Genomic DNA, 69,275 nt, shown 5'->3' on the forward strand with positions numbered 1-69,275 from the left:
AGGAACAGGAGCCTTTCTGCCTGCTGGATCGGGGACATAAGCCTCTCCCTCTGCTGGGACAGGGACAAGAGCCTCAGCCTCTGCTGGGACAGCGACAGGAACCTCTTTCCCCTGCTGGGACAGGGACTGGAGCCTCTCCCACTGCTGGAACAGCATGCTCTCCCTCTGCTGGGATAGAAGCCTCATCCCCTGCTGGGATAGGGACATGAGCCTCTCCCCCTGCTGGGACAGTGACAAGAGCCTCAGCCCCTGCTGGGACAGGAGCCTCTCCCTGTGCTGGGACAGGGACAGGAGCCTCTACCCCTGCTGGGACAAAGATAGGAGCCTCACCCCCTGCTGGGACAGGTGCCTCTCCCCTGCTAGGACAGGGACAGGAGCCTCTCCCCCTGCTCTGACAGTAACAGGAGCCTCTCCTCCTGCTGGGTCGGAGGCATAAGCCTCTCCCTCTGCTGGGACAGGGACAGGAGCCTGTCCCCCTGCTGTGACAGGGACAGTGGCCTCGCCCTCTGCTGGAACAGGAACAGGAGCCTTTCCCCCTGCTGGGTCGGGGACAGGAGCCTCTCCCTCTGCTGGGACAGGGACAGGAGCCTCTCCCCCTGCTGGGACAGGGACAGGAGCCTCTTCCCCTGCTGGGACAGGGACAGGAGCCTCTTCGCCTGCTGCGACAGGGACTGGAACCTACACCCCTGCTGGGACAGGGACAGGAGCCTCTCCCCCAGCTGGGACAGGGACAGGAGCCTCTCCTGCTGCTCGGACAGGAGCCTCACCCTTTGCTGGGATAGGGACTGGAGCCTCTCCCCCTGCTGGGACAGGGACAGGAGACTCTCCCCCTGCTGCGACAGGGACAGGAGACTCTCCCCCTGCTGGGACAGGGACAGGAGCCTCTCCCCCTGCTGGGACATGGACAGATGCCTCTCCCACTGCTGGGACAGTGAACAGGACCTCTCCTCCTGCTGGAACAGTAATAGGGAGCTTCTCCCCGTGCTGGGACAGAAGCCACTCCCCCTGCTGGGACAGGGACAGGAGCCTCTCCCCCTGCTGGGACAGGAGCCTCTCCCCCTGCTGGGACAGGGACAGGAACCCCCCTGCTGGGACAGGTGTCTCTCCCCCTGCTGGGTCAGGGACAAGAGCCTCTCCCCCTGCTGGGACAGGAACAGGAGCCGCTTCCCCTGCTGGGACAGGGACAGGAGCCACTCCCCCTGCTGGGTCATGAGCCCCTCCCTCTGCTGGGACAGGGACAGGAGCCTATACCCCCTGCTGGGACAGGGACAGGAGCCGCTTCCCCTGCTGGGACAGGAACAGGAGCCACTCCCCCTGCTGGGTCATGAGCCCCTCCCCCTGCTGGGACAGGGACAAGAGCCTCTCCCCCTGCTGGGACAGGGACAGGAGCCTCTCCCCATGCTGGGACAGGAGCATCACCCCCTGCTGGGACATGGACAGGAGCCTCACCTCGTGCTGGGACAGGAGCCTCTCCCTGTGCTGGGACAGGGATAGGAGCCTCTCCCCCTGCTGGGACAGGAGCCTCACTCCCTGCTTGGACAGGCGCCTCTCCCCCTGCTGTGACAGTAACAGGAACCTCTCCTCCTGCTGGGTCAGAGACATGAGCCTCTCCCTCTGCTGGGACAGGGACAGGAGCCTGTCCCCCTGCTGTGACAGGGACAGTGGCCTCTCCCTCTGCTGGAACAGGAACAGGAGCCTTTCCCCCTGCTGGATCGGGGACATAAGCCTCTCCCTCTGCTGGGACAGGAGCCTCTCACCCTGTTGGGACAGGGACAGGAGCATCTCCCCCTGCTGGGGCAGAGCCAGGAGCCTCTCCTTGTGTTGGGACAGGGACAGGAGCCTCTCCTTCTGCTGGAACAGGGACATGAGCCTCTCCCCCTGCTGGGATAGGGACAAGAGCCTCACCCCCTGCTGGGACAGGGACAGGAACCTCTTCCCCCTGCTGGGACAGGTGTCTCTCCCCCTGCTGGGACAGGGACAAGAGCCTCTCCTTCTGTTGGGACAGGGACAGGAGCCACTCCCTCTGCTGGGACATGGACAGGAGCCTCTCCCCCTGCTGGGTCAGGAGCCTCTCCCCCTGCTGGGACAGGAGCATCACCCCCTGCTGGGACAGGGACAGGAGCCTCTCCCTGTGCTGGGACAGGGACAGGAGCCCTTCCCTGTGCTGGGACAGGGGCAGGAGCCTCTACCCCTGCTGGGACAGGGATAGGAGCCTCTCCCCCTTCTGTGACAGGAGCCTCACTCCCTGCTTGGACAGGCGCCTCTCCCCTGCTAGGACAGGGACAGGAGCCTCTCCCCCTGCTGGAACAGGAACAGGAGCCTTTCCCCCTGCTGGGACAGTGATATGTGCGTCTCCCCGTGCTGAATATTGAGCCTCTCTCCCTGCTGGGAGAGTGACAGGAGCCGCTCCCCCTGGTGGGTCAGGGACAGGAGCCTCTCCCCCTGCTGCGACAGGGACAGGAGCCTCTCCCCCTGCTGGGACAGGGGCAGGAGGCTCTCCCCCTGCTGGGACATGGACAGGAGGCTCTCCCCCTGCTGGGACAGTGACAGGAACCTCTCCCCCTGCTGGGACAGGGACAGGAGCCTCTCCCCCTGCTGGGACAGGGACAGGAGCCTGTCCCCCTGCTGTGACAGGGACAGTGGCCTCTCCCTCTGCTGGAACAGGAACAGGAGCCTTTCCCCCTGCTGGGACAGTGATATGTGCGTCTCCCCGTGCTGAATATTGAGCCTCTCTCCCTGCTGGGAGAGTGACAGGAGCCGCTCCCCCTGGTGGGTCAGGGACAGGAGCCTCTCCCCCTGCTGCGACAGGGACAGGAGCCTCTCCCCCTGCTGGAACAGGGGCAGGAGGCTCTCCCCCTGCTGGGACATGGACAGGAGGCTCTCCCCCTGCTGGGACAGTGACAGGAACCTCTCCCCCTGCTGGGACAGGGACAGGAGCCTCTCCCCCTGCTGGGACAGGGACAGGAGCCTCTCCCCCTGCTGGGACAGGGACAGGAGCCTCTCCCCCTGCTGGGTCATGAGCCCCTCCCCCTGCTGGGACAGTGACAGGAGCCTCCACCCCCTGCTGGGACAGGGACAGGAGCCGCTTCCCCTGCTGGGACAGGGACAGGAGCCACTCCCCCTGCTGGGTCATGAGCCCTTCCCCCTGCTGGGACAGTGACAGGAGCCTCTCCCCCTGCTGGGACAGGGACAGGAGCCTCTCCCCCTGCTGGGACAGGGACAGGAGCCTCTCCTGTTGGGACAGGGACAGGAGCCTCTCCCCCTGCTGGGACAGGGACAGGAGCCTCTCCCCCTGCTGGGACAGGGACAGGAGCATCTCCCCCTGCTGGGACAGGGACAGGAGCATCTCCTCCTGCTGGGACAGGGACAGGAGCCTCTCCCCCTGCTGGGACAGGGACTGCATCCTCTCCCCCTGCTGGGACAGGGACAGGAGCCTCTACCCCTGCTGGGACAGGGATAGGAGCCTCTCCCCCTGCTGGGACAGGAGCCTCACTCATTGCTTGGACAGGCGCCTCTCCCCCTGCTGTGACAGTAACAGGAACCTCTCCTCCTGCTGGGTGAGAGACATGAGCCTCTCCCTCTGCTGGGACAGGGACAGGAGCCTGTCCCCCTGCTGTGACAGGGACAGTGGCCTCTCCCTCTGCTGGAACAGGAGCCTTTCCCCCTGCTGGGTCGGGGACAGGAGCCTCTCCCCCTGCTGGGACAGGGACAGGAGCCTCTCCCCCTGCTGGGACAGGGACAGGAGCATCTCTCCCTGCTGGGACAGGGACAGGAGCATCTCCTCCTGCTGGGACAGGGACAGGAGCATCTCCTCCTGCTGGGACAGGGACAGGAGCATCTCCCCCTGCTGGGAGAGTGACAGGAGCATCTCCCCCTGCTGGGACAGGGACAGGAGCCTCTCCTTCTGCTGGGGCAGGGACAGGAGCCTCTTCCCCTGCTTGGACAGGAGCCTCTCCCCCTGCTAGGACAGGGACAGGAGCCTCTCCCCCTGCTGGGACAGGGACAGGAGCCTCTCCCCCTGCTGGGACAGGGACAGGAGGCTCTCCCCCTGCTGGGACAGGGACAGTAGCCTCTCCCCCTGCTGGGACAGGAGCCTCTCCCCATGATGGGACAGGAGCCTCTCCCCCTGCTGGGACAGGGATAGGTGCGTCTCCCCGTGCTGAGACATGAGCCTCTCCCCCTGCTGGGAGAGTGACAGGAGTCTCTCCCCCTCCTGGGACTGGGACAGGAGTCTCTTCCCCTGCTGGGACAGGGACAGGAGCCTCTCCCCCTGCTGGGACAGGGACAGGAGCCTCTCCCCCTGCTGGGACAGCGACAGAAGCCTCTCCCCCTGCTGGAACAGCAGTCTCTCCCTCTGCTGGGATAGGGACAAGAGCCTCTCTCTCTGCTGGGACAGGGATAGGAGCCTCTCCTCCTGCTGGGACAGGAGCATCACCCCCTGCCGAGACAGGGACAGGAGCATCACACCCTGCCGAGACAGGGACAGGAGCCTCACCCCTGCTGGTACAGGGACTGGAGCCTCCCCCTCTGCTGGGACAGGTACAGGAGCGTCTCCCCCTGCTGGGACATGGGCAGGAGCCTCTCCCCCTGCTGGGACATGGGCAGGAGCCTCTCCCCCTGCTGGGACAGGGACAGGAGCCTCTCCCCCTGCTGGGACATGGACAGGAGTCTCTCCCCCTCTGGGAAAGGGACAAGAGCCTCTCGCTCTGCTGGGACAGGAGCCTCTCCCCGTGCTGGAACAGGGACAGGAGCATCTCCCCCTGCTGGGTCAGGGACAGGAGCCTCTCCCCCTCTGGGACAGGGACAAGAGCCTCTCCCTCTGCTGGGACAGGAGCCTCTCCCTCTGCTGGGACAGGTTCCTCTCCCCGTGCTGGGACAGGGACAGGAGCATCTCCCCCTGCTGGGACAGGGACAGGAGCCTCTCCCCCTGCTGGGACAGGGACAGGAGCCTCTCCTTCTGTTGGGACAGGGACATGAGCCTCTCCTTCTGCTGGGGCAGTGACATGAGCCTATCCCCCTGTTGGGACAGGAGACTTGCCCCCTGCTGGGACAGGGACAAGAGCCTCACTCACTGCTGGGACAGGGACAGGAACCTCTTCCCCCTTCTGGGACAGGTGTCTCTCCCCCTGCTGGGACAGGGACAAGAACCTCTCCCCCTGCTGGGACAGGGACAGGAGCATCTCCTCCTGCTGGGACAGGGACAGGAGCATCTCCTCCTGCTGGGACAGGGACAGGAGCATCTCCCCCTGCTGGGAGAGTGACAGGAGCATCTCCCCCTGCTGGGACAGGGACAGGAGCCTCTCCTTCTGCTGGGGCAGGGACAGGAGCCTCTTCCCCTGCTTGGACAGGAGCCTCTCCCCCTGCTAGGACAGGGACAGGAGCCTCTCCCCCTGCTGGGACAGGGACAGGAGCCTCTCCCCCTGCTGGGACAGGGACAGGAGGCTCTCCCCCTGCTGGGACAGGGACAGTAGCCTCTCCCCCTGCTGGGACAGGAGCCACTCCCCATGATGGGACAGGAGCCTCTCCCCCTGCTGGGACAGGGATAGGTGCGTCTCCCCGTGCTGAGACATGAGCCTCTCCCCCTGCTGGGAGAGTGACAGGAGTCTCTCCCCCTCCTGGGACTGGGACAGGAGTCTCTTCCCCTGCTGGGACAGGGACAGGAGCCTCTCCCGCTGCTGGGACAGGGACTGCAGCCTCTCCCCCTGCTGGGACAGGAGCCTCTTCCCCTGCTGGGACAGGGACAGGAGCATCTCCCTCTGCTGGGACAGGGACAGAAGCATCTCCTCCTGCTGGGACAGGGACAGGAGCATCTCCCCCTGTTGGGACAGGGACAGGAGCATCTCCCCCTGCTGGGATAGGGACAGGAGCCTCTCCCCCTGCTGGGACAGGGACTGCATCCTCTCCCCCTGCTGGGACAGGGACAGGAGCATCTCCCCCTGCTGGGACAGGGACAGGAGCCTCTCCCAATGCTTGGACAGGGATAGGTATGTCTCTCCGTGCTGAGACATGAGCCTCTCCCCCTGCTGGGAGAGTGACAGCAGCTTCTCCCCCTCCTGGGACTGGGACAGGAGCCTCTTCCCCTGCTTGGACAGGAGCCTCTTCCCCTGCTTGGACAGGAGCCTCTCCCCCTGCTGGGACAGGGACAGAAGCCTGTCCCCCGCCTGCGACAGGAGCTTCACCCCCTGCTTCGACATGGACAGGAGCCTCTCCTTCTGCTGGGGCAGGGACAAGAGCCTCTCCCCCTTCTGGGATAGGGACAGGAGCCTCTCCCGCTGCTGGGACAGGGACAGCAGCCTCACCCCCTGCTGGGACAGGAGCCGCTCCCCCTGCTGGAACAGGGACAGGAACCTCTCCCAATGCTTGAATAGGGATAGGTGCGTCTCCCCGTGCTGAGACATGAGCCTCTCCCACTGCTGGAAGACTGACAGGAGCCTCTCCCCCTCCTGGGACTGGGACAGGAGCCTCTCCCCCTGCTGGGACAGGGGAAGGAGTCTCTTCCCCTGCTGGGACAGGGACAGGAGCCTCTCCCCCTGCTGGGACAGCGACAGAAGCCTCTCCCCCTCTGGGACAGAGACAGGAGCCTCTCCCCCTGCTGGGACAGGGACAAGAGCCTCTCCCTCTGCTGGGACAGGAGTCTCTCCCTCTGCTGGGACAATGACAGTAGCCTCTCCCTCTGCTGGGACAGGGACAGTTGCCTCTCCCCCTGCTGGCTCAGGAACAGGAGGCTCTCCCCCTGCTGGGACAGGGAGAGTAGCCTCTCCCCCTGCTGGGATAGGGACAGGAGTCACTCCCCCTGCTGGGACAGGAGCCTCTCCCCCTGCTGGGACAGGGACAGGAGTCACTCCCCCTGCTGGGACAGGAGCCTCTCCCCCTTCTGGGACAGGGACAGGAGCCTCTCCCGCTGCTGGGACAGGGACAGCAGCCTCTCCCCCTGCTGGAACAGGAGCTTCTCCCCCTGCTGGAACAGGGACAGGAACCTCTCCCAATGCTTGAACAGGGATAGGTGCGTCTCCCCGTGCTGAGACATGAGCCTCTCCCCCTGCTGGGAGACTGACAGGAGCCTCTCCCCCTTCTGGGACTGGGACAGGAGCCTCTCCCCCTGCTGGGACAGGGGAAGGAGTCTCTTCCCCTGCTGGGACAGGGACAAGAGCCTCTCCCCCTGCTGGGACAGCGACAGAAGCCTCTCCCCCTGCTGGTACAGCAGGCTCTCCCTCTGCTGGGATAAGGACAAGAGCCTCTCTCTCTGCTGGGACAGGGAAAGAAGCCTCTCCCCCTGCTGGGACAGGAGCATCACCCCCTGCCGAGACAGGGACAGGAGCCTCACAACTGCTGGTAAAGGGATTGGAAGCTCTCCCCCTGCTGCGACAGTGACAGCAGCCTCTTCCCCTGCTGGGACAGGAACAGTAGCCTCTCCGGCTGCTGGGACAGGAGTCACTCCCCTGCTGGGACAGGGATTGGAAGCTCTCCCCCTGCTGCGACAGTGACAGGAGCCTCTCCCCCTGCTGGGACAGGGACAGGAGCCTCTCCCAACGCTTGGACAGGGATAGGTGCGTATCTCCGTGCTGAGACATGAGCCTCTCCCCCTGCTGGGAGAGTGCCAGGAGCCTCTCCCCCTGCTGGGACAGGGGAAGGAGCCTCTTCCCCTGCTGGGACAGGGACAGGAGCCTCTTCCCCTGCTGGGACAGGGACAGGAGCCTCTTTCCCTGCTGGGACAGGAGTCTCTTCCCCTGCTGGGACAGGGACAGGCACCTCTTTCCCTGCTGGGACAGGGACAAGAGCCTCTCTCTCTGCTGGGACTGGGAAAGGAGCCTCCACCCTTTGCTGGGACAGGGACAGAAGCCTCTCCCTCTGCTGGGATAGGGACAAGAGCCTCTCTCTCTGCTGGGACAGGGAAAGGAGCCTCTCCCCCTGCTGGGACAGGTGCCTCTCCCCCTGCTGGGACAGGAACAGGAGCCTCTCCCCGTGCCGGGACAGGGAGAGTAGCCTCTCCCCTTTCTGGGAAAGGGACAGGAGCCTCTCCCCCTGCTGGGACAGGAACAGGCTTCACTCCCACTGCTGGGACAGGAGCCGCACCCCCTGCTGGGACAGGCACCTCTCCCCCTGCTGGGACAGTGACAGATGCCTCTCCCCCTGCTGGGACAGGGATAGCAGTCACTCCCCCTGCTGGGACAGGAGCCTCTCCCCTGCTGTGACAGGGATTGGAAGCTCTCCCATTGCTGCGACAGTGACAGGAGCCTCTTCCCCTGCTGGGACAGGGACAGGAGTCTCTCCCAATGCTTGGACAGGGGAAGGACAGGGACAGGAGCCTCTTCCCCTGCTGGGAAAGGGACAGGAGCCTCTCCCAATGCTTGAACTGCGATAGGTGCGTCTCTCCGTGCTGAGACATGAGCCTCTCCCCCTGCTGGGAGAGTGACAGCAGCTTCTCCCCCTCCTGGGGCTGGGACAGGAGCCTCTCCCCCTGCTGGGACAGGGGAAGGACAGGGACAGGAGCCTCTTCCCATGCTGGGAAAGGGACAGGAGCCTCTCCCCCTGCTGGGACAGGGTCAGAAGCCTCTCCCCCTGCTGGAACAGCAGGCTCTCCCTCTGCTGGGATAGGGACAAGAGCCTCTCTCTCTGCTGGGACAGGGACTGGAGCCATTCCCCCTGCTGGGACAGGAGCCTCTCCCCTTCTCGGGACAGTGATGGGAGCCTCTCCCCCTGCTGGGACAGGAGCCTCTCCCACTGCTGGGACAGGGACAGGAGTCACTCCCCCTGCTGCGACATGAGCCTCTCCCCTGCTGGGTCAGAGACATGATCCACTCCCTCTGCTGGGACAGGAACAGGCACCCGTCCCCCTGTTGGGACAGGGACAGTGGCCTCTCCCTCTGGTGGGACAGGGACAGGAGCCTCTCCCCCTGCTGGTTCGGGGAAATGAGCCTCACCCTCTGCTGGGACAGAAGCCTCACCCTCTGCTGGGACAGGCACAGGAGCCTCTCCCCGTGCTTGGACTGGGACTGGAGCCTCCCCCTCTGCTGGGACATGGACAGGAGCCTCTCATTCCTGCTGGGACAGATACAGGAGGATCTCCCCCTGCTGGGAGAGGGACAGGCGCGTCTCCCTCTTCTGGGACAGAAGTGTCTCCCTCTGCTGGGACAGGGACAGGAGCCCCTTACCCTGCTGGGACAGGAGCCCCTTACCCTGCTGGGACAGGAGCCTCTCCCCCTGCTGGGACATGGACAGGAGGCTCTCCCCCTGCTGGGACATGGACAGGAGGCTCTCCCCCTGCTGGGACATGGACAGGAGGCTCTCCCCCTGCTGGGACAGGGTCAGAAGCCTCTCCCCCTGCTGGGACTGGGTCAGAAGCCTCTCCCCCTGCTGGGACATGGACAGGAGTCTCTCCCCCTCTGGGACAGGGACAGGAGCCTCTCCCTCTGCTGGGACAATGACAGGAGCCTCTCCCTCTGCTGGGACAGGAACAGGAATCACTCCCCCTGCTGGGACAGGAGCCACTCCCCCTGCTGGGATAGGGACAGGAGTCACTCCGCCTGCTGGGACAGGAGCCTCTCCCCCTGCTGGGACAGGGACATGAGCCCCTCCCCTGCTGGGACAGGGACAGGAGCCTCTCCCCCTGCTGGGACAGGAGCCTCTTCCCCTGCTTGGACAGGAGCCTCTCCCCGTGCTGGGACAGGGACAGGAGGCTGTCCTCCTGCTGGGACATGGAAAGGAGGCTCTCCCCCTGCTGGGACATGGACAGGAGGCACTCCCCCTGCTGGGACAGGGTCAGAAGCGTCTCCCCCTGCTGGGACATGGACAAGAGCCTCTCCCTCTGCTGGGACAGGAGCCTCTCCCTCTGCTGGGACAATGACAGGAGCCTCTCCCTCTGCTGGGACAGGGAGAGTAGCCTCTCCCCCTGCTGGGACAGGAACAGGAGTCACTCCCCCTGCTGGGACAGGAGCCACTCCCAATGCTGGGATAGGGACAGGAGTCACTCCCCCTGCTGGGACAGGAGCCCCTCCCCTGCTGGGACAGGGACATGAGCCCCTCCCCTGCTGGGACAGGGACAGGAGTCACTCCCACTGCTGGGACAGGAGCCTTACCCCCTGCTGGGACAGGGACATGAGCCCCTCCCCTGCTGGGACAGTGACAGATGCCTCTCCGCCTGCTACGACAGGGACAGCAGTCACTCCCCCTGCTGGGACAGGAGCTTCTCCCCTGCTGGGACAGTTGCCTCTCCACTGCTGGTTCAGGGATTGGAAGCTCTCCCCCTGCTGCGACAGTGACAGGAGCCTCTTCCCCTGCTGGGACAGGGAGAGTCGCCTCTCCGCCTGCTGGGACAGGAGTCATTCCCCCTGCTGGGACAGGAGCCTCTCCCGCTGCTGGGACAGGGACAGGAGCCTCTCCCAATGCTTGGATAGGGATAGGTGCGTCTCTCCGTGCTGAAACATGAGCCTCTCCCCCTGTTGGGAGGGTGACAGGAGCCTCTCCCCCTGCTGGGACAGGGGAAGGAGCCTGTTCCCCTGCTGGGACAGGGACAGTAGCCTCTCCCCCTGCTGGAACAGCAGGCTCTCCCACTTCTGGGATAGGGACAAGAGCCTCTCTCTCTGCTGGGACAGGGAAAGGAGCCTCTCCCCCTGCTGGGATAGGTGCCTCTCTCCCTGCTGGGACAGGGACAGATGCCTCTCCCCCTGCTGGGACAGGGAGAGTAGCCTCTCCCCCTGCTGGGATCGGGACAGGAGTTACTCCCCCTGCTGGGATGGAGCCTCACCCCCTGCTGGGACAGGGACTTGAGCCCCTCCCCTGCTGGGACAGGGCCAGGCGCCTCTCCGCCTGCTGGGACAGGAGCCTCTCCCCATGATGGGACAGGAGCCGCACCCCCTGCTGGGACAGGCGCCTCTCCCCCTGCTGGGACAGTGACAGATGCCTCTCCCCCTGCTGGGACAGGGATAGCAGTCACTCCCCCTGCTGGGACAAGAGACTCCCCTGCTGGGACAGGGATTGGAAGCTCTCCCCCTGCTGCGACAATGACAGGAGCCTCTTCCCCTGCTGGGACAGGGACAGGAGCCTCTCTGGCTGCTGGGACAGGAGTCACTCCCCCTGCTGGGACAGGAGCCTTTTCCCCTGCTGGGACAGGGACAGGAGCCTCTCCCAATGCTTGGACAGGGATGGTGCGTCTCTCCGTGCTGAGACACGAGCCTCTCCACCTGCTGGGAGAGTGACAGCAGCTTCTCCCCCTCCTGGGACTGGGACAGGAGCCTCTCCCCCTGCTGGGACAGGGGAAGGAGCCTCTTCCTCTGCTGGGACAGGGACAAGAGCCTCTCCCCTGCTGGGAAAGGGACAGGAGCCTCTCCCCCTGCTGTGCCAGGGTCGGAAGCCTCTCCCCCTGCTGGAACAGCAGGCTCTCCCTCTGCTGGGATAGGGACTGGAGCCTCTCTCTCTGCTGGGACAGGGACTGGAGCCTCTCCCCCTGCTGGGACAGGGGTAGGAGCCTCTCCTCCTGCAGGGACAGGAGCCACTCCCCCTGCTGGGACAGGGACAGAAGTCACTATCCCTGCTGGGACAGGAGCCTCTCCCCTTGCTGGGACAGTGATGGGATCCTCTCCCCCTGCTGGGACAGGAGCCTCTCCCCCTGCTGGGACAGGGACAGGAGTCACTCCCCCTGCTGCGACATGAGCCTCTCCCCTGCTGGGTCAGAGACAGGCGCCTCTCCCCCTGCTGGGACAGGAGCCTCTCCCCATGATGGTACAGGAGCTGCACACCCTGCTGGGACAGGCGCCTCTTCCCCTGCTGGGACAGCGAAAGATGCCTCTCTCCCTGCTGGGACAGGGTTAGCAGTCACTCCCCCTGCTGGGACAAGAGCCTCTCCCCTGCTGTGACAGGGATTGGAAGCTCTCCCCCTGCTGCGACAGTGACAGGAGCCTCTTCCCCTGCTGGGACAGGGACAGGAGCCTCTCCGGCTGCTGGGACAGGAGTCACTCCCCCTGCTAGGACAGGAGCCTCTCCCCCTGCTGGGACAGGGACAGGAGCCTCTCCCCCTGCTGGGACATGGACAGGAGCCTCTCCCCCTGCTGGGACATGGACAGGAGCCTCTCCCCCTGCTGGGACATGGACAGGAGCCTCTCCACCTGCTGGGACATGGACAGGAGCATCTCCCCCTGCTGGGAGATGGACAGGAGCCTCTCCCCCTGCTGGGACAGGGACAAGGGCCTCTCCACCTGTTGGGACTGGAGCCTCTCCCCCTGCTGGGACAGGGACTTGAGCCCCTCCCCTGCTGGGACAGGGACAGGCGCCTCTCCCCCTGCTGGGACAGGAGCCTCTCCCCATGATGGTACAGGAGCTGCACCCCCTGCTGGGACAGGCGCCTCTTCCCCTGCTGGAACAGTGAAAGATGCCTCTCTCCCTGCTGGGACAGGGTTAGCAGTCGCTCCCCCTGCTGGGACAAGAACCTCTCCCCTGCTGTGACAGTGACAGGAGCCTCTTCCCTTGCTGGTACAGGGACAGGAGCCTCTCCGGCTGCTGGGACAGGAGTCACTCCCCCTTCTAGGACAGGAGCCTCTCCCCCTGCTGGGACAGGGACAGGAGCCTCTTCCTCTGCTGGGACATGGGCAGGAGCCTCTCCCTCTGCTGGGACATGGACAGGAGCCTCTCCCCCTGCTGGGACATGGACAGGAGCCTCTCCCCCTGCTGGGACAGCAGGCTCTTCCTCTGCTGGGATAGGGATAAGAGCCTCTCTCTCTGCTGGGACAGGGACTGGAGCCTCTTCCCCCTGCTGGGACAGGGGTAGGAGCCTCTCCTCCTGCAGGGACAGGAGCCACTCCCCCTGCTGAGACAGGGACAGAAGTCACTACCCCTGCTGGGACAGGAGCCTCTCCCCCTGCTGGGACAGGGACAGGAGTCACTCCCCCTGCTGCGACATGAGCCTCTCCCCTGCTGGGTCAGAGACATGAGCCACTCCCTCTGCTGGGACCGGGACAGTGGTCTCTCTCTGGTGGGACAGGGACAGGAGCCTCTCCCCTGCTGGTTCGGGGAAATGAGCCCCACCCTCTGCTGGGACAGGAGCCTCACCCTCTGCTGGGACAGGCACAGGAGCCTCTCCCCCTGCTGGGACAGGGACAGGAGCGGTCTCCCTCTGCTGGGACAGGAGTGTCTCCCTCTGCTGGGACAGGGACAGGAGTCTCTTCCCCTGCTGGGACAGGATCCTCTTCCCGTGCTTGGACAGGAGCCTCTCCCCCTGCTGGGATAGGGACAAGAGCCTCTCTCTCTGCTGGGACAGGGAAAGGAGCCTCTTGCCCTGCTGAGACAGGTGCCTCTCCCCCTGCTGGGACAGGGACAGTCGCCTCTCCCCCTGCTGGGATCAGGACAGGAGTCACTCCACGTGCTGGGACAGGAGCCTCTCCCTCTGCTGGGACAGGGACAGGAGTCACTCCCACTGCTGGGACAGGAGCCTCACCCCCTGCTGGGACAGGGACTTGAGCCCCTCCCCTGCTGGGACAGGGACAGGCACCTCTCCCCCTGCTGGGACAGGAGCCGCACACCCTGCTGGGACAGGCGCCTCTCCCCGTGCTGGGACAGTGACATATGCCTCTCCCCCTGCTGGGACAGGGATAGCAGTCACTCCCCCTGCTGGGACAAGAGCCTCTCACCCTGCTGTGACAGGGATTGGAAGCTCTCCCCCTGCTGGGACAGGGACTTGAGCCCCTCCCCTGCTGGGACAGGGACAGGCGCCTCTCCCCCTGCTGGGACAGGAGCCTCTCCCCATGATGGTACAGGAGCTGCACACCCTGCTGGGACAGGCGCCTCTTCCCCTGCTGGGACAGTGAAAGATGCCTCTCTCCCTGCTGGGACAGGGTTAGCAGTCACTCCCCCTGCTGGGACAAGAGCCTCTCCCCTGCTGTGACAGGGATTGGAAGCTCTCCCCCTGCTGCGACAGTGACAGGAGCCTCTTCCCCTGCTGGGACAGGGACAGGAGCCTCTCCGGCTGCTGGGACAGGAGTCACTCCCCCTGCTAGGACAGGAGCCTCTCCCCCTGCTGGTGCAGGGACAGGAGCCTCTCCCTCTGCTGGGACATGGACAGGAGCCTCTCCCCCTGCTGGGACATGGACAGGAGCCTCTCCCCCTGCTGGGACAGGGACAGGAGCCTCTCCCCCTGCTGGGACATGGACAGGAGCATCTCCCCCTGCTGGGACATGGACAGGAGCATCTCCCCCTGCTGGGAGATGGACAGGAGCCTCTCCCCCTGCTGGGACAGGGACAAGGGCCTCTCCACCTGTTGGGACTGGAGCCTCTCCCTCTGCTGGGACAGGGACAGGAGCCTCTCCCCCTGCTGGGACATGGACAGGAGCCTCTCCCCCTGCTGGGACAGGGACAGGAGCCTCTCCGGCTGCTGGGACAGGAGTCACTCCCCCTGCTAGGACAGGAGCCTCTCCCCCTGCTGGGACAGGGACAGGAGCCTCTCCCTCTGCTGGGACATGGACAGGAGCCTCTCCCCCTGCTGGGACATGGACAGGAGCCTCTCCCCCTGCTGGGACATGGACAGGAGCCTCTCCCCCTGCTGGGACATGGACAGGAGCATCTCCCTCTGCTGGGACAGGGACAGGAGCCTCTCCCCCGGCTGGGACATGGACAGGAGCCTCTCCCCCTGCTGGGACATGGACAGGAGCCTCTCCCCCTGCTGGGACAGGAGCCGCACACCCTGCTGGGACAGGCGCCTCTCCCCGTGCTGGGACAGTGACAGATGCCTCTCCCCCTGCTGGGACAGGGATAGCAGTCACTCCCCCTGCTGGGACAAGAGCCTCTCACCCTGCTGTGACAGGGATTGGAAGCTCTCCCCCTGCTGGGACAGGGACTTGAGCCCCTCCCCTGCTGGGACAGGGACAGGCGCCTCTCCCCCTGCTGGGACAGGAGCCTCTCCCCATGATGGTACAGGAGCTGCACCCCCTGCTGGGACAGGCGCCTCTTCCCCTGCTGGGTCAGTGAAAGATGCCTCTCTCCCTGCTGGGACAGGGTTGGCAGTCACTCCCCCTGCTGGGACAAGAGCCTCTCCCCTGCTGTGACCGGGATTGGAAGCTCTCCCCCTGCTGCGACAGTGACAGGAGCCTCTTCCCTTGCTGGGACAGGGACAGGAGCCTCTCCCCCTGCTGGGACAGGGACGGGCCTCTCCCCCTGTTGGAACAGGAGCCTCACCCTCTGCTGGGACAGGGACAGGAGCCTCTCCCCCTGCTGGGACATGGAAAGGAGCCTCTCCCCCTGCTGGGACATGGACAGGAGCCTCTCCCCCTGCTGGGACATGGACAGGAGCCTCTCCCCCTACTGGGACATGGACAGGAGCATCTCCCCCTGCTGGGACATGGACAGGAGCATCTCCCCCTGCTGGGACATGGACAGGAGCTTCTCCCCCTGCTGGGACAGGGACAAGGGCCTCTCCCCCTGTTGGGACAGGAGCCTCTTCCCCTTCTGGGACAGGGACAGGAGCCTCTCTCCCTGCTGGGAAAGGGACAGGAGCCTCTCCCCCTGCTAGGACAGGGTCAGAAGCCTCTCCCCCTGCTGGAAAATCAGGCTCTCCCTCTGCTGGGATAGGGACAAGAGCCCCTCTCTCTGCTGGGACAGGGACTGGAGCCTCTCCCCCTGCTGGGACATGGGTCGGAGCCTCTCCCCCTGCAGGAAAAGGAGCCACTCCCCCTGCTGGGACAGGGACAGGAGTCACTCCCCCTGATGCGACAGGAGCCTCTCCCCTTGCCGGGACAGTGATGGGAGCCTCTCCCCCTGCTGGGACAGGAGCCTCTCCCCCTGCTGGGATAGGGACAGGAGTCACTCCCCCTGCTGCGACATGAGCCTCTCCCCTGCTGGGTCAGAGACATGAGCCTCTCCCTCTGCTGGGACAGGGACAGGCACCCGTCCCCCTGCTGGGACAGGGACAGTGGCCTCTCCCTCTGGTGGGACAGGGACAGGAGCCTCTCCCCCTGCTGGTTCGGGGAAATGAGCCTCACCCTCTGCTGGGACAGGAGCCTCCCCCTCTGCTGGGACAGGCACAGGAGCGTCTCCCTCTGCTGGGACAGGAGTGTCTCCCTCTTCTGGGACAGAGACGAGTTCCCCTGCTGGGACAGGAGCCTCTTCCCCTGCTTGGACAGGAGCCTCTCCCCCTGCTGGGATCGGGACAAGAGCCTCTCTCTCTGCTGATATAAGGAAAGGAGCCTCTCGCCCTGCTGGGACAGGGACAGTAGCCTCCCGCCCTGCTGGGACAGGGACAGTAGCCTCCTGCCCTGCTGGGATCGGGACAGGAGTCGCTCCCACTGCTGGGACAGGAGCCTCACCACCTGCTGGCACAGGGACTTGAGTCCCTCCCCTGCTGGGACAGGGACAGGCGCCTCTCCCCCTGCTGGGACAGTGAAAGATGCCTCTCCCCCTGCTGGGACAGGGTTAGCAGTCACTCCCCCTGCAGGGACAAGAGCCTCTCCCCTGCTGTGACAGGGATTGGAAGCTCTCCCCCTGCTGCGACAGTGACAGGAGCCTCTTCCCCTACTGGGACAGGGACAGAAGCCTCTCCGGCTGCTGGGACAGGAGTCACTCCCCCTGCTGGGACAGGGACAGGAGCCTCTCCCTCTGCTGGGACATGAACAGGAGCCTCTCCCTCTGCTGGGACATGGACAGGAGCCTCTCCCCCTGCTGGGACATGGACAGGAGCTTCTCCCCCTGCTGGGACATGGACAGGAGCATCTCCCCCTACTGGGCCAGGGACAGGAGCCTCTCCGGCTGCTGGGACAGGAGCCTCTCCCCCTGCTGGGACAGGGACAGGAGCCTCTCCCCTGCTGTGTCAGGGATTGGAAGCTCTCCCCCTGCTGCGACAGTGACAGGACCCTCTTCCCATACTGGGACAGGGACAGGAGCCTCTCCCCCTGCTGGGACATGGACAGGAGCATCTCCCCCTGCTGGGACATGGACAGGAGCATCTCCCCCTGCTGGGAGATGGACAGGAGCCTCTCCCCCTGCTGGGACAGGGACGGGCCTCTCCCCCTGTTGGGACAGGAGCCTCTCCCCCTGCTGGGACATGGACAGGAGCCTCTCCCCCTGCTGGGACATGGACAGGAGCCTCTCCCCCTGATGGGATAGGGACAAGAGCCTCTCTCTCTGCTGGGATAAGGAAAGGAGCCTCTCGTCCTGCTGAGACATGTGCCTTCCGCCCTGCTGGGACAGGGACAGTAGCCTCCCGCCCTGCTGGGATCGGGACAGTAGTCACTCCACCTGCTGGGACAGGAGCCTCTCCCTCTGCTGGGACAAGGCAGGAGTCACTCCCACTGCTGGGACAGGAGCCTCACCCCCTGCTGGCTCAGGGACTTGAGTCATTCCCCTGCTGGGACAGGGACAGGTGCCTCTCCCCCTGCTGGGACAGGAGCCTCTCCCCATGATGGTACAGGAGCTGCACCCCCTGCTGGGACAGGTGCCTCTTACCCTGCTGGGACAGTGAAAGATGCCTCTCCCCCTGCTGGGACAGGGTTAGCAGTCACTCCCCCTGCAGGGACAAGAGCCTCTCCCCTGCTGTGACAGGGATTGGAAGCTCTCCCCCTGCTGCGACAGTGACAGGAGCCTCTTCCCCTACTGGGACAGGGACAGGAGCCTCTCCGGCTGCTGGGACAGGAGTCACTCCCCCTGCTAGGACAGGAGCCTCTCCCCCTGCTGGGACAGGGACAGGAGCCTCTCCCTCTGCTGGGACATGGACAGGAGCCTCTCCCTCTGCTGGGACATGGACAGGAGCCTCTCCCCCTGCTGGGACATGGACAGGAGCCTCTCCCCCTGCTGTGACAGGTACGGGAGCCTCTCCCCCTGCTGGGACAGGGAGAGTAGCCTCTCCACCTTGCTGGGACAGGGAGAGTACCCTCTCCACCCTGCTGGGACAGGGACAGGAGCCACTCCGCCTGCTGGGACAGGGACAGTAGTCACTCCAAGTGCTGAGACAGGAGCCTCACCCCTTGCTTGTACAGGGACTTGAGCCTCTCCCCTGCTGGGACACGGACAGGGGTCTCCTCCCGCTGCTGGGACAGGAGCCTCACCCCCTGCTGGAACGGGGACTGAAGCCTCTCCTCCTGCTGGGACAAGGACATGAGCCTCTCCCCCTGCTGGGACAGGGACAGCAGCCTCTCCCTCTGCTGGGACAGGGACAGGTGCCTCTCTCTCTGCTGGGACATGGACAGGAGCCTCTCCCCCTGCTGGGACAGGAGCCGCACCTGCTGCTGGGACAGGGACAGAAGCCTGTCCCCCTCTTGGCACAGGAGCTTCACCCTCTGCTTGGACAAGGAAAGCAGCCTCTCCCTCTGCTGGGACAGGGACAGGAGGCTCTCCCTCTGCTGGTACATGGACAGGAGCTTCACCCCCTGCTGGGACTGGGACAGGAGCCTCTCCCTCTGCTGGGACTGGGACAGGGGCTTCTCCCTCTGCTGGGACAGGAGACTCTCCCTCTGCTGGGACAATGACAGGATCCTCTCCCTCTGCTGTGACAGGTATGGGAGCCTCTCCCTCTGCTGGGACAGGGAGAGTAGCCTCTCCACCCTGCTGGGACAGGGAGAGTAGCCTCTCCACCCTGCTGGGACAGGGACAGGAGCCACTCCGCCTGCTGGGACAGGGACAGGAGTCACTCCACGTGCTGAGACAGGAGCCTCACCCCTTGCTTGTACAGGGACTTGAGCCTCTCCCCTGCTGGGACACGGACAGGGGCCTCCTCCCCCTGCTGGGACAGGAGCCTCACCCCCTGCTGGGATAGGGACAGGAGCCCGTCCCCCTGCTGGGACAAGGACAGTGGCCAATCCCTCTGGTGGGACAGGGACAGGAGCCTCTCCCCCTGCTGGGTCGGGTACATGAGCCTCTCCCTCTGCTGGGACAGGAGCCTCACCCTCTGCTGGGACAGGAGCCTCTCCCTCTGCTGGGAGAGGGACAGGAGCCTCTTCCCCTGCTGGGACAGGAGCCTCTTCCCCTGCTGGGACAGGAGCCATTTACCCTGCTGGGACAGGAGCCTCTCCCCCTGCTGGGACAGGGACAGGAGCCTCTCCCTCTGCTGGGACACGGACAGGAGCCTCTCCCTCTGCTGGAACAGGAGCCTTTTCCCCTGCTGGGACAGGAGCCTCTTCCCCTGCTGGGACAGGAGCCTCTTCCCCTGCTGGGACAGGAGCCTCACCTTCGGCTGGGAAGGGGACAGGAGCGTCACCCCCTGCTGGGTCAGGGACAGAAGCCTCTCCCTCTGCTGGGACAGGGACAGGAGCATCTCCCCCTGCTGTGACAGGGACAGGAGCCTCTCCCCCTACTGGGACAAGGACAGGAGCATCTCCCCCTGCTGGGAGATGGACAGGAGCCTCTCCCCCTGCTGGGACAGGGGCAAGGGCCTCTCCCCCTGTTGGGACAGGAGCCTCTCCCCCTGCTGGGACATGGACAGGAGCCTCTCCCCCTGCTGGGACATGGACAGGAGCCTCTCCCCCTGCTGGGACATGGACAGAAGCCTCTCCCCCTGCTGGGACATGGACAGGAGCATCTCTCCCTGCTGGGACATGGACAGGAGCATCTCCCCCTGCTGGGACATGGACAGGAGCCTCTCCCCCTGCTGGGACAGGGACAAGGGCCTCTCCCCCTGTTGGGACAGGAGCCTCTCCCCCTGCTGGGACAGGGACAGGAGCCTCTCCCCCTACTGGGACGGGGACTGAAGCCTCTCCTCCTGCTGGGACAAGGACATGAGCCTCTCCCCCTGCTGGGACAGGGACAGCAGACTCTCCCTCTGATGGGAAAGGGACGGGAGCCTCTCCCTCTGCTGGGACAGGGACAGGTGCCTCTCCCTCTGCTGGGACATGGACAGGAGCCTCTCCCCCTGCTGGGACAGGGACAGGAGGCTCTCACCCTGCTGGGACAGGAGCCGCACCTGCTGCTGGGACAGGGACAGAAGCCTGTCCAACTCTTGTCACAGGAGCTTCACCCCCCTGTTTGGACAAGGAAAGCAGCCTCTCCCTCTGCTGGGACAGGGACAGCAGTCTCTCCCCCTTCTGGGACATGGACAGGAGCATCTCCCCCTGCTGGGACATGGACAGGAGCCTCTCCCCCTGCTGGGACAGGGACAAGGGCCTCTCCCCCTGTTGGGACAGGAGCCTCTCCCTCTGCTGGGACAGGGACAGGAGCCTCTCCCCCTGCTGGGACATGGACAGGAGCCTCTCCCCCTGCTGGGACATGGACAGGAGCCTCTCCCCCTGCTGGGACATGGACAGAAGCCTCTCCCCCTGCTGGGACATGGACAGGATCATCTCCCCCTGCTGGGACATGGACAGGAGCATCTCCCCTTGCTGGGACATGGACAAGGGCCTCTCCCCCTGTTGGGACAGGAGCCTCTCCCCCTACTGGGACTGGGACTGAAGCCTCTCCTCCTGCTGTGACAAGGACATGAGCCTCTCCCCCTGCTGGGACAGGGACAGCAGCCTCTCCCTCTGCTGGGAAAGGGACAGCAGCCTCTCCCTCTGCTGGGAAAGGGATAGGAGCCTCTCCCTCTGCTGGGACAGGGACAGGTGCCTCTCCCTCTGCTGGGACATGGACAGGAGCCTCTCCCCCTGCTGGGACAGGGACAGGAGGCTCTCACCCTGCTGGGACAGGAGCCGCACCTGCTGCTGGGACAGGGACAGAAGCCTGTCCCCCTCTTGGCACAGGAGCTTCACCCCCTGCTTGGACAAGGAAAGCAGCCTCTCCCTCTGCTGGGACAGGGACAGGAGCCTCTCCCTCTGCTGGGACAGGTACAGGAGCCTCTCCCACTGCTGGTTCAGGGACAGGAGCCTCTCCCCCTGCTGGGTCAGGGACAGGAGCCTCTCCCCCTGCTGGGTCAGGGACAGGAGCCTCTCCCCCTGCTGGGTCAGGGACAGGAGCCTCTCCCCCTGCTGGGTCAGGGACTGGAGCCTCTCCTCCTGCTGGGACAAGGACAGGAGCCTCTCCCCCTTTTGGGATAGGAGCCTGTCCCCCTTCTGCGACAGATACAGGAGCCTCTTCCAATGCTGGGACAGAGACAGGTGTGTCTACCCTCGCTGGGACAGTGACAGGAGCCTCTCCCCCTGCTGGGACAGGGGAAGGAGCCTCTTCCCCTTCTGGGACAGGGAGAGGAGCCTCTCTCCCTGCTGGGAAAGGGACAGGAGCCTCTCCCCCTGCTGGGACAGGGTCAGAAGCCTCTCCCCCTGCTGGAAAAGCAGGCTCTCCCTCTGCTGGGATAGGGACAAGAGCCCCTCTCTCTGCTGGGACAGGGACTGGAGCCTCTCCCCCTGCTGGGACATGGGTCGGAGCCTCTCCCCCTGCAGGAAAAGGAGCCACTCCCCCTGCTGGGACAGGGACAGGAGTCACTCCCCCTGATGCGACAGGAGCCTCTCCCCTTGCCGGGACAGTGATGGGAGCCTCTCCCCCTGCTGGGACAGGAGCCTCTCCCCCTGCTGGGACAGGGACAGGAGCCTCTCCCCCTGCTGGGTCAGGGACTGGAGCCTCTCCCCCTGCTGGGTCAGGGACTGGAGCCTCTCCTCCTGCTGGGACAAGGACAGGAGCCTCTCCCCCTTTTGGGATAGGAGCCTGTCCCCCTTCTGCGACAGATACAGGAGCCTCTTCCAATGCTGGGACAGAGACAGGTGTGTCTACCCTTGCTGGGACAGTGACAGGAGCCTCTCCCCCTGCTGGGACAGGGGAAGGAGCCTCTTCCCCTTCTGGGACAGGGACAGGAGCCTCTCTCCCTGCTGGGAAAGGGACAGGAGCCTCTCCCTCTGCTGGGAGAGGGTCAGAAGCCTCTCCCCCTGCTGGAAAAGCAGGCTCTCCCTCTGCTGGGATAGGGACAAGAGCCCCCCTCTCTGCTGGGACAGGGACTGGAGCCTCTCCCCCTGCTGGGACATGGGTCGGAGCCTCTCCCCCTGCAGGAAAAGGAGCCACTCCCCCTGCTGGGACAGGGACAGGAGTCACTCCCCCTGCTGCGACATGAGCCTCTCCCCTGCTGGGTCAGAGACATGAGTCTCTCCCTCTGCTGGGACAGGGACAGGCACCCGTCCCACTGCTGGGACAGGGACAGTGGCCTCTCCCACTGGTGGGACAGGGACAGGAGCCTCTCCCTCTGCTGGTTCGGGGAAATGAGCCTCACCCTCTGCTGGGACAGGAGCCTCCCCCTCTGCTGGGACAGGAGTGTCTCCCTCTTCTGGGACAGAGACGAGTCTCTTCCCCTGCTGGGACAGGAGCCTCTTCCCCTGCTTGGACAGGAGCCTCTCTCTCTGCTGGGATAAGGAAAGGAGCCTCTCGCCCTGCTGAGACAGGTGCCTCCCGCCCTGCTGGGACAGGGACAGTAGCCTCCCGCCCTGCTGGGATCGGGACAGTAGTCACTCCACCTGCTGGGACAGGAGACTCTCCCTCTGCTGGGACAAGGACAGGAGTCACTCCCACTGCTGGGACAGGAGCCTCACCCCCTGCTGGCACAGGGACTTGAGTCCCTCCCCTGCTGGGACAGGGACAGGCGACTCTCCCCCTGCTGGGACAGGAGCCTCTCCCCATGATGGTACAGGAGCTGCACCCCCTGCTGGGACAGGTGCCTCTTACCCTGCTGGGACAGTGGAATATGCCTCTCCCCCTGCTGGGACAGGGTTAGCAGTCACTCCCCCTGCAGGGACAAGAGCCTCTCCCCTGCTGTGACAGGGATTGGAAGCTCTCCCCCTGCTGCGACAGTGACAGGAGCCTCTTCCCCTACTGGGACAGGGACAGGAGCCTCTCCGGCTGCTGGGACAGGAGTCACTCCCCCTGCTAGGACAGGAGCCTCTCCCCCTGCTGGGACAGGGACAGGAGCCTCTCCCTCTGCTGGGACATGGACAGGAGCCTCTCCCTCTGCTGGGACATGGACAGGAGCCTCTCCCCCTGCTGGGACATGGACAGGAGCCTCTCCCCCTGCTGGGACATGGACAGGAGCATCTCCCCCTGCTGGGACATGGACAGGAGCATCTCCCCCTGCTGGGAGATGGACAGGAGCCTCTCCCCCTGCTGGGACAGGGACGGGCCTCTCCCCCTGTTGGGACAGGAGCCTCTCCCCCTGCTGGGACATGGACAGGAGCCTCTCCCCCTGCTGGGACATGGACAGGAGCCTCTCCCCCTGCTGGGACATGGACAGGAGCCTCTCCCCCTGCTGGGACATGGACAGGAGCATCTCCCCCTGCTGGGACATGGACAGGAGCATCTCCCCCTGCTGGGACATGGACAGGAGCCTCTCCCCCTGCTGGGACAGGGACAGGAGCCTCTCCCCCTACTGGGACGGGGACTGAAGCCTCTCCTCCTGCTGGGACAAGGACATGAGCCTCTCCCCCTGCTGGGACATGGACAGCAGCCTCTCCCTCTGCTGGGAAAGGGACAGGAGCCTCTCCCTCTGCTGGGATAGGGACAGGTGCCTCTCCCTCTGCTGGGGCAGGGACAGGAGCCTCTCCCCCTGCTGGGACAGGAACAGGAGGCTCTCACCCTGCTGGGACACAGACAGGAGCCTCTTCCCCTGCTGGGACAGGAGCCTCTCTCCCTGCTGGGACAGGGACAGGAGCCTCTCCCTCTGCTGGGACACAGACAGGAGCCTCTACCCCTGCTGGGTCAGGAGCCTCTCCCCCTGCTGTGACAGGGACAGGAGCGTCTCCCTCTGCTGGGACAGGAGCCTCTCCCTCTGCTGGGACACAGATAGGAGCCTCTTCGCCTGCTGGGACAGGTGCCTCTTCCCCTGCTGGGACAGGAGCATCACCTTCTGCTGGGACAGGGACGTGAGCCCCTCCCCTGCTGGGACAGGGACAGGAGCCTCTCCCCCTGCTGGGACAGGCGCCTCTCCCCCTGCTGGGACAGTGAAGGTGCCTCTCCCCCTGCTGGGACAGGGACAGCAGTCACTCCCCCTGCTGGGGAGCCTCTCCCCATGATGGGACAGGAGCCGCACCCCCTGCTGGGACAGGCGCCTCTCCCCCTGCTGGGACAGTGAAGGTGCCTCTCCCCTGCTGGGACAGGGACAGCAGTCACTCCTCCTGCTGAGACAGGAGCCTCTTCCCCTGCTGAGACTGGGACAAAGGCCTCTCCCCCTGTTGCGACAAGAGCCTTTCCACTGCTGGGACAGGGCAGGAGCCTCTCCCCCTGCTGGGATCGTGACTGGAGCCTCTCCTCCTGCTGGGACAAGGACAGGAGTCACTCCCCCTGCTGTGCCAGGAGCCTCTCCCCCTTTTGGGATAGGAGCCTGTCCCCCTTCTGGGACAGATACAGGAGCCTCTCCCCCTGCTGGGACAGGGCAGGAGCCTCTCCCCCTGCTGGGACAGGGACTGGAGCTTCACCTCCTGCTGGGACAGGGACAGGAGCCTCTCCCCCTGCTGGGACAGTGACAGGAGCCTCACCCCGTGATGGGACAGGCACATGAGCCTCTCCTCCTGCTGGGACAGGGACAGTGGCCTCTCCCCCTGCTGGGACGGGGACAGGGACAGGAGCCTCACCCCCTGCTGGGAGAGGGACAGGAGCCTCACCACCTGCTGGGACAGGGACAGGAGCCTCTCCCCCTGCTGGGATAGGGACTGGAGCCTCTCCTCCTGCTGGGACAAGAACAGAAGTCACTCCCCCTGCTGTGCCAGTAGCCTCTCCCCCTTTTGGGATAGGAGCCTGTCCCTGTTCTGGGACAGAGACAGGAGCCTCTTCCAATGCTGGGACAGAGACAGGTGTGTCTACCCTTGCTGGGACAGTGACAGGAGCCTCTCCCTCTGCTGGGAAATTGACAGTAGCCTCTCTCCCTGCTGGGACAGGAACAGGACCCTCTCCATCCTGCTGGGACAGGGAGAGTAGCCTCTCCACCCTGCTGGGACAGGGACAGGAGCCACTCTGCCTACTGGGACAGGGACTGGAGTCACTCCAAGTGCTGAGACAGGAGCCTCACCCCTTGCTTGTACAGGGACATGAGCCTCGCCCCTGCAGGGACAGGGGCCTCCTCCCCCTGCTAGGACAGGAGCCTCACCCTCTGCTGGGACAGGGACAGGAGCCCGTCCCCCTTCTGGGACAAGTACAGTGGCCAATCCTTCTGGTGGGTACATGAGCCTCTCCCTCTGCTGGGACAGGAGCCTCTTCCCCTGCTGGGACAGGAGCCTCTTCCCCTGCTGGGACAGGAAACTCTTCCTCTGCTGGGACAGGAGACTCTTCCTCTGCTGGGACAGGAGCCTCGTCCCCTGCCGGGACAGGAGCCTCGTCCCCTGCTGATCCAGGAGCCTCGTCCCCTGCTGATCCAGGAGCCTCGTCCCCTGCTGGGACAGGAGCCTCTTCCCATGCTGGGACAGGAGCCTCACCTTCGGCTGGGACAGGGACAGGGACAGGAGCCTGTCCCCCTCCTGGGACAGGAGCTTCACCCCCTGCTGGGACAGGGACAGGAGCCTCTCCCCCTGCTGGGACAGGCACAGGAGCCTCTCCCCATGCTTGGACAGGGAATGGAGCCTCTCCCACTGCTGGGACAGGGATTGAAAACTCTCCCACTGCTGGGACAGGGACAGGAGCCTCTCCCTCTGCTGGGACAGGGACAGTCGCCTCTCCCACTGCTGGGACAGGAACAGGAGCCTCTCCCACTGCTGGGACAGGGAGAATAGCCTCTCACCCTGCTGGGATTGGGACAGCAGCCACTCCCCCTGCTGGGACAGGAGCCTCTCCCCCTGCTGGGGCAGGGACAGGAGTCTCTCCCTCTGCTGGGACAGGGACAGTCGCCTCTCCCACTGCTGGGACAGGGATATTAGCCCCTCCCCTGCTGGGACGTGGACAGGAGCATCTCCCCCTGCTGGGACAGGAGCCTTTCCCCATGATGTGACAGGAGCTGCACCCCCTGCTGGGACAGGTGCCTCTTCCCCTGCTGGGACAGTGAAAGATGCCTCTCCCCCTGCTGGGACAGGGACAGCAGTCACTCCCCCTGCTGCGACTGGAGACTCTCCCCTGCTGGGACAGGGACAGGAGCCTCTCCCTCTGCTGGGACAGGGACAGTCGCCTCTCCCACTGCTGGGACAGGGACAGTCGCCTCTCCCACTGCTGGGACAGGGACAGGAGCCTCTCCCTCTGCTGGGACAGGGACAGTCGCCTCTCCCACTGCTGAGACAGGAACAGGAGCCTCTCCCACTGCTGGGACAGGGAGAATAGCCTCTCACCCTGCTGGGATTGGGACAGCAGCCACTCCCCCTGCTGGGACAGGAGCCTCTCCCCCTGCTGGGGCAGGGACAGGAGTCTCTCCCTCTGCTGGGACAGGGACAGGGACAGTCGCCTCTCCCACTGCTGGGACAGGGATATTAGCCCCTCCCCTGCTGGGACGTGGACAGGAGCGTCTCCCCCTGCTGGGACAGGAGCCTCTCCCCATGATGTGACAGGAGCTGCACCCTCTGCTGGGACAGGCGCCTCTTCTCCTGCTGGGACAGTGAAAGATGCCTCTCCCCCTGCTGGGACAGGGACAGCAGTCACTCCCCCTGCTGCGACTGGAGACTCTCCCCTGCTGGGACAGGGATTGGAAGCTCTCTCTCTGCTGCGACAGTGACAGGAGCCTCTTCCCCTGCTGGGACAGGGACAGGAGCCTCTCCGGCTGCTGGGACAGGAGCCACTCCCCCTGCTGTGCCAGGAGCCTCTCCCCCTTTTGGGATAGGAGCCTGTCCCACTTCTGAGACAGTGACAGGAGCCTCTCCCTCTGCTGGGATAGGGATAGGAGCCTCTCCCCCTGCTGGAACAGTAACAGGGAGCCTCTCCCCCTGCTGGGACAGGGACAGGAGCCTCTCCCCCTGCTGCGACAGGGACAGGGACAGGTGCCTCTCCCTCTGCTGGGACAGGGACAGGAGCCTCTGCCCCCTGCTGGGACAGGGACAGGAGCCTCTCCGGCTGCTAGGACAGGAATCACTCCCCCTGCTGGGACAGGAGCCTCACCCCGTGATGGGAGAGGGACAGGAGCCTCTCCCCCTGCTGGGACGGGGACTGGAGCCTCTCCTCCTGCTGGGACAAGGACAGGAGTCACTCCCCCTGCTGTGCCAGGAGCCTCTCCCCCTTTTGGGATAGGAGCCTGTCCCCCTTCTGGGACAGTGACAGGAGCCTCTCCCTTTGCTGGGATAGGGACAGGAGCCTTTCCCCCTGCTGGGACAGTAACAGGGAGCCTCTCCCCCTGCTGGAACAGGGACATGAGCCTCTCCCCCTGCTGGAATAGGGGCAGGTGTCTCTTCCCCCTGCTAGGACAGGGAGAGGAGCCTCTCCCCCTGCTGGAATAGGGGCAGGTGTCTCTCCCCCTGCTAGGACAGGGACTGAAACCTCACCCCCTGCTGGGACAGGAGCCTCTCCCTCTGCTGGGACAAGGAGAGGAGCCTCTCCCCCTGCTGGGATAGGAGCCTCACCCTCTGCTGGGACATGGACAGTAGCCTCACCCTCTGCTGGGACATGGACAGGAGCCTCTCCACCCTGCTGGGACAGGGAGAGTAGCTTCTCCACCCTGCTGGGACAGGGACAGGAGCCACTCCGCCTGCTGGGACAGGGACAGGAGTCACTCCAAGTGCTGAGACAGAAGCCTCACCCCTTGCTTGTACAGGGACATGAGCCTCTCCCCTGCTGGGAAAGGGACAGTGGCCACTTCCTCTGGTGGGACAGGGGCAGGAGCCTCTCCCCCTGCTGGGTCAGGGACATGAGCCGCTCCCTCTGCTGGGACAGGAGCCACTCCCCCTGCTGGGACAGGTGCCTCTCCCTCTGCTGGGACAGGGACAGGAGCCACTCCCCCCTGCTGGGACAGGGACAGGAGCCTCTCCGGCTGCTAGGACAGGAATCACTCCCCCTGCTGGGACAGGAGTCTCACCCCGTGATGGGAGAGGGACAGGAGCCTCTCCCTCTGCTGGGACGGGGACTGTTGAGCCTCTCCTCCTGCTGGGACAAGGACAGGAGTCACTCCCCCTGCTGTGCCAGGAGCCTCTCCCCCTTTTGGGATAGGAGCCTGTCCCCCTACTGGGACAGTGACAGGAGCCTCTCCCTTTGCTGGGATAGGGACAGGAGCCTCTCCCCCTGCTGGGACAGTAACAGGGAGACTCTCCCCCTGCTGGAACAGGGACATGAGCCTCTCCCCCTGCTGGAATAGGGGCAGGTGTCTCTCCCCCTGCTAGGACAGGGAGAGGAGCCTCTCCCCCTGCTGGAATAGGGGCAGGTGTCTCTCCCCCTGCTAGGACAGGGACTGAAACCTCACCCCCTGCTGGGACAAGGAGAGTAGCCTCTCCCCCTGCTGGGATAGGAGCCTCACCCTCTGCTGGGACATGGACAGGAGCCTCACCCTCTGCTGGGACATGGACAGGAGCCTCTCCACCCTGCTGGGACAGGGAGAGTAGCCTCTCCACCCTGCTGTGACAGGGACAGGAGCCACTCCGCCTGCTGGGACAGGGACAGGAGTCACTCCAAGTGCTGAGACAGGAGCCTCACCCCTTGCTTGTACAGGGACATGAGCCTCTCCCCTGCTGGGACAGGGACAGGGGCCTCACCCCCTGCTGGGACAGGGACAGGAGCCCGTCCCCCTGCTGGGAAAGGGACAGTGGCCACATGGACAGGAGCCTCTCCCCCTGCTGGGTCGGGGACATGAGCCGCTTCCTCTGCTGGGACAGGAGCCTCTCCCTCTGCTGGGACAGGGCCAGGAGCTTCTTCCCCTGCTGGGACAGGGGCCTCTGCCTCTGCTGGGACAGGAGTCTCTCCCTCTGCTGGGACAGGGACAGGAGCCTCTCCCCCTGCTGGGACATGGACAGGAGCCTCTCCCCCTGCTGGGACTGGGACAGGTGCCTCTCCCTCTGCTGGGACTGGGACAGGAGCCTCTCCCTCTGCTGGGACGGAGAGTAGCCTCTCCCCCTGCTGGGATAGGGACAGCAGCCATTCCACCTGCTGGGACAGGAGCCTCTCACCCTGCTGGGACAGGGACAGGAGTCACTCCCCCTGCTGGGACAGAAGCCTCACCCCCTGCTGGGACAGGGACGTGAGCCCCTCCCCTGCTGGGACAGGGACAGGAGCCTTTCCCCCTGCTGGGACAGGCGCCTCTCCCCCTGCTGGGACAGTGAAGGTGCCTCTCCCCCTGCTGGGACAGGGACAGCAGTCACTCCCCCTGCTGGGACAGGAGCCTCTCCCCATGATGGGACAGGAGCCGCACCCCCTGCAGGGACAGGCGCCTCTCCCCCTGCTGGGACAGTGAAAGTGCCTCTCCCCCTGCTGGGACAGGGACAGCAGTCACTCCCCCTACTGAGACAGGAGCCTCTTCCCCTGCTGGGACAGGGACAAGGGCCTCTCCCCCTGTTGGGACAGGAGCCTGTCCCCCTGCTGGGACAGGGCAGGAGCCTCTCCCCCTGCTGGGACAGTGACTGGTGCCTCTCCTCCTGCTGGGACAAGGACAGGAGTCACTCCCCCTGCTGTGCCAGGAGCCTCTCCCCCTTTTGGGATAGGAGCCTGTCCCCCTTCTGGGACAGATACAGGAGCCTCTCCCCCTGCTGGGACAGGGCAGGAGCCTCTCCCCCTGCTGGGACAGGGACTGGAGCCTCTCCTCCTGCTGGGACATGGACAGGAGCATCTCCCCCTGCTGGGACATGGACAGGAGCTTCTCCCCCTGCTGGGACAGGGACAAGGGCCTCTCCCCCTGTTGGGACAGGAGCCACTTCCCCTTCTGGGACAGGGACAGGAGCCTCTCTCCCTGCTGGGAAAGGGACAGGAGCCTCTCCCCCTGCTGGGACAGGGTCAGAAGCCTCTCCCCCTGCTGGAAAATCAGGCTCTCCCTCTGCTGGGATAGGGACAAGAGCCCCTCTCTCTGCTGGGACAGGGACTGGAGCCTCTCCCCCTGCTGGGACATGGGTCGGAGCCTCTCCCCCTGCAGGAAAAGGAGCCACTCCCCCTGCTGGGACAGGGACAGGAGTCACTCCCCCTGATGCGACAGGAGCCTCTCCCCTTGCCGGGACAGTGATGGGAGCCTCTCCCCCTGCTGGGACAGGAGCCTCTCCCCCTGCTGGGACAGGGACAGGAGTCACTCCCCCTGCTGCGACATGAGCCTCTCCCCTGCTGGGTCAGAGACATGAGCCTCTCCCTCTGCTGGGACAGGGACAGGCACCCGTCCCCCTGCTGGGACAGGGACAGTGGCCTCTCCCTCTGGTGGGACAGGGACAGGAGCCTCTCCCCCTGCTGGTTCGGGGAAATGAGCCTCACCCTCTGCTGGGACAGGAGCCTCCCCCTCTGCTGGGACAGGCACAGGAGCGTCTCCCTCTGCTGGGACAGGTGTGTCTCCCTCTTCTGGGACAAAGACGAGTCTCTTCCCCTGCTGGGACAGGAGCCTCTTCCCCTGCTTGGACAGGAGCCTCTCCCCCTGCTGGGATAGGGACAAGAGCCTCTCTCTCTGCTGATATAAGGAAAGGAGCCTCTCGCCCTGCTGAGACAGGTGCCTCCCGCCCTGCTGGGACAGGGACAGTAGCCTCCTGCCCTGCTGGGATCGGGACAGTAGTCACTCCACCTGCTGGGACAGGAGCCTCTCTCTCTGCTGGGACAAGGACAGGAGTCACTCCCACTGCTGGAACAGGAGCCTCACCACCTGCTGGCACAGGGACTTGAGTCCCTCCCCTGCTGGGACAGGGATAGGCGCCTCTCCCCCTGCTGGGACAGGAGCCTCTCCCCATGATGGTACAGGAGCTGCACCCCCTGCTGGGACAGGTGCCTCTTACCCTGCTGGGACAGTGAAAGATGCCTCTCCCCCTGCTGGGACAGGGTTAGCAGTCACTCCCCCTGCTGGGACAAGAGCCTCTCCCCTGCTGTGACAGGGATTGGAAGCTCTCCCCCTGCTACGACAGTGACAGGAGCCTCTTCCCCTACTGGGACAGGGACAGGAGCCTCTCCGGCTGCTGGGACAGGAGTCACTCCCCCTGCTGGGACAGGGACAGGAGCCTCTCCCTCTGCTGGGACATGGACAGGAGCCTCTCCCTCTGCTGGGACATGGACAGGAGCCTCTCCCCCTGCTGGGACATGGACAGGAGCTTCTCCCCCTGCTGGGACATGGACAGGAGCATCTCCCCCTACTGGGCCAGGGACAGGAACAGGAGCCTCTCCGGCTGCTGGGACAGGAGCCTCTCCCCCTGCTGGGACAGGGACAGGAGCCTCTCCCCTGCTGTGTCAGGGATTGGAAGCTCTCCCCCTGCTGCGACAGTGACAGGAGCCTCTTCCCCTACTGGGACAGGGACAGGAGCCTCTCCCCCTGCTGGGACATGGACAGGAGCATCTCCCCCTGCTGGGACATGGACAGGAGCATCTCCCCCTGCTGGGAGATGGACAGGAGCCTCTCCCCCTGCTGGGACAGGGACGGGCCTCTCCCCCTGTTGGGACAGGAGCCTCTCCCCCTGCTGGGACATGGACAGGAGTCTCTCCCCCTGCTGGGACATGGACAGGAGCCTCTCCCCCTGATGGGATAGGGACAAGAGCCTCTCTCTCTGCTGGGATAAGGAAAGGAGCCTCTCGTCCTGCTGAGACAGGTGCCTCCCGCCCTGCTGGGACAGGGACAGTAGCCTCCCGCCCTGCTGGGATCGGGACAGTAGTCACTCCACCTGCTGGGACAGGAGCCTCTCCCTCTGCTGGGACAAGGACAGGAGTCACTCCCACTGCTGGGACAGGAGCCTCACCCCCTGCTGGCTCAGGGACTTGAGTCCCTCCCCTGCTGGGACAGGGACAGGTGCCTCTCCCCCTGCTGGGACAGGAGCCTCTCCCCATGATGGTACAGGAGCTGCACCCCCTGCTGGGACAGGTGCCTCTTACCCTGCTGGGACAGTGAAAGATGCCTCTCCCCCTGCTGGGACAGGGTTAGCAGTCACTCCCCCTGCAGAGACAAGAGCCTCTCTCCTGCTGTGACAGGGATTGGAAGCTCTCCCCCTGCTGCGACAGTGACAGGAGCCTCTTCCCCTTGGGACAGGGACAGGAGCCTCTCCGGCTGCTGGGACAGGAGTCACTCCTCCTGCTAGGACAGGAGCCTCTCCCCCTGCTGGGACATGGACAGGAGCCTCTCCCACTGCTGGGACATGGACAGGAGCCTCTCCCCCTGCTGGGACATGGACAGGAGCCTCTCCCCCTGCTGGGACATGGACAGGAGCATCTCCCCCTACTGGGCCAGGGACAGGAGCCTCTCCGGCTGCTGGGACATGAGCCTCTCCCCCTGCTGGGACAGGGACAGGAGCCTCTCCCCTGCTGTGTCAGGGATTGGAAGCTCTCCCCCTGCTGCGACAGTGACAGGAGCCTCTTCCCCTACTGGGACAGGGACAGGAGCCTCTCCCCCTGCTGGGACATGGACAGGAGCATCTCCCCCTGCTGGTACATGGACAGGAGCATCTCCCCCTGCTGGGAGATGGACAGGAGCCTCTCCCCCTGCTGGGACAGGGACGGGCCTCTCCCCCTGTTGGGACAGGAGCCTCTCCCCCTGCTGGGACATGGACAGGAGCCTCTCCCCCTGCTGGGACATGGACAGGAGCCTTTCCCCCTGATGGGATAGGGACAAGAGCCTCTCTCTCTGCTGGGATAAGGAAAGGAGCCTCTCGTCCTGCTGAGACAGGTGCCTCCCGCCCTGTTGGGACAGGGACAGTAGCCTCCCGCCCTGCTGGGATCGGGACAGTAGTCACTCCACCTGCTGGGACAGGAGCCTCTCCCTCTGCTGGGACAGGGACAGGTGCCTCTCCCCCTGATGGTACAGGAGCTGCACCCCCTGCTGGGACAGGTGCCTCTTACCCTGCTGGGACAGTGAAAGATGCCTCTCCCCCTGCTGGGACAGGGTTAGCAGTCACTCCCCCTGCAGGGACAAGAGCCTCTCCCCTGCTGTGACAGGGATTGGAAGCTCTCCCCCTGCTGCGACAGTGACAGGAGCCTCTTCCCCAACTGGGACAGGGACAGGAGCCTCTCCGGCTGCTGGGACAGGAGTCACTCCCCCTGCTAGGACAGGAGCCTCTCCCCCTGCTGGGACAGGGACAGAAGCCTCTCCCTCTGCTGGGACATGGACAGGAGCCTCTCCCTCTGCTGGGACATGGACAGGAGCCTCTCCCCCTGCTGGGACATGGACAGGAGCCTCTCCCCCTGCTGGGACATGGACAGGAGCATCTCCCCCTGCTGGGACATGGACAGGAGCATCTCCCCCTGCTGGGAGATGGACAGGAGCCTCTCCCCCTGCTGGGACAGGGACAGTAGCCTCTCCCCCTGTTGGGACATGGACAGGAGCCTCTCCCCCTGCTGGGACATGGACAGGAGCCTCTCCCCTGCTGGGACATGGACAGGAGCCTCTCCCCCTGCTGGGACATGGACAGGAGCCTCTCCCCCTGCTGGGACATGGACAGGAGCCTCTCCCCCTGCTGGGAAAGGGACAGGAGCCTCTCCCTCTGCTGGGATAGGGACAGGTGCCTCTCCCTCTGCTGGGGCAGGGACAGGAGCCTCTCCTCCTGCTGGGACAGGGACAGGAGGTTCTCACCCTGCTGGGACAGGAGCCGCACCTGCTGCTGGGACAGGGACAGAAGCCTGTCCCCCTCTTGGCACAGGAGCTTCACCCCCTGCTTGGACAAGGAAAGCAGCCTCTCCCTCTGCTGGGACAGGGACAGCAGGCTCTCCCTCTGCTGGGACATGGACAGGAGCTTCACCCCCTGCTGGGACTGGGACAGGAGCCTCTCCCTCTGCTGGGACTGGGACAGGAGCCTCTCCCTCTGCTGGGACTGCGACAGGGGCCTCTCCCTCTGCTGGGACAGGAGACTCTCCCTCTGCTGGGACAATGACAGGATCCTCTCCTTCTGCTGGGAAATGGACAGTAGCCTCTCCCCCTGCTGTGAAAGGTACGGGAGCCTCTTCCCCCTGCTGGGACAGGGAGAGTAGCCTCTCCACCCTGCTGGGTCAGGGAGAGTAGCCTCTCCACCCTGCTGGGACAGGGACAGGAGCCACTCCGCCTGCTGGGACAGGGACAGTAGTCACTCCAAGTGCTGAGACAGGAGCCTCACCCCTTGCTTGTACAGGGACTTGAGCCTCTCCCCTGCTGGGACACGGACAGGGGTCTCCTCCCGCTGCTGGGACAGGAGCCTCACCCCCTGCTGGAACGGGGACTGAAGCCTCTCCTCCTGCTGGGACAAGGACATGAGCCTCTCCCCCTGCTGGGACAGGGACAGCAGCCTCTCCCTCTGCTGGGAAAGGGACAGGAGCCTCTCCCTCTGCTGGGACAGGGACAGGTGCCTCTCTCTCTGCTGGGACATGGACAGGAGCCTCTCCCCCTGCTGGGACAGGAGCCGCACCTGCTGCTGGGACAGGGACAGAAGCCTGTCCCCCTCTTGGCACAGGAGCTTCACCCTCTGCTTGGACAAGGAAAGCAGCCTCTCCCTCTGATGGGACAGGGACAGGAGGCTCTCCCTCTGCTGGTACATGGACAGGAGCTTCACCCCCTGCTGGGACTGGGACAGGAGCCTCTCCCTCTGCTGGGACTGGGACAGGGGCCTCTCCCTCTGCTGGGACAGGAGACTCTCCCTCTGCTGGGACAATGACAGGATCCTCTCCCTCTGCTGGGAAATGGACAGTAGCCTCTCCCCCTGCTGTGACAGGTATGGGAGCCTCTCCCTCTGCTGGGACAGGGAGAGTAGCCTCTCCACCCTGCTGGGACAGGGAGAGTAGCCTCTCCACCCTGCTGGGACAGGGACAGGAGCCACTCCGCCTGCTGGGACAGGGACAGGAGTCACTCCACGTGCTGAGACAGGAGCCTCACCCCTTGCTTGTACAGGGACTTGAGCCTTCCCCTGCTGGGACACGGACAGGGGCCTCCTCCCCCTGCTGGGACAGGAGCCTCACCCCCTGCTGGGACAGGGACAGGAGCCCGTCCCCCTGCTGGGACAAGGACAGTGGCCAATCCCTCTGGTGGGACAGGGACAGGAGCCTCTCCCCCTGCTGGGTCGGGTACATGAGCCTCTCCCTCTGCTGGGACAGGTGCCTCTCCCTCTGTTGGGAGAGGGACAGGAGCCTCTTCCCCTGCTGGGACAGGAGCCTCTTCCCCTGCTGGGACAGGAGCCATTTACCCTGCTGGGACAGGAGCCTCTCCCCCTGCTGGGACAGGGACAGGAGCCTCTCCCTCTGCTGGGACACGGACAGGAGCCTCTCCCTCTGCTGGGACAGGAGCCTTTTCCCCTGCTGGGACAGGAGCCTCTTCCCCTGCTGGGACAGGAGCCTCTTCCCCTGCTGGGACAGGAGCCTCACCTTCGGCTGGGAAGGGGACAGGAGCCTGTCCCCCTCCTGGGACAGGAGCTCCACCCCCTGCTGGGTCAGGGACAGAAGCCTCTCCCTCTGCTGGGACAGGGACAGGAGCATCTCCCCCTGCTGGGACAGGGACAGGAGCCTCTCCCCCTACTGGGATGGGGACAGGAGCATCTCCCCCTGCTGGGAGATGGACAGGAGCCTCTCCCCCTGCTGGGACAGGGGCAAGGGCCTCTCCCCCTGTTGGGACAGGAGATTCTCCCCCTGCTGGGACATGGACAGGAGCCTCTCCCCCTGCTGGGACATGGACAGGAGCCTCTCCCCCTGATGGGATAGGGACAAGAGCCTCTCTCTCTGCTGGGATAAGGAAAGGAGCCTCTCGTCCTGCTGAGACATGTGCCTTCCGCCCTGCTGGGACAGGGACAGTAGCCTCCCGCCCTGCTGGGATCGGGACAGTAGTCACTCCACCTGCTGGGACAGGAGCCTCTCCCTCTGCTGGGACAAGGACAGGAGTCACTCCCCCTGCTGTGCCAGGAGCCTCTCCCCCTTTTGGGATAGGAGCCTGTCCCCCTTCTGGGACAGTGACAGGAGCCTCTCCCTTTGCTGGGATAGGGACAGGAGCCTTTCCCCCTGCTGGGACAGTAACAGGGAGACTCTCCCCCTGCTGGAACAGGGACATGAGCCTCTCCCCCTGCTGGAATAGGGGCAGGTGTCTCTTCCCCCTGCTAGGACAGGGAGAGGAGCCTCTCCCCCTGCTGGAATAGGGGCAGGTTCTCCCCCTGCTAGGACAGGGACTGAAACCTCACCCCCTGCTGGGACAGGAGCCTCTCCCTCTGCTGGGACAAGGAGAGGAGCCTCTCCCCCTGCTGGGATAGGAGCCTCACCCTCTGCTGGGACATGGACAGTAGCCTCACCCTCTGCTGGGACATGGACAGGAGCCTCTCCACCCTGCTGGGACAGGGAGAGTAGCCTCTCCACCCTGCTGTGACAGGGACAGGAGCCACTCCGCCTGCTGGGACAGGGACAGGAGTCACTCCAAGTGCTGAGACAGAAGCCTCACCCCTTGCTTGTACAGGGACATGAGCCTCTCCCCTGCTGGGAAAGGGACAGTGGCCACTTCCTCTGGTGGGACAGGGGCAGGAGCCTCTCCCCCTGCTGGGTCAGGGACATGAGCCGCTCCCTCTGCTGGGACAGGAGCCACTCCCCCTGCTGGGACAGGTGCCTCTCCCTCTGCTGGGACAGGGACAGGAGCCACTCCCCCCTGCTGGGACAGGGACAGGAGCCTCTCCGGCTGCTAGGACAGGAATCACTCCCCCTGCTGGGACAGGAGCCTCACCCCGTGATGGGAGAGGGACAGGAGCCTCTCCCCCTGCTGGGACGGGGACTGTTGAGCCTCTCCTCCTGCTGGGACAAGGACAGGAGTCACTCCCCCTGCTGTGCCAGGAGCCTCTCCCCCTTTTGGGATAGGAGCCTGTCCCCCTGCTGGGACAGTAACAGGGAGACTCTCCCCCTGCTGGAACAGGGACATGAGCCTCTCCCCCTGCTGGAATAGGGGCAGGTGTCTCTCCCCCTGCTAGGACAGGGAGAGGAGCCTCTCCCCCTGCTGGAATAGGGGCAGGTGTCTCTCCCCCTGCTAGGACAGGGACTGAAACCTCACCCCCTGCTGGGACAAGGAGAGGAGCCTCACCACCCTGCTGGGACAGGGAGAGTAGCCTCTCCACCCTGCTGTGACAGGGAGAGTAGCCTCTCCACCCTGCTGTGACAGGGACAGGAGCCACTCCGCCTGCTGGGACAGGGACAGGAGTCACTCCAAGTGCTGAGACAGGAGCCTCACCCCTTGCTTGTACAGGGACATGAGCCTCTCCCCTGCTGGGACAGGGACAGGGGCCTCACCCCCTGCTGGGACAGGGACAGGAGCCCGTCCCCCTGCTGGGAAAGGGACAGTGGCCACATGGACAGGAGCCTCTCCCCCTGCTGGGTCGGGGACATGAGCCGCTTCCTCTGCTGGGACAGGAGCCTCTCCCTCTGCTGGGACAGGGCCAGGAGCTTCTTCCCCTGCTGGGACAGGGGACTCTGCCTCTGCTGGGACAGGAGTCTCTCCCTCTGCTGGGACAGGGACAGGAGCCTCTCCCCCTGCTGGGACATGGACAGGAGCCTCTCCCCCTGCTGGGACTGGGACAGGTGCCTCTCCCTCTGCTGGGACTAGGACAGGAGCCTCTCCCTCTGCTGGGACGGAGAGTAGCCTCTCCCCCTGCTGGGATAGGGACAGCAGCCATTCCACCTGCTGGGACAGGAGCCTCTCACCCTGCTGGGACAGGGACAGGAGTCACTCCCCCTGCTGGGACAGAAGCCTCACCCCCTGCTGGGACAGGGACGTGAGCCCCTCCCCTGCTGGGACAGGGACAGGAGCCTTTCCCCCTGCTGGGACAGGCGCCTCTCCCCCTGCTGGGACAGTGAAGGTGCCTCTCCCCCTGCTGGGACAGGGACAGCAGTCACTCCCCCTGCTGGGACAGGAGCCTCTCCCCATGATGGGACAGGAGCCGCACCCCCTGCAGGGACAGGCGCCTCTCCCCCTGCTGGGACAGTGAAGGTGCCTCTCCCCCTGCTGGGACAGGGACAGCAGTCACTCCCCCTACTGAGACAGGAGCCTCTTCCCCTGCTGGGACAGGGACAAGGGCCTCTCCCCCTGTTGGGACAGGAGCCTGTCCCCCTGCTGGGACAGGGCAGGAGCCTCTCCCCCTGCTGGGACAGTGACTGGTGCCTCTCCTCCTGCTGGGACAAGGACAGGAGTCACTCCCCCTGCTGTGCCAGGAGCCTCTCCCCCTTTTGGGATAGGAGCCTGTCCCCCTTCTGGGACAGATACAGGAGCCTCTCCCCCTGCTGGGACAGGGCAGGAGCCTCTCCCCCTGCTGGGACAGGGACTGGAGCCTCTCCTCCTGCTGGGACATGGACAGGAGCATCTCCCCCTGCTGGGACATGGACAGGAGCTTCTCCCCCTGCTGGGACAGGGACAAGGGCCTCTCCCCCTGTTGGGACAGGAGCCACTTCCCCTTCTGGGACAGGGACAGGAGCCTCTCTCCCTGCTGGGAAAGGGACAGGAGCCTCTCCCCCTGCTGGGACAGGGTCAGAAGCCTCTCCCCCTGCTGGAAAATCAGGCTCTCCCTCTGCTGGGATAGGGACAAGAGCCCCTCTCTCTGCTGGGACAGGGACTGGAGCCTCTCCCCCTGCTGGGACATGGGTCGGAGCCTCTCCCCCTGCAGGAAAAGGAGCCACTCCCCCTGCTGGGACAGGGACAGGAGTCACTCCCCCTGATGCGACAGGAGCCTCTCCCCTTGCCGGGACAGTGATGGGAGCCTCTCCCCCTGCTGGGACAGGAGCCTCTCCCCCTGCTGGGACAGGGACAGGAGTCACTCCCCCTGCTGCGACATGAGCCTCTCCCCTGCTGGGTCAGAGACATGAGCCTCTCCCTCTGCTGGGACAGGGACAGGCACCCGTCCCCCTGCTGGGACAGGGACAGTGGCCTCTCCCTCTGGTGGGACAGGGACAGGAGCCTCTCCCCCTGCTGGTTCGGGGAAATGAGCCTCACCCTCTGCTGGGACAGGAGCCTCCCCCTCTGCTGGGACAGGCACAGGAGCGTCTCCCTCTGCTGGGACAGGAGTGTCTCCCTCTTCTGGGACAGAGACGAGTCTCTTCCCCTGCTGGGACAGGAGCCTCTTCCCCTGCTTGGACAGGAGCCTCTCCCCCTGCTGGGATAGGGACAAGAGCCTCTCTCTCTGCTGATATAAGGAAAGGAGCCTCTCGCCCTGCTGAGACAGGTGCCTCCCGCCCTGCTGGGACAGGGACAGTAGCCTCCTGCCCTGCTGGGATCGGGACAGTAGTCACTCCACCTGCTGGGACAGGAGCCTCTCTCTCTGCTGGGACAAGGACAGGAGTCACTCCCACTGCTGGAACAGGAGCCTCACCACCTGCTGGCACAGGGACTTGAGTCCCTCCCCTGCTGGGACAGGGATAGGCGCCTCTCCCCCTGCTGGGACAGGAGCCTCTCCCCATGATGGTACAGGAGCTGCACCCCCTGCTGGGACAGGTGCCTCTTACCCTGCTGGGACAGTGAAAGATGCCTCTCCCCCTGCTGGGACAGGGTTAGCAGTCACTCCCCCTGCTGGGACAAGAGCCTCTCCCCTGCTGTGACAGGGATTGGAAGCTCTCCCCCTGCTACGACAGTGACAGGAGCCTCTTCCCCTACTGGGACAGGGACAGGAGCCTCTCCGGCTGCTGGGACAGGAGTCACTCCCCCTGCTGGGACAGGGACAGGAGCCTCTCCCTCTGCTGGGACATGGACAGGAGCCTCTCCCTCTGCTGGGACATGGACAGGAGCCTCTCCCCCTGCTGGGACATGGACAGGAGCTTCTCCCCCTGCTGGGACATGGACAGGAGCATCTCCCCCTACTGGGCCAGGGACAGGAGCCTCTCCGGCTGCTGGGACAGGAGCCTCTCCCCCTGCTGGGACAGGGACAGGAGCCTCTCCCCTGCTGTGTCAGGGATTGGAAGCTCTCCCCCTGCTGCGACAGTGACAGGAGCCTCTTCCCCTACTGGGACAGGGACAGGAACCTCTCCCCCTGCTGGGACATGGACAGGAGCATCTCCCCCTGCTGGGACATGGACAGGAGCATCTCCCCCTGCTGGGAGATGGACAGGAGCCTCTCCCCCTGCTGGGACAGGGACGGGCCTCTCCCCCTGTTGGGACAGGAGCCTCTCCCCCTGCTGGGACATGGACAGGAGTCTCTCCCCCTGCTGGGACATGGACAGGAGCCTCTCCCCCTGATGGGATAGGGACAAGAGCCTCTCTCTCTGCTGGGATAAGGAAAGGAGCCTCTCGTCCTGCTGAGACAGGTGCCTCCCGCCCTGCTGGGACAGGGACAGTAGCCTCCCGCCCTGCTGGGATCGGGACAGTAGTCACTCCACCTGCTGGGACAGGAGCCTCTCCCTCTGCTGGGACAAGGACAGGAGTCACTCCCACTGCTGGGACAGGAGCCTCACCCCCTGCTGGCTCAGGGACTTGAGTCCCTCCCCTGCTGGGACAGGGACAGGTGCCTCTCCCCCTGCTGGGACAGGAGCCTCTCCCCATGATGGTACAGGAGCTGCACCCCCTGCTGGGACAGGTGCCTCTTACCCTGCTGGGACAGTGAAAGATGCCTCTCCCCCTGCTGGGACAGGGTTAGCAGTCACTCCCCCTGCAGAGACAAGAGCCTCTCTCCTGCTGTGACAGGGATTGGAAGCTCTCCCCCTGCTGCGACAGTGACAGGAGCCTCTTCCCCTTGGGACAGGGACAGGAGCCTCTCCGGCTGCTGGGACAGGAGTCACTCCTCCTGCTAGGACAGGAGCCTCTCCCCCTGCTGGGACAGGGACAGGAGCCTCTCCCTCTGCTGGGACATGGACAGGAGCCTCTCCCCCTGCTGGGACATGGACAGGAGCCTCTCCCCCTGCTGGGACATGGACAGGAGCATCTCCCCCTACTGGGCCAGGGACAGGAGCCTCTCCGGCTGCTGGGACATGAGCCTCTCCCCCTGCTGGGACAGGGACAGGAGCCTCTCCCCTGCTGTGTCAGGGATTGGAAGCTCTCCCCCTGCTGCGACAGTGACAGGAGCCTCTTCCCCTACTGGGACAGGGACAGGAGCCTCTCCCCCTGCTGGGACATGGACAGGAGCATCTCCCCCTGCTGGTACATGGACAGGAGCATCTCCCCCTGCTGGGAGATGGACAGGAGCCTCTCCCCCTGCTGGGAAAGGGACGGGCCTCTCCCCCTGTTGGGACAGGAGCCTCTCCCCCTGCTGGGACATGGACAGGAGCCTCTCCCCCTGCTGGGACATGGACAGGAGCCTTTCCCCCTGATGGGATAGGGACAAGAGCCTCTCTCTCTGCTGGGATAAGGAAAGGAGCCTCTCGTCCTGCTGAGACAGGTGCCTCCCGCCCTGTTGGGACAGGGACAGTAGCCTCCCGCCCTGCTGGGATCGGGACAGTAGTCACTCCACCTGCTGGGACAGGAGCCTCTCCCTCTGCTGGGACAAGGACAGGAGTCACTCCCACTGCTGGGACAGGAGCCTCACCCCCTGCTGGCTCAGGGACTTGAGTCCCTCCCCTGCTGGGACAGGGACAGGTGCCTCTCCCCCTGCTGGGACAGGAGCCTCTCCCCATGATGGTACAGGAGCTGCACCCCCTGCTGGGACAGGTGCCTCTTACCCTGCTGGGACAGTGAAAGATGCCTCTCCCCCTGCTGGGACAGGGTTAGCAGTCACTCCCCCTGCAGGGACAAGAGCCTCTCCCCTGCTGTGACAGGGATTGGAAGCTCTCCCCCTGCTGCGACAGTGACAGGAGCCTCTTCCCCAACTGGGACAGGGACAGGAGCCTCTCCGGCTGCTGGGACAGGAGTCACTCCCCCTGCTAGGACAGGAGCCTCTCCCCCTGCTGGGACAGGGACAGAAGCCTCTCCCTCTGCTGGGACATGGACAGGAGCCTCTCCCTCTGCTGGGACATGGACAGGAGCCTCTCCCCCTGCTGGGACATGGACAGGAGCCTCTCCCCCTGCTGGGACATGGACAGGAGCATCTCCCCCTGCTGGGACATGGACAGGAGCATCTCCCCCTGCTGGGAGATGGACAGGAGCCTCTCCCCCTGCTGGGACAGGGACAGTAGCCTCTCCCCCTGTTGGGACATGGACAGGAGCCTCTCCCCCTGCTGGGACATGGACAGGAGCCTCTCCCCTGCTGGGACATGGACAGGAGCCTCTCCCCCTGCTGGGACATGGACAGGAGCCTCTCCCCCTGCTGGGACATGGACAGGAGCCTCTCCCCCTGCTGGGAAAGGGACAGGAGCCTCTCCCTCTGCTGGGATAGGGACAGGTGCCTCTCCCTCTGCTGGGGCAGGGACAGGAGCCTCTCCTCCTGCTGGGACAGGGACAGGAGGTTCTCACCCTGCTGGGACAGGAGCCGCACCTGCTGCTGGGACAGGGACAGAAGCCTGTCCCCCTCTTGGCACAGGAGCTTCACCCCCTGCTTGGACAAGGAAAGCAGCCTCTCCCTCTGCTGGGACAGGGACAGCAGGCTCTCCCTCTGCTGGGACATGGACAGGAGCTTCACCCCCTGCTGGGACTGGGACAGGAGCCTCTCCCTCTGCTGGGACTGGGACAGGAGCCTCTCCCTCTGCTGGGACTGTGACAGGGGCCTCTCCCTCTGCTGGGACAGGAGACTCTCCCTCTGCTGGGACAATGACAGGATCCTCTCCTTCTGCTGGGAAATGGACAGTAGCCTCTCCCCCTGCTGTGAAAGGTACGGGAGCCTCTCCCCCTGCTGGGACAGGGAGAGTAGCCTCTCCACCCTGCTGGGTCAGGGAGAGTAGCCTCTCCACCCTGCTGGGACAGGGACAGGAGCCACTCCGCCTGCTGGGACAGGGACAGTAGTCACTCCAAGTGCTGAGACAGGAGCCTCACCCCTTGCTTGTACAGGGACTTGAGCCTCTCCCCTGCTGGGACACGGACAGGGGTCTCCTCCCGCTGCTGGGACAGGAGCCTCACCCCCTGCTGGAACGGGGACTGAAGCCTCTCCTCCTGCTGGGACAAGGACATGAGCCTCTCCCCCTGCTGGGACAGGGACAGCAGCCTCTCCCTCTGCTGGGAAAGGGACAGGAGCCTCTCCCTCTGCTGGGACAGGGACAGGTGCCTCTCTCTCTGCTGGGACATGGACAGGAGCCTCTCACCCTGCTGGGACAGGAGCCGCACCTGCTGCTGGGACAGGGACAGAAGCCTGTCCCCCTCTTGGCACAGGAGCTTGACCCCCCTGCTTGGACAAGGAAAGCAGCCTCTCCCTCTGCTGGGACAGGGACAGGAGCATCTCCCCCTGCTGGGACATGGACAGGAGCATCTCCCCCTGCTGGGACATGGACAGGAGCCTCTCCCCCTGCTGGGACAGGGACAAGGGCCTCTCCCCCTGTTGGGACAGGAGCCTCTCCCTCTGCTGGGACAGGGACAGGAGCCTCTCCCCCTGCTGGGACATGGACAGGAGCCTCTCCCCCTGCTGGGACATGGACAGGAGCCTCTCCCCCTGCTGGGACATGGACAGAAGCCTCTCCCCCTGCTGGGACATGGACAGGATCATCTCCCCCTGCTGGGACATGGACAGGAGCATCTCCCCTTGCTGGGACATGGACAGGAGCATCTCCCCCTGCTGGGACAGGGACAAGGGCCTCTCCCCCTGTTGGGACAGGAGCATCTCCCCCTACTGGGACTGGGACTGAAGCCTCTCCTCCTGCTGGGACAAGGACATGAGCCTCTCCCCCTGCTGGGACAGGGACAGCAGCCTCTCCCTCTGCTGGGAAAGGGACAGCAGCCTCTCCCTCTGCTGGGAAAGGGATAGGAGCCTCTCCCTCTGCTGGGAACTGGACAGCAGCCTCTCCCTCTGCTGGGAAAGGGATAGGAGCCTCTCCCTCTGCTGGGACAGGGACAGGTGCCTCTCCCTCTGCTGGGACATGGACAGGAGCCTCTCCCCCTGCTGGGACAGGGACAGGAGGCTCTCACCCTGCTGGGACAGGAGCCGCACCTGCTGCTGGGACAGGGACAGAAGCCTGTCCCCCTCTTGGCACAGGAGCTTCACCCCCTGCTTGGACAAGGAAAGCAGCCTCTCCCTCTGCTGGGACAGGGACAGGAGCCTCTCCCACTGCTGGTTCAGGGACAGGAGCCTCTCCCGCTGCTGGTTCAGGGACAGGAGCCTCTCCCCCTGCTGGGTCAGGGACAGGAGCCTCTCCCCCTGCTGGGTCAGGGACAGGAGCCTCTCCCCCTGCTGGGTCAGGGACTGGAGCCTCTCCTCCTGCTGGGACAAGGACAGGAGCCTCTCCCCCTTTTGGGATAGGAGCCTGTCCCCCTTCTGCGACATATACAGGAGCCTCTTCCAATGCTGGGACAGAGACAGGTGTGTCTACCCTTGCTGGGACAGTGACAGGAGCCTCTCCCCTTGCTGGGACAGGGGAAGGAGCCTCTTCCCCTTCTGGGACAGGGACAGGAGCCTCTCTCCCTGCTGAGAAAGGGACAGGAGCCTCTCCCCCTGCTGGGACAGGGTCAGAAGCCTCTCCCCCTGCTGGAAAAGCAGGCTCTCCCTCTGCTGGTATAGGGACAAGAGCCCCTCTCTCTGCTGGGACAGGGACTGGAGCCTCTCCCCCTGCTGGGACATGGGTCGGAGCCTCTCCCCCTGCAGGAAAAGGAGCCACTCCCTCTGCTGGGACAGGGAGAGGAGTCACTCCCCCTGATGCGACAGGAGCCTCTCCCCTTGCCGGGACAGTGATGGGAGCCTCTCCCCCTGCTGGGACAGGAGCCTCTCCCCCTGCTGGGACAGGGACAGGAGTCACTCCCCCTGCTGCGACATGAGCCTCTCCCCTGCTGGGTCAGAGACATGAGCCTCTCCCTCTGCTGGGACAGGGACAGGCACCCGTCCCCCTGCTCGGACAGGGACAGTGGCCTCTCCCACTGGTGGGACAGGGACAGGAGCCTCTCCCCCTGCTGGTTCGGGGAAATGAGCCTCACCCTCTGCTGGGACAGGAGCCTCCCCCTCTGCTGGGACAGGAGTGTCTCCCTCTTCAGGGACAGAGACGAGTCTCTTCCCCTGCTGGGACAGGAGCCTCTTCCCCTGCTTGGACAGGAGCCTCTCTCTCTGCTGGGATAAGGAAAGGAGCCTCTCGCCCTGCTGAGACAGGTGCCTCCCGCCCTGCTGGGACAGGGACAGTAGCCTCCCGCCCTGCTGGGATCGGGACAGTAGTCACTCCACCTGCTGGGACAGGAGCCTCTCCCTCTGCTGGGACAAGGACAGGAGTCACTCCCACTGCTGGGACAGGAGCCTCACCCCTGCTGGCACAGGGACTTGAGTCCCTCCCCTGCTGGGACAGGGACAGGAGCCTCTCCCCATGATGGTACAGGAGCTGCACCCCCTGCTGGGACAGGTGCCTCTTACCCTGCTGGGACAGTGAAAGATGCCTCTCCCCCTGCTGGGACAGGGTTAGCAGTCACTCCCCCTGCAGGGACAAGAGCCTCTCCCCTGCTGTGACAGGGATTGGAAGCTCTCCCCCTGCTGCGACAGTGACAGGAGCCTCTTCCCCTACTGGGACAGGGACAGGAGCCTCTCCGGCTGCTGGGACAGGAGTCACTCCCCCTGCTAGGACACGAGCCTCTCCCCCTGCTGGGACAGGGACAGGAGCCTCTCCCTCTGCTGGGACATGGACAGGAGCCTCTCCCTCTGCTGGGACATGGACAGGAGCCTCTCCCTCTGCTGGGACATGGACAGGAGCCTCTCCCCCTGCTGGGACATGGACAGGAGCCTCTCCCCCTGCTGGGAGATGGACAGGAGCATCTCCCCCTGCTGGGAGATGGACAGGAGCATCTCCCCCTGCTGGGAGATGGACAGGAGCCTCTCCCCCTGCTGGGACAGGGACGGGCCTCTCCCCCTGTTGGGACAGGAGCCTCTCCCCCTGCTGGGACATGGACAGGAGCCTCTCCCCCTGCTGGGACATGGACAGGAGCCTCTCCCCCTGCTGGGACATGGACAGGAGCCTCTCCCCCTGCTGGGACATGGACAGGAGCCTCTCCCCCTGCTGGGACATGGACAGGAGCATCTCCCCCTGCTGGGACATGGACAGGAGCTTCTCCCCCTGCTGGGACATGGACAGGAGCCACTCCCCCTGCTGGGACAGGGACAGGAGCCTCTCCCCCTACTGGGACGGGGACTGAAGCCTCTCCTCCTGCTGGGACAAGGACATGAGCCTCTCCCCCTGCTGGGACAGGGACAGCAGCCTCTCCCTCTGCTGGGAAAGGGACAGGAGCCTCTCCCTCTGCTGGGATAGGGACAGGTGCCTCTCCCTCTGCTGGGGCAGGGACAGGAGCCTCTCCCCCTGCTGGGACAGGGACAGGAGGCTCTCACCCTGCTGGGACACAGACAGGAGCCTCTTCCCCTGCTGGGACAGGAGCCTCTCTCCCTGCTGGGACAGGGACAGGAGCCTCTCCCTCTGCTGGGACACAGACAGGAGCCTCTTCCCCTGCTGGGTCAGTAGCCTCTCCCCCTGCTGTGACAGGGACAGGAGCGTCTCCCTCTGCTGGGACAGGAGCCTCTCCCTCTGCTGGGACACAGATAGGAGCCTCTTCGCCTGCTGGGACAGGTGCCTCTTCCCCTGCTGGGACAGGAGCGTCACCTTCTGCTGGGACAGTGACAGCAGCCTGTCCCCCTCCTGGGACAGGAGCTTCACCCCCTGCTGGGACAGGGACAGGAGCCTCTCCCACTGCTGGGACAGGGACAGTGGCCACTTCCTCTGGTGGGACAGGGGCCTCACCCCCTGCTGGGACAGGGACAGGAGCCCGTTCCCCTGCTGGGAAAGGGACAGTGGCCACTTCCTCTGGTGGGACAGGGACAGGAGCCTCTCCCCCTGCTGGGTCGGGGACATGAGCCGCTCCCTCTTATGGGACAGGAGCCTCTCCCTCTGCTGGGACAGGGACAGTAGTCTCCCCCCCTGCTGGGACAGGGACAGGAGCCTCTCCGTCTGCTGGGACAGGAGTCTCTCCCTCTGCTGGGACAGGGACAGGAGCCTCTCCCCCTGCTGGGACATGGACAGGAGCCTCTCCCCCTGCTGGGACATGGACAGGAGCCTCTCCCCCTGCTGGGACAGGGACAGGTGCCTCTCCCTCTGCTGGGACAGGGACAGGAGCCTCTCCCTCTGCTGGGACAGGGACAGGAGCCTCTCCCACTGCTGGGACAGGGACAGGAGCCTCTCCCCCTGCTGGGATAGGGATAGCAGCCATTCCACCTGCTGGGACAGGAGCCTCTCACCCTGCTGGGACAGGGACAGGAGTCACTCCCCCTGCTGGGACAGAAGCCTCACCCCCTGCTGGGACAGGGACGTGAGCCCCTCCCCTGCTGGGACAGGGACAGGAGCCTCTCCCCCTGCTGGGACAGGCGCCTCTCCCCCTGCTGGGACAGTGAAGGTGCCTCTCCCCCTGCTGGGACAGGGACAGCAGTCACTCCCCCTGCTGGGGAGCCTCTCCCCATGATGGGACAGGAGCCGCACCCCCTGCTGGGACAGGCGCCTCTCCCCCTGCTGGGACAGTGAAGGTGCCTCTCCCCTGCTGGGACAGGGACAGCAGTCACTCCTCCTGCTGAGACAGGAGCCTCTTCCCCTGCTGGGACAGGGACAAGGGCCTCTCCCCCTGTTGGGACAAGAGCCTGTCCCCCTGCTGGGACAGGGCAGGAGCCTCTCCCCCTGCTGGGATCGTGACTGGAGCCTCTCCTCCTGCTGGGACAAGGACAGGAGTCACTCCCCCTGCTGTGCCAGGAGCCTCTCCCCCTTTTGGGATAGGAGCCTGTCCCTGTTCTGGGACAGATACAGGAGCCTCTCCCCCTGCTGGGACAGGGCAGGAGCCTCTCCCCCTGCTGGGACAGGGACTGGAGCTTCTCCTCCTGCTGGGACAGGGACAGGAGCCTCTCCCCCTGCTGGGACAGTGACAGAGCCTCACCCCGTGATGGGACAGGCACATGAGCCTCTCCTCCTGCTGGGACAGGGACAGTGGCCTCTCCCCCTGCTGGGACAGGGACAGGGACAGGAGCATCACCCCCTGCTGGGAGAGGGACAGGAGCCTCACCACCTGCTGGGACAGGGACAGGAGCCTCTCCCCCTGCTGGGATAGGGACTGGAGCCTCTCCTCCTGCTGGGACAAGAACAGAAGTCACTCCCCCTGCTGTGCCAGTAGCCTCTCCCCCTTTTGGGATAGGAGCCTGTCCCTGTTCTGGGACAGAGACAGGAGCCTCTTCCAATGCTGGGACAGAGACAGGTGTGTCTACCCTTGCTGGGACAGTGACAGGAGCCTCTCCCTCTGCTGGGAAATTGACAGTAGCCTCTCTCCCTGCTGGGACAGGAACAGGACCCTCTCCATCCTGCTGGGACAGGGAGAGTAGCCTCTCCACCCTGCTGGGACAGGGACAGGAGCCACTCTGCCTACTGGGACAGGGACTGGAGTCACTCCAAGTGCTGAGACAGGAGCCTCACCCCTTGCTTGTACAGGGACATGAGCCTCGCCCCTGCAGGGACAGGGGCCTCCTCCCCCTGCTAGGACAGGAGCCTCACCCTCTGCTGGGACAGGGACAGGAGCCCGTCCCCCTTCTGGGACAAGTACAGTGGCCAATCCTTCTGGTGGGACAGGGACAGGAGCCTCTCCCCCTGCTGGGTCGGGTACATGAGCCTCTCCCTCTGCTGGGACAGGAGCCTCTTCCCCTGCTGGGACAGGAGCCTCTTCCCCTGCTGGGACAGGAGCCTCTTCCCCTGCTGGGACAGGAGCCTCTTCCCCTGCTGGGAGAGGAGACTCTTCCCCTGCTGGGACAGGAGACTCTTCCCCTGCTGGGACAGGAGACTCTTCCTCTGCTGGGACAGGAGACTCTTCCTCTGCTGGGACAGGAGCCTCGTCCCCTGCCGGGACAGGAGCCTCGTCCCCTGCTGATCCAGGAGCCTCGTCCCCTGCTGATCCAGGAGCCTCGTCCCCTGCTGGGACAGGAGACTCTTCCCATGCTGGGACAGGAGCCTCACCTTCGGCTGGGACAGGGACAGGAGCCTGTCCCCCTCCTGGGACAGGAGCTTCACCCCCTGCTGGGACAGGGACAGGAGCCTCTCCCCCTGCTGGGACAGGCACAGGAGCCTCTCCCCGTGCTTGGACAGGGAATGGAGCCTCTCCCACTACTGGGACAGGGATTGAAAACTCTCCCACTGCTGGGACAGGGACAGGAGCCTCTCCCTCTGCTGGGACAGGGACAGTCGCCTCTCCCACTGCTGGGACAGGAACAGGAGCCTCTCCCACTGCTGGGACAGGGAGAATAGCCTCTCACCCTGCTGGGATTGGGACAGCAGCCACTCCCCCTGCTGGGACAGGAGCCTCTCCCCCTGCTGGGGCAGGGACAGGAGTCTCTCCCTCTGCTGGGACAGGGACAGTCACCTCTCCCACTGCTGGGACAGGGATATTAGCCCCTCCCCTGCTGGGACGTGGACAGGAGCATCTCCCCCTGCTGGGACAGGAGCCTCTCCCCATGATGTGACAGGAGCTGCACCCCCTGCTGGGACAGGTGCCTCTTCCCCTGCTGGGACAGTGAAAGATGCCTCTCCCCCTGCTGGGACAGGGACAGCAGTCACTCCCCCTGCTGCGATTGGAGACTCTCCCCTGCTGGGACAGGGACAGGAGCCTCTCCCTCTGCTGGGACAGGGACAGTCGCCTCTCCCACTGCTGGGACAGGGACAGTCGCCTCTCCCACTGCTGGGACAGGGACAGGAGCCTCTCCCTCTGCTGGGACAGGGACAGTCGCCTCTCCCACTGTTGGGACAGGAACAGGAGCCTCTCCCACTGCTGGGACAGGGAGAATAGCCTCTCACCCTGCTGGGATTGGGACAGCAGCCACTCCCCCTGCTGGGACAGGAGCCTTCCCCCTGCTGGGGCAGGGACAGGAGTCTCTCCCTCTGCTGGGACAGGGACAGGAGCCTCTTCCCCTGCTGGGACAGGGACAGGAGCCTCTCCGGCTGCTGGGACAGGAGCCACTCCCCCTGCTGTGCCAGGAGCCTCTCCCCCTTTTGGGATAGGAGCCTGTCCCACTTCTGGGACAGTGACAGGAGCCTCTCCCTCTGCTGGGATAGGGATAGGAGCCTCTCCCCCTGCTGGAACAGTAACAGGGAGCCTCTCCCCCTGCTGGGACAGGGACAGGAGCCTCTCCCCCTGCTGTGACAGGGACAGGGATAGGTGCCTCTCCCTCTGCTGGGACAGGGACAGGAGCCTCTCCCCCCTGCTGGGACAGGGACAGGAGCCTCTCCGGCTGCTAGGACAGGAATCACTCCCCCTGCTGGGACAGGAGCCTCACCCCGTGATGGGAGAGGGACAGGAGCCTCTCCCCCTGCTGGGACGGGGACTGGAGCCTCTCCTCCTGCTGGGACAAGGACAGGAGTCACTCCCCCTGCTGTGCCAGGAGCCTCTCCCCCTTTTGGGATAGGAGCCTGTCCCCCTTCTGGGACAGTGACAGGAGCCTCTCCCTTTGCTGGGACAGTAACAGGGAGCCTCTCCCCCTGCTGGAACAGGGACATGAGCCTCTCCCCCTGCTGGAATAGGGGCAGGTGTCTCTCCCCCTGCTAGGACAGGGAGAGGAGCCTCTCCCCCTGCTGGAATAGGGGCAGGTGTCTCTCCCCCTGCTAGGACAGGGACTGAAACCTCACCCCCTGCTGGGACAGGAGCCTCACCCTCTGCTGGGACATGGACAGGAGCCTCACCCTCTGCTGGGACATGGACAGGAGCCTCTCCACCCTGCTGGGACAGGGAGAGTAGCCTCTCCACCCTGCTGTGACAGGGACAGGAGCCACTCCGCCTGCTGGGACAGGGACAGGAGTCACTCCAAGTGCTGAGACAGGAGCCTCACCCCTTGCTTGTACAGGGACATGAGCCTCTCCCCTGCTGGGACAGGGACAGTGGCCACTTCCTCTGGTGGGACAGGGACAGGAGCCTCTCCCCCTGCTGGGTCAGGGACATGAGCCGCTCCCTCTGCTGGGACAGGAGCCACTCCCCCTGCTGGGACAGGTGCCTCTCCCTCTGCTGGGACAGGGACAGGAGCCACTCCCCCCTGCTGGGACAGGGACAGGAGCCTCTCCGACTGCTAGGACAGGAATCACTCCCCCTGCTGGGACAGGAGTCTCACCCCGTGATGGGAGAGGGACAGGAGCCTCTCCCCCTGCTGGGACGGCGACTGTTGAGCCTCTCCTCCTGCTGGGACAAGGACAGGAGTCACTCCCCCTGCTGTGCCAGGAGCCTCTCCCCCTTTTGGGATAGGAGCCTGTCCCCCTACTGGGACAGTGACAGGAGCCTCTCCCTTTGCTGGGATAGGGACAGGAGCCTCTCCCCCTGCTGGGACAGTAACAGGGAGACTCTCCCCCTGCTGGAACAGGGACATGAGCCTCTCCCCCTGCTGGAATAGGGGCAGGTGTCTCTCCCCCTGCTAGGACAGGGAGAGGAGCCTCTCCCCCTGCTGGAATAGGGGCAGGTGTCTCTCCCCCTGCTAGGACAGGGACTGAAACCTCACCCCCTGCTGGGACAAGGAGAGGAGCCTCTCCCCCTGCTGGGATAGGAGCCTCACCCTCTGCTGGGACATGGACAGGAGCCTCACCCTCTGCTGGGACATGGACAGGAGCCTCTCCACCCTGCTGGGACAGGGAGAGTAGCCTCTCCACCCTGCTGTGACAGGGACAGGAGCCACTCCGCCTGCTGGGACAGGGACAGGAGTCACTCCAAGTGCTGAGACAGGAGCCTCACCCCTTGCTTGTACAGGGACATGAGCCTCTCCCCTGCTGGGACAGGGACAGGGGTACTCACCCCCTGCTGGGACAGGGACAGGAGCCCGTCCCCCTGCTGGGAAAGGGACAGTGGCCACATGGACAGGAGCCTCTCCCCCTGCTGGGTCGGGGACATGAGCCGCTTCCTCTGCTGGGACAGGAGCCTCTCCCTCTGCTGGGACAGGGACAGGAGCTTCTTCCCCTGCTGGGACAGGAGCCTCCGCCCCTGCTGAGAAAGGGACAGGAGCGTCACCCCCTGCTGGGACAGGGACAGGAGCCGCTCCCCCTGCTGGGACAGGAGCCTCTCCCTCTGCTGGGACAGGGCCAGGAGCTTCTTCCCCTGCTGGGACAGGGGCCTCTGCCTCTGCTGGGACAGGACATGTACAGGAGCCTTTCCCTCTGCTGGGACAGGAGTCTCTCCCTCTGCTGGGACAGGGACAGGAGCCTCTCCCCCTGCTGGGACATGGACAGGAGCCTCTCCCCCTGCTGGGACTGGGACAGGTGCCTCTCCCTCTGCTGGGACAGGGACAGGAGCCTCTCCCTCTGCTGGGACAGGGAGAGTAGCCTCTCCCCCTGCTGGGATAGGGACAGCAGCCATTCCACCTGCTGGGACAGGAGCCTCTCACCCTGCTGGGACAGGGACAGGAGTCACTCCCCCTGCTGGGACAGAAGCCTCACCCCCTGCTGGGACAGGGACGTGAGCCCCTCCCCTGCTGGGACAGGGACAGGAGCCTCTCCCCCTGCTGGGACAGGCGCCTCTCCCCCTGCTGGGACAGTGAAGGTGCCTCTCCCCCTGCTGGGACAGGGACAGCAGTCACTCCCCCTGCTGGGACAGGAGCCTCTCCCCATGATGGGACAGGAGCCGCACCCCCTGCAGGGACAGGCGCCTCTCCCCCTGCTGGGACAGTGAAGGTGCCTCTCCCCCTGCTGGGACAGGGACAGCAGTCACTCCCCCTACTGAGACAGGAGCCTCTTCCCCTGCTGGGATAGGGACAAGGGCCTCTCCCCCTGTTGGGACAGGAGCCTGTCCCCCTGCTGGGACAGGGCAGGAGCCTCTCCCCCTGCTGGGACAGTGACTGGAGCCTCTCCTCCTGCTGGGACAAGGACAGGAGTCACTCCCCCTGCTGTGCCAGGAGCCTCTCCCCCTTTTGGGATAAGAGCCTGTCCCCCTTCTGGGACAGATACAGGAGCCTCTCCCCCTGCTGGGACAGGGCAGGAGCCTCTCCCCCTGCTGGGACAGGGACTGGAGCCTCTCCTCCTGCTGGGCCAGGGACAGGAGCCTCTCCCCATGCTGGGACAGTGACAGGAGCCTCTCCCTCTGCTGGGATAGGGACAAGAGCCTCTCCTCCTGCTGGGACAGTAACAGGGAACCTCCCCCACTGCTGGGACAGTAACAGGGAGCCTCTCTCTCTGCTGGAACAGTAACTTGGAGCCTCTCCCCCTGCTGGGACAGGGACAGCAGTCACTCCCCCTACAGAGACAGGAGCCTCTTCCCCTGCTGGGACAGGGACAAGGGCCTCTCCCCCTGTTGGGACAGGAGCCTGTCCCCCTGCTGGGACAGGGCAGGAGCCTCTCCCCCTGCTGGGACAGTGACTGGAGCCTCTCTTCCTGCTGGGACAAGGACAGGAGTCACTCCCCCTGCTGTGCCAGGAGCCTCTCCCCCCTTTTGGGATAGGAGCCTGTCCCCCTTCTGGGACAGATACAGGAGCCTCTCCCCCTGCTGGGACAGGGCAGGAGCCTCTCCCCCTGCTGGGACAGGGACTGGAGCCTCTCCTCCTGCTGGGCCAGGGACAGGAGCCTCTCCCCATGCTGGGACAGTGACAGGAGCCTCTCCCTCTGCTGGGATAGGGACAAGAGCCTCTCCTCCTGCTGGGACAGTAACAGGGAGCCTCCCCCACTGCTGGGACAGTAACAGGGAGCCTCTCTCTCTGCTGGAACAGTAACTGGGAGCCTCTCCCCCTGCTGGGACAGGGACAGGAGCCTCTCCCCCTGCTGGAATAGGGGCAGGAGTCTCTCCCCCTGCTAGGACAGGGACTGAAACCTTACTCCCTGCTGGGACAAGGAGAGGAGCCTCTCTCCCTGTTGGGATAGGAGCCTCACCCTCTGCTGGGACAGTGACAGGAGCCTCTTCCCCTGTTGGGACAGGGACAGGAGCCTCTCCAGCTGCTGGGACTGGAGTCACTCCCCCTGCTGGGACAGGAGCCTCACCCCGTGATGGGACAGGCACATGAGCCTCTCCTCTGCTGGGACAGGGACAGTGGCCTCTCCCCCTGCTGGGACAGGGACAGGAGCCTCTCCCCCTGCTGGGATAGGGACTGGAGCCTCTCCTCCTGCTGGGACAAGAACAGAAGTCATCCCCCTGCTGTGCCAGTAGCCTCTCCCCCTTTTGGGATAGGAGCCTGTCCCTGTTCTGGGACAGAGACAGGAGCCTCTTCCAATGCTGGGACAGAGACAGGTGTGTCTATCCTTGCTGGGACAGTGACAGGAGCCTCTCCCTCTGCTGGGAAATTGACAGTAGCCACTCCCCCTGCTGGGACAGGAACAGGACCCTCTCCACCCTGCTGGGACAGGGACAGGAGCCACTCTGCCCGCTGGGACAGGGACAGGAATCACTCCAAGTGCTGAGACAGGAGCCTCACCCCTTGCTTGTACAGGGACATGAGCCTCTCCCCTGCTGGGACAGGGACAGGGGCCTCACCCCCTGCTGGGACAGGGACAGGAGCCCGTCCCCCTGCTGGGAAAGGGACAGTGGCCACTTCCTCTGGTGGGACAGGGACAGGAGCCTCTCCCCCTGCTGGGTCGGGGACATGAGCCGCTCCCTCTGCTGGGACAGGAGCCTCTCCCTCTGCTGGGACAGGGACAGGAGCTTCTTCCCCTGCTGGGACAGGAGCCTCCGCCCCTGCTGAGAAAGGGACAGGAGCATCTCCCCCTGCTGGGACAGGGACAGGAGCCGCTCCCTCTGCTGGGACAGTGACAGGAGCCTCTCCCTCTGCTGGGATAGGGACAAGAGCCTCTCCTCCTGCTGGGACAGTAACAGGGAGCCTCCCCCCTGCTGGGACAGTAACAGGGAGCCTCTCTCTCTGCTGGAACAGTAACAGGGAGCCTCTCCCCCTGCTGGAATAGGGGCAGGAGTCTCTCCCCCTGCTAGGACAGGGACTGAAACCTCACCCCCTGCTGGGACAAGAAGAGGAGCCTCTCTCCCTGTTGGGATAGGAGCCTCACCCTCTGCTGGGACAGTGACAGGAGCCTCTTCCCCTGTTGGGACAGGGACAGGAGCCTCTCCAGCTGCTGGGACTGGAGTCACTCCCCCTGCTGGGACAGGAGCCTCACCCTCTGCTGGGACAGGGACAGGAGCCCGCCCCCCCTTCTGGGACATGAACAGGAGCCTCTCCCCCTGCTGGGACATGGACAGGAGCCTCTCCCCCTGCTGGGACATGGACAGGAGCATCTCCCCCTGCTGGGACATGGACAGGAGCCTCTCCCCCTGCTGGGACATGGACTGGAGCCTCTCCTCCTGCTGGGACAAGAACAGAAGTCACTCCCCCTGCTGTGCCAGTAGCCTCTCCCCCTTTTGGGATAGGAGCCTGTCCCCGTTCTGGGACAGAGACAGGAGCCTCTTCCAATGCTGGGACAGAGACAGGTGTGTCTACCCTTGCTGGGATAGTGACAGGAGCCTTTCCCCATGCTGGGACAGTGACAGGAGCCTCTCCACCCTGCTGGGACAGGGAGGGTAGCCTCTCCACCCTGCTGGGACAGGGACAGGAGCCACTCCGCCTGCTGGGACAGGGACAGGAGTCACTCCAAGTGCTGAGACAGGAGCCTCACCCCTTGCTTGTACAGGGACTTGAGCCTCTCCCCTGCTGGGACACAGACAGGGGCCTCCTCCCCCTGCTGGGACAGGGACAGGAGCCTCACACCCTGCTGGGACAGGGACAGGAGCCCGTCCCCCTGCTGGGACAAGGACAGTGGCCAATCCCTCTGGTGGGACAGGGACAGGAGCCTCTCCCCCTGCTGGGTCGGGTACATGAGCCTCTCCCTCTGCTGGGACAGGAGCCGCTCCCTCTGCTGGGAGAGGGACAGGAGCCTCTTCCCCTGCTGGAACAGGAGCCTCTTCCCCTGCTGGGACAGGAGCCATTTACCCTGCTGGGACAGGAGACTCTCCCCCTACTGGGACGGGGACAGGAGCATCTCCCCCTGCTGGGAGATGGACAGGAGCCTCTCCCCCTGCTGGGACAGGGGCAAGGGCCTCTCCCCCTGTTGGGACATGAGCCTCTCCCTCTCCTGGGACAGGGACAGGAGCCTCTCCCCCTGCTGGGACATGGACAGGAGCCTCTCCCTCTGCTGGGACATGGACAGGAGCCTCTCCCACTGCTGGGACATGGATAGGAGCATCTCCCCCTGCTGGGACATGGACAGGAGCATCTCCCCCTGCTGGGACATGGACAGGAGCCTCTCCCCCTGCTGGGACAGGGACAAGGACCTCTCCTCCTGTTGGGACAGGAGCCTCTCCCCCTGTTGGGACAGGGACAGGAGCCTCTCCCCCTGGGACGGGGACTGAAGCCTCTCCTCCTGCTGGGACAAGGACATGAGCCTCTCCCCCTGCTGGGACAGGGACAGCAGCCTCTCCCTCTGCTGGGAAAGTGACAGGAGCCTCTCCCTCTGCTGGGACAGGGACAGGTGCCTCTCCCTCTGCTGGGACATGGACAGGAGCCTCTCCCCCTGCTGGGACAGGGACAGGAGGCTCTCACCCTGCTGGGACAGGAGCCGCACCTGCTGCTGGGACAGGGACAGAAGCCTGTCCCCCTCTTGGCACAGGAGCTTCACCCCCTGCTTGGACAAGGAAAGCAGCCCCTCTGCTGGGACAGGGACAGGAGCCTCTCCCACTGCTGGTTCAGGGACAGGAGCCTCTCCCGCTGCTGGTTCAGGGACAGGAGCCTCTCCCCCTGCTGGATCAGGGACAGGAGCCTCTCCCCCTGCTGGGTCAGGGACAGGAGCCTCTCCCCCTGCTGGGTCAGGGACTGGATCCTCTCCTCCTGCTGGGACAAGGACAGGAGCCTCTCCCACTTTTGGGATAGGAGCCTGTCCCCCTTCTGGGACAGATACAGGAGCCTCTTCCAATTCTGGGACAGAGACAGGTGTGTCTACCCTTGCTGGGACAGTGACAGGAGCCTTTCCCCATGCTGGGACAGTGACATGAGCCTCTCCCTCTGCTGGGATAGGGACAGGAGCGCCTCTCCCCATGCTGGGACAGGGAAAGGAGCCTCTCCCCATGCTGGGACAGGGACAGGAGCCTTCCCTCTGCTGGGATAGGGACAGGAGTCTCTCCCCCTGCTGGGACAGTAACAGGGAGCCTCTCCCCCTGCTGGGACAGTAACAGGGAGCCTCCCTCTCTGTTGGAACAGTAACAGGGAGCCTCTCCCTCTGCTGGGACATGGACAGGAGCCTCTCCCCCTGCTGGGACATGGACAGGAACCTCTCCCCCTGCTGGGACATGGACAGGAGCATCTCCCCCTGCTGGGACAGGGACAGGAGCCTCTCCCCCTGCCGGGACAGGGACAGGGACCAGAGCCTTTCCCCCTGCCGGGACAGGGATAGGATCCTCTCCCCTGCTGGGACAGGTGGAGGAGCCTCACCTTCTGCTCGGTCAGGAGCCTCTCCCTCTGCTGGGACTGGGACAGGGGCCTCTCCCTCTGCTGGGACAGGAGGCTCTCCCTCTGCTGGGACAATGACAGGATCCTCTCCCTCTGCTGGGAAATGGACAGTAGCCTCTCCCCCTGCTGTGACAGGTATGGGAGCCTCTCCCCCTGCTGGGACAGGGACAGGAGGCTCTCACCCTGCTGGGACAGGAGCCGCACCTGCTGCTGGGACAGGGACAGAAGCCTGTCCCCCTCTTGGCACAGGAGCTTCACCCCCTGCTTGGACAAGGAAAGCAGCCTCTCCCCCTGCTGGGACAGGGACAGCAGCCTCTCCCGCTGCTGGTTCAGGGACAGGAGCCTCTCCCCCTGCTGGATCAGGGACAGGAGCCTCTCCCCCTGCTGGGTCAGGGACAGGAGCCTCTCCACCTGCTGGGTCAGGGACTGGAGCCTCTCCTCCTGCTGGGACAAGGACAGGAGCCTCTCCCCCTTTTGGGATAGGAGTCTGTCCCCCTTCTGGGACAGATACAGGAGCCTCTTCCAATGCTGGGACAGAGACAGGTGTGTCTACCCTTGCTGGGACAGTGACAGGAGCCTTTCCCCATGCTGGGACAGTGACAGGAGCCTCTCCCTCTGCTGGGATAGGGACAGGAGCGCCTCCTCCTGCTGGGACAGGGAAAGGAGCCTCTCCCCATGCTGGGACAGGGACAGGAGCCTTCCCTCTGCTGGGATAGGGACAGGAGTCTCTCCCCCTGCTGGGACAGTAACAGGGAGCCTCTCCCCCTGCTGGGACAGTAACAGGGAGCCTCCCTCTCTGCTGGAACAGTAACAGGGAGCCTCTCCGCCTGCTGGGACAGGGACAGGAGCCTCTCCCCCTGCTGGAATAGGGGCAGGAGTCTCTCCCCCTGCTAGGACAGGGACTGAAACTTCACCCCCTGCTGGGACAGGAGTCTCTCCCTCTGCTGGGACAAGGAGAGGAGACTCTCCCCCTGCTGGAATAGGGACAGGAGCCTCTCCCCCTGCTGGGATAGGGACTGGAGCCTCTCCTCCTGCTGGGACAAGAACAGAAGTCACTCCCCCTGCTGTGCCAGTAGCCTCTCCCCCTTTTGGGATAGGAGCCTGTCCCCGTTCTGGGACAGAGACAGGAGCCTCTTCCAATGCTGGGACAGAGACAGGTGTGTCTACCCTTGCTGGGATAGTGACAGGAGCCTTTCCCCATGCTGGGACAGTGACAGGAGCCTCTCCACCCTGCTGGGACAGGGAGGGTAGCCTCTCCACCCTGCTGGGACAGGGACAGGAGCCACTCCGCCTGCTGGGACAGGGACAGGAGTCACTCCAAGTGCTGAGACAGGAGCCTCACCCCTTGCTTGTACAGGGACTTGAGCCTCTCCCCTGCTGGGACACAGACAGGGGCCTCCTCCCCCTGCTGGGACAGGGACAGGAGCCTCACACCCTGCTGGGACAGGGACAGGAGCCCGTCCCCCTGCTGGGACAAGGACAGTGGCCAATCCCTCTGGTGGGACAGGGACAGGAGCCTCTCCCCCTGCTGGGTCGGGTACATGAGCCTCTCCCTCTGCTGGGACAGGAGCCGCTCCCTCTGCTGGGAGAGGGACAGGAGCCTCTTCCCCTGCTGGAACAGGAGCCTCTTCCCCTGCTGGGACAAGAGCCATTTACCCTGCTGGGACAGGAGACTCTCCCCCTACTGGGACGGGGACAGGAGCATCTCCCCCTGCTGGGAGATGGACAGGAGCCTCTCCCCCTGCTGGGACAGGGGCAAGGGCCTCTCCCCCTGTTGGGACATGAGCCTCTCCCTCTCCTGGGACAGGGACAGGAGCCTCTCCCCCTGCTGGGACATGGACAGGAGCCTCTCCCTCTGCTGGGACATGGACAGGAGCCTCTCCCACTGCTGGGACATGGATAGGAGCATCTCCCCCTGCTGGGACATGGACAGGAGCATCTCCCCCTGCTGGGACATGGACAGGAGCCTCTCCCCCTGCTGGGACAGGGACAAGGACCTCTCCTCCTGTTGGGACAGGAGCCTCTCCCCCTGTTGGGACAGGGACAGGAGCCTCTCCCCCTGGGACGGGGACTGAAGCCTCTCCTCCTGCTGGGACAAGGACATGAGCCTCTCCCCCTGCTGGGACAGGGACAGCAGCCTCTCCCTCTGCTGGGAAAGTGACAGGAGCCTCTCCCTCTGCTGGGACAGGGACAGGTGCCTCTCCCTCTGCTGGGACATGGACAGGAGCCTCTCCCCCTGCTGGGACAGGGACAGGAGGCTCTCACCCTGCTGGGACAGGAGCCGCACCTGCTGCTGGGACAGGGACAGAAGCCTGTCCCCCTCTTGGCACAGGAGCTTCACCCCCTGCTTGGACAAGGAAAGCAGCCCCTCTGCTGGGACAGGGACAGGAGCCTCTCCCACTGCTGGTTCAGGGACAGGAGCCTCTCCCGCTGCTGGTTCAGGGACAGGAGCCTCTCCCCCTGCTGGATCAGGGACAGGAGCCTCTCCCCCTGCTGGGTCAGGGACAGGAGCCTCTCCCCCTGCTGGGTCAGGGACTGGATCCTCTCCTCCTGCTGGGACAAGGACAGGAGCCTCTCCCACTTTTGGGATAGGAGCCTGTCCCCCTTCTGGGACAGATACAGGAGCCTCTTCCAATTCTGGGACAGAGACAGGTGTGTCTACCCTTGCTGGGACAGTGACAGGAGCCTTTCCCCATGCTGGGACAGTGACATGAGCCTCTCCCTCTGCTGGGATAGGGACAGGAGCGCCTCTCCCCATGCTGGGACAGGGAAAGGAGCCTCTCCCCATGCTGGGACAGGGACAGGAGCCTTCCCTCTGCTGGGATAGGGACAGGAGTCTCTCCCCCTGCTGGGACAGTAACAGGGAGCCTCTCCCCCTGCTGGGACAGTAACAGGGAGCCTCCCTCTCTGTTGGAACAGTAACAGGGAGCCTCTCCCTCTGCTGGGACATGGACAGGAGCCTCTCCCCCTGCTGGGACATGGACAGGAACCTCTCCCCCTGCTGGGACATGGACAGGAGCATCTCCCCCTGCTGGGACAGGGACAGGAGCCTCTCCCCCTGCCGGGACAGGGACAGGGACCAGAGCCTTTCCCCCTGCCGGGACAGGGATAGGATCCTCTCCCCTGCTGGGACAGGTGGAGGAGCCTCACCTTCTGCTCGGTCAGGAGCCTCTCCCTCTGCTGGGACTGGGACAGGGGCCTCTCCCTCTGCTGGGACAGGAGGCTCTCCCTCTGCTGGGACAATGACAGGATCCTCTCCCTCTGCTGGGAAATGGACAGTAGCCTCTCCCCCTGCTGTGACAGGTATGGGAGCCTCTCCCCCTGCTGGGACAGGGACAGGAGGCTCTCACCCTGCTGGGACAGGAGCCGCACCTGCTGCTGGGACAGGGACAGAAGCCTGTCCCCCTCTTGGCACAGGAGCTTCACCCCCTGCTTGGACAAGGAAAGCAGCCTCTCCCCCTGCTGGGACAGGGACAGCAGCCTCTCCCGCTGCTGGTTCAGGGACAGGAGCCTCTCCCCCTGCTGGATCAGGGACAGGAGCCTCTCCCCCTGCTGGGTCAGGGACAGGAGCCTCTCCACCTGCTGGGTCAGGGACTGGAGCCTCTCCTCCTGCTGGGACAAGGACAGGAGCCTCTCCCCCTTTTGGGATAGGAGTCTGTCCCCCTTCTGGGACAGATACAGGAGCCTCTTCCAATGCTGGGACAGAGACAGGTGTGTCTACCCTTGCTGGGACAGTGACAGGAGCCTTTCCCCATGCTGGGACAGTGACAGGAGCCTCTCCCTCTGCTGGGATAGGGACAGGAGCGCCTCCTCCTGCTGGGACAGGGAAAGGAGCCTCTCCCCATGCTGGGACAGGGACAGGAGCCTTCCCTCTGCTGGGATAGGGACAGGAGTCTCTCCCCCTGCTGGGACAGTAACAGGGAGCCTCTCCCCCTGCTGGGACAGTAACAGGGAGCCTCCCTCTCTGCTGGAACAGTAACAGGGAGCCTCTCCGCCTGCTGGGACAGGGACAGGAGCCTCTCCCCCTGCTGGAATAGGGGCAGGAGTCTCTCCCCCTGCTAGGACAGGGACTGAAACTTCACCCCCTGCTGGGACAGGAGTCTCTCCCTCTGCTGGGACAAGGAGAGGAGACTCTCCCCCTGCTGGAATAGGGACAGGAGCCTCTCCCCCTGCTGGGATAGGGACTGGAGCCTCTCCTCCTGCTGGGACAAGAACAGAAGTCACTCCCCCTGCTGTGCCAGTAGCCTCTCCCCCTTTTGGGAGAGGAGCCTGTCCCCGTTCTGGGACAGAGACAGGAGCCTCTTCCAATGCTGGGACAGAGACAGGTGTGTCTACCCTTGCTGGGACAGTGACAGGAGCCTCTCCCTCTGCTGGGAAATTGACAGTAGCCACTCCCCCTGCTGGGACAGGAACAAGACCCTCTCCACCCTGCTGGGACAGGGAGAGTAGCCTCTCCAGCCTGCTGGGACAGGGACAGGAGCCACTCTGCCTGCTGGGACAGGGACTGGAGTCACTCCAAGTGCTGAGACAGGAGCCTCTCCCCTTGCTTGTACAGGGACATGAGCCTCGCCCCTGCAGGGACAGGGGCCTCCTCCCCCTGCTGGGACAGGAGCCTCACCCTCTGCTGGGACAGGGACAGGAGCCCATCCCCCTTCTGGGACAAGGACAGTGGCCAATCCCTCTGGTGGGACCGGGACAGGAGCCTCTCGCCCTGCTGGGATAGGTTCCTGAGCCTCGCCCTCTGCTGGGACATTGGCCTCTCCCTCTGCTGGGAGAGGGACAGGAGCCTCTTCCCCTGCTGGGACAGGGACAGGAGCGTCTACCTCTGCTGGGACAGGAGCCTCTCCCTCTGCTGGGACATGGACAGTTGCCTCTTCCCCTGCTGGGACAGGAGCCTCTTCCCCTGCTGGGACAGGAGCCTCTTCCCCTGCTGGGACAGGAGCCTCTTCCCCTGCTGGGACAGGAGCCTCTTCCCCTGCTGGGACAGGAGCCTCTTCCCCTGCTGGGACAGGAGCCTCTTCCCCTGCTGGGATAGGAGCCTCGTCCCCTGCTGGGACAGGAGCCTCTTCCCCTGCTGGGACAGGAGCCTCACCTCCGGCTGGGACAGGGACAGGAGCCTGTCCCCCTCTTGGGACAGGAGCCTGTCCCCCTCCTGGGACAGGAGCCGGTCCCCCTGCTGGGACAGGGACAGGAGCCTCTCCCCCTGCTGGGACAGGCACAGGAGCCTCTCCCCGTGCTTGGACAGGGAATGGAGCCTCTCCCACTGCTGGGACAGGGATTGAAAACTCTCCCCCTGCTGGGTCAGGAGCCTCCCCCCCCATGCTGGGACAGGGACAGGAGCCTCTCCCTCTGCTGGGACAGGGACAGTCACCTCTCCCACTGCTGGGACAGGGACAGTCGCCTCTCCCACTGCTGGGACAGGGACAGGAGCCTCTCCCTCTGCTGGGACAGGGACAGTCGCCTCTCCCACTGCTGGGACAGGAACAGGAGCCTCTCCCACTGCTGGGACAGGGAGAATAGCCTCTCATCCTGCTGGGATTGGGACAGCAGCCACTCCCCCTGCTGGGACAGGAGCCTCTCCCCCTGCTGGGGCAGGGACAGGAGTCTCTCCCTCTGCTAGGACAGGGACAGTCGCCTCTCCCACTGCTGGGACAGGGATATTGGCCCCTCCCCTGCTGGGACGTGGACAGGAGCGTCTCCCCCTGCTGGGACAGGAGCCTCTCCCCATGATGTGACAGGAGCTGCACCCCCTGCTGGGACAGGCGCCTCTTCCCCTGCTGGGACAGTGAAAGATGCCTCTCCCCCTGCTGGGACAGGGACAGCAGTCACTCCCCCTGCTGCGACAGGAGCCTCTCCCCTGCTGGGACAGGGATTGGAAGCTCTCTCTCTGCTGCGACAGTGACAGGAGCCTCTTCTCCTGCTGGGACAGGGACAGGAGCCTCTCCGGCTGCTGGGACAGAAGCCTCTCCCCCTGCTGGGACAAGGACAGGAGTCACTCCCCCTGCTGTGCCAGGAGCCTCTCCCCCTTTTGGGATAGGAGCCTGTCCCACTTCTGGGACAGTGACGGAGCCTGTCCCTCTGCTGGGATAGGGATAGGAGCCTCTCCCCCTGCTGGAACAGTAACAAGGAGCCTTTCCCCCTGCTGGGACAGTGACAGGAGCCTCTCCCCCTGATGCGACAGGGACAGGGACAGGTGCCTCTCCCCCTGCTGAGACAGGGACAGGAGCCTCTTCCCCCCTGCTGGGACAGGGACAGGAGCCTCTCCGGCTGCTAGGACAGGAATCACTCCCCCTGCTGGGACAGGAGCCTCACCCCGTGATGGGAGAGGGACAGGAGCCTCTCCCCCTGCTGGAACGGGGACTGTTGAGCCTCTCCTCCTGCTGGGACAAGGACAGGAGTCACTCCCCCTGCTGTGCCAGGAGCCTCTCCCCCTTTTGGGATAGGAGCCTGTCCCCCTTCTAGGATAGTGACAGGAGCCTCTCCCTTTGCTGGGATAGGGACAGGAGCCTCTCCCACTGCTGGGACAGTAACAGGGAGCCTCTCCCCCTGCTGGAACAGGGACACGAGCCTCTCCCCCTGCTGGAATAGGGGCAGGTGTCTCTTCCCCTGCTAGGACAGGGAGAGGAGCCTCTCCCCCTGCTGGAATAGGGGCAGGTGTCTCTCCCCCTGCTGGGACAGGGACAGGAGCCTCTCCCCCTGCTGGGACAGGGACAGGAGCCTCTCCCCCTGCTGGGACAGGGACAGGTGCCTCTCCCCCTGCTGGGACAGGGACAGGGACAGGGGCCTCTCCCTCTGCTGGGACTGGAGACTCTCCCTCTGCTGGGACAGGGAGAGTAGCCTCTCCACCCTGCTGGGACAGGGACAGGAGCCACTCCGCCTGCTGGGACAGGGACAGGAGTCACTCCAAGTGCTGAGACAGGAGCCTCAACCTTGCTTGTACAGGGACATGAGCCTCTCCCCTGCTGGGACAGGGACAGAAATCTCCTCCCCCTGCTGGGACAGGAGCCTCACCCCCTGCTGGGACAGGGACAGGAGCCCATCCCCCTGCTGGGTCGGGTACAGGAGCCTCTCCCTCTGCTGGGACAGGAGCCTCTCCCTCTGCTGGGACAGGGACAGGAGCTTCTTCCCCTGCTGGGACAGGATCTTCTTCCCCTGCTGGGACAGGAGCCTCTTCCCCTGCTGGGACAGGAGCCTCTCCCCCTGCTGGGACAGGGACAGGAGCGTCTCCCTCTGCTGGGACAGGAGCCTCTCCCTCTGCTGGATCACAGACAGGAGCCTCTTCCCCTGCTGGGACAGGTGCCTCTTCCCCTGCTGGGAAAGGTGCCTCTTCCCTTGCTGGGACAGGAGCCTCTTTCCCTGCTGGGACAAGAGCCTCACCTGCTGGGACAGGGACAGGAGCCTCTCTCCCTGCTGGGACTGGAGCCTCACCCCCTGCTGGGACAGGAGCCTCTCCCTCTGCTGGGACATGGACAGGAGCTTCTTCCCCTGCTGGGACAGGGACAGGAGCCTCTCACCCTGCTGGGACAGGGACAGGAGCCTCCCACCCTGTTGGGACAGGGACAGGAGCCTCTCCCCCTGCTGGGAAAGGGACAGGAGCCTCTCCCCCTGCTGGGACAGGGACAGGAGCCTCTCCCTCTGCTGGGACAGGGACAGGAGCCTCTCCCTCTGCTGGGACAGGGACAGGAGCCTCTCCCTCTGCTGGGACAGGGACAGGAGCCTCTCCCTCTGCTGGGTCAGGGACAGGAGCCTCTCCCTCTGCTGGGACAGGGACAGGAGCCTCTTCCCCTGCTGGGACAGGAGCCTCACCTTCTGCTGGGAGAGGGATAGGAGTCTTTCCCCCTGTTGGGACAGATACAGGAACCTGTCCCCCTCCTGGGACAGGAGCCTCTCCCCCTGCTGGGACAGGGACTGGATCCTCCCCCTGCTGGGACAGGGAGAGGAGCCTCTCCCCCTGCTGGGACAGGGACAGGAGCCTCTCCCCCTGCTGGGACAGGGACAGGATTATCTCCCTCTGCTGGGACAGGAGCCTCTCCCTCTGCTGGGACAGGGATAGGAGCCTCATTCCCTGCTGGGACAGGAGCCTCAATTTCCGCTGGGACAGGGACAGGAACCTGCCCCCCTGCTGGGACTGGGTCAGGAGCCTGTCCCTATCCTGGGACAGGAGCTTCACCCCCTGCTTGGACAGGGACAGCAGCCTCTCCCCCTGCTGGGACAGGGACAGGAACCTCTTCCCCCTGCTGGGACAAGGACAGGAGCCTCTCCCTCTGCTGGGACAGGGACAGTAGCCTCTCCCTCTGCTGGGACAGGAGTATCTCTCTCTGCTGGGACAATGCCAGGAGCCTCTCCCTCTGCTGGGACAGTAACAGGACCCTCTCCCCCTGCTGGGACAGGTAGAGTTGCCTCTCCCCCTGCTGGGATAGGGACAGGAGCCACCCCCTTTCTGGGACGGGGACAGGAGTCACTCCACCTGCCGGGACAGGAGTCACTCCCCCTGCTGGGACAGGGACATGAGCCCCTCCCCTGCTGGGACAGGGACCGGAGCCTCTCCCCCTGGTGGGACAGGAGCCTCTTCCCAATGATAGTACAGGAGCCACACCCCCTGCTGGGACAGGCGCCTCTCCCCCTGTTGGGACAATGACAGGAGCCTCTCCCTCTGCTGGGACAGGGACAGTAGCCTCTCCCCCTGCTGGGACAGGGACAGGAGCCACCTCCCCCCCCCCCCCCATGCTGGGACAGTAGCCTCTCCCCCTGCTGGGACAGGGACAGGAGTCACTCCCTCTGTTGGGACAGGAGCCTCACCCCCTGCTGGGACTGGAGCTTCACCCCATACTGGGACAGTAACAGGAGCCTCTCCCACTGCTGGGAGAGGGACAGGAGCATCTCCCCCTGCTGGGACAGCGACAGGAGCCTCTCCCACTGCTGGGATAGGGACAGGAGCCTCTCCCCCAGCTGGGACAGTGACAGGAGCCTGTCCCCCTGCTTGGACAGGGACAGGAGCCTTTCCCTCTGCTGGAAAAGGAGCCTCTCCTTCTGCTGGGACAATGACAGGGGCCTCTCCCCCTGCTCGGACAGGGAGAGTAGCCTCTCCCCCTGCTGGGACAGGGACAGGAGTCACTCCCCGTGCTGGGACAGGAGCCTCACCCCCTGTTGGGACAGGGACAGGAGCCTCTCTCCGTGCTTGGACAGGAGTCTCACCTCCTGCTGGGACAGCTACAGGAGACTCTCCCCCTGCTGGGACAGGGACAGGAGTCACTCCCCCTCTGGGACAGGAGCCTGTCTCCCTGCTGGGACAGAGACAGGAGCCTCTCCCCCTGCTGGGACAGCGACAGGTGCATCTCCCCCTGCCGGGACAGGGACAGGAGCATCTCCCCCTGCTGGGATAGTGACTGGAGCCTCTCCCCCTGCTGGGACAGTGCCAGGAGCCTCTCCCCCAGTTGGGACAGTAACAGGAGCCTCTCCCCCTGCTGGGACAGGAGCTGGAGCCTCTCCCTCTGCCGGGACAGGAGCTGGAGCCTCTCCCTCTGCTGCGACAGGGACAGTGGCCTCCTCCTGCTGGGACAGGGACAGGAGCCTCTCCCCCAGTTGGGACAGTAACAGGAGCCTCTCCCCCTGCTGGGACAGGAGCTGGAGCCTCTCCCTCTGCTGGGACAGGAGCTGGAGCCTCTCCCTCTGCTGGGACAGGGACAGTGGCCTCCTCCTGCTGGGACAGGGACAGGAGCCTCTCCCCCTGCTGGGAGAGTAACAGGGAGCCTCTTCCCCTGCTGGGACAGGGACAGGAGCCTCTCTCCCTGCTAGGACAGGGACTGAAGCCTCTCCCCCTGCTGGGACAGGGACAGGAGTCACTCCCCCTCTGGGCCAGGTGCCTCTCCCCCTGCTGGGACAGGGGCAGGAGACTCTCCCTCTGCTGGGATAGGGACAGGAGCCTCTCCCCCTGCTGGGTCCGGGACAGTGGCCTCTCCCCCTGCTGGGACAGGCACAGGAGCCTCTCCTCCTGCTGGGACAGTGACAGGGATTCTCCCCCTGCTGGGACAGTGACAGGGATTCTCCCCCTGCTGGGACAGTGACTGGGAGCCTCTCCCCCTGCTTGGACAGGGACTGAAGCCTCACCCCCTGCTGGGACAGGAGCATCTCCTCTTGCTGGGACAGGAGTCTCACCTCCTGCTAGGACATGAGCCTCTCCACCTGCTGGGACAAGGACATGCGTCTCTCCCCCTGCTGGGACCGGGGCAGGATCCTCTCCCCCTTCTGGGACAGGGACAGGAGCCTTTCCCCCCTGCTGGGAAGGAGCCTCTCCCCCCTGCTGGGACAGGAGCCTCTCCCCCCTGCTGGGACTAACAGGAGTCTCTCCCCCTGCTGGGACAGGGACAGGAGCCTTTCCCCCTGCTGGGACAGGAGCCTCCCCCCTGCTGGGGCAGTAACGGGAGCCTCTCCCTCCTGCTGGGGCAGTAACGGGAGCCTCTCCCCCCTGTTGGGACAGTAGCTGGAGCCTCTCCCCCTGCTGGGACCGGGCCAGGAGCCTCTCTCCTTGCTGGGACAGGAGCTTCTCCCCCTGCTGGGACAGAACCACTCCCACTACTGGCACATTAACGATAAATACTCTCCCTGTTGGGCATTAACCAGTCCCACTACAGGGCCCAGCAATAGGACCAATTCCTGCTGCAGTAGTTGCCACTCCTCCTGCTGGGGCAATCATCATGTTACCCCATGAAGTCTCATGGCTTCAGGTCAAGGAAACCTCCTGCTGATTATCACCTACCGCTCTCCCTCAGCTGATGAATCAGTACTCCTCCATGTTGAACAACACTTGGAAGAAGCACTGAGGGTAGCAAGGGCGCAGAATGTACTAATGGTGGGGGACTTCAATGTCCATCACCAAGAGTGGCTCGGTAGCACCACTACTGACCGAGCTGGCCGAGTCCTGAAGGACATCGCTGCCAGACTGTGTTAAAAGCGCTTTATAAATACAAATTGTTGTTGCTGCGGCAGCAGGTGGCGAGAGAATCAACACGAGGGAAAAACCTACTTGACCTCCTCCTCACCAATCTACCTGTCGCAGATGCATTTGTCCATCACAGCATTGGTAGCACAGTCCTCGTGGAGACGAAGTCCCGTCTTCACACTGAGCACACCCTCCATCGTCTAATGTGGCGCTACCATCATGCTAAATGGAATAGATTCAGAACAGATCTAGCAGCTCAAAACTGGGCATCCATTAGGTGTTAGGTGCTATGTGCCATCAGCAGCAGCAGAGTTGTATTCCACCACAATATGTGACTTCATGGCCCAGCATATCCTTCAGTCTATCATTACCATCAAGCCAGAAGACGAACACTGGCTCAATGAGGAGAGCAGAAGAACATGCCTGGAGCAGCACCAGGCGTACCTAAAAATGAGGTGCCAACCTGGGGAAGCTGCAATACAGGACTACATGCATGCTAAACAGCAGAAGCAGCAGGCTATAACCAGAGCTAAGCGATCCCACAATCAATGGATCAGATCAAAGCTCTGCAGTCCTGCTACATCCAGTCATGAATGATGGTGAACAATTAAATAACTAATGGGGGGAGGAGGTTCCATAGATATCACCATCCTCAATGATGCCAGAGCCCAGCATGCAAGTGCAAAAGAGAAGGCTGAGCACCCATGCTCAGCCAGAAGTGCCGAGTGGATGATTCATATCGGCCTCCTTCTGAGGTCTCCACCATCACAGAAGCCAGTCTTCAGCTAATTCGATTCACTCCACGTGATATCAAGAAATAGCTGAGTGCACTGGATACGGCAAAGGCTATGGGCCCCTACCATATTCCGGCTTTTCTGCTGAAGATTTGTGCTCCAGAACTATCCGCGCCTCTAGACAAGATGTTCCAGTAAAGCTACAACACTGGCATCTGCACAACAATGTGGAAAACTGTCCGGGTATGTCCTGTCCACAAAAAACAGGACAAATCCAATCTGGCCAGTTACTGCCCCATCAGTCTACTCTCAATCATCATCATCATAGGCAGTCCCTCGAAATCGAGGAAGACTTGCTTCCGCTCTAAAAGTGAGTTCTCAGGTGACTGTACAGTCCAA

The 69,275-nt window shown here is 64.5% G+C and overlaps 1 protein-coding gene across 1 annotated transcript; it reads right to left on the minus strand.

Annotated features, from left to right (window-relative positions):
• Window positions 1–17,906: 17,906 nt before the first annotated feature.
• On the minus strand, window positions 17,907–44,105 carry LOC139273921 (involucrin-like). The gene is made up of 4 exons (XM_070890993.1): window positions 43,751–44,105; window positions 33,951–34,621; window positions 25,005–25,553; window positions 17,907–18,485 (listed from the first exon to the last, which is right to left on the minus strand). The coding sequence occupies exons 1-4, from the start codon at window positions 44,103–44,105 to the stop codon at window positions 17,907–17,909; spliced, it is 2,154 nt and encodes a 717-aa protein (XP_070747094.1).
• Window positions 44,106–69,275: the final 25,170 nt, after the last annotated feature.

Source organism: Pristiophorus japonicus, chromosome 9 (assembly GCF_044704955.1).
Source record: "Pristiophorus japonicus isolate sPriJap1 chromosome 9, sPriJap1.hap1, whole genome shotgun sequence".
In the NCBI taxonomy this organism is placed as follows: domain Eukaryota; kingdom Metazoa; phylum Chordata; class Chondrichthyes; family Pristiophoridae; genus Pristiophorus; species Pristiophorus japonicus.

Excerpts from the sequence above, each read along its gene's own strand:
- LOC139273921 (XM_070890993.1), bottom strand. The coding sequence starts at position 44,105 with ATGTCGCAGAAGGGGGACAGGCTCCTATCCCAAAAGGGGGAGAGGCTC. Across the intron at positions 34,622-43,750 it reads GCGGCTCCTGTCCCAGCAGG|GGTGGAGAGGCTACTCTCCC; the intron begins GTGAGAGCCTCC and ends CTGTCCCAGCAG. Across the intron at positions 25,554-33,950 it reads AGTCCCTGTACAAGCAAGGG|TGGGAGAGGCTCCTGTTCCT; the intron begins GTGAGGCTCCTG and ends CTGTCCCAGCAG.